Below are 72,089 nucleotides of genomic sequence, written 5' to 3' on the forward strand. Positions count from 1 at the left end.
TCGCGTGCTGAACTCATGATCACTGCAAGCATCTGGATGATGGACAGAATCTCGAGAGGTAATCAGGAAGGTCATCTGTAAGCAGACCCCACCTTTCGTGACTTGGAGAGGATTATATTTATTGCTCTTCTAAGCACAGTCATCAGTGAGGGCAGTAAAAAAATATTTGGACCGATAAAACCTGATAATAGAGAGACCCATTCCATCGCATCGTAACAGAATCATTTGAACACTCCAGAATACCTTCTGCCTTCATCAGGGAATTAATTTTGCAGTAAATTGGATGATTTGGTGATAATAATGAACACAATAATATACCTTTCAACACATTTTATAACACATAATGTTATACTATGCTATGTTATTCTACCTTGATAAGAGAGGGTGGTATAAGTGACTACAGGTATGGAAGGGGATCTGACCAATAAAAGAGGACTAGAGCAGATTTATAAAGATTTCTCATTTAAGTGTCCTGTGTAATATCCTTCTTATTCTGTGAAGCTTTAGCACAAAACTTTAGCTTTAGCACATCTACCAATGGCATCACAGAAATACGCCTTTTTCTATGTTGTATGAATTCTGGACCCTGCAGTCATAAAATTTCCGTACAGATAATACCATTTGCATTTAGACTATGTTCGTCGCTCCACCGCATTAAATGCTTTAAGGTTTTCACTCCCTTTTCTAAGGGTTGTGCTCTGCCAGGAGTGACTGAAGGCTCAAAGGAGCAATAACTGCCGACATGTTTCTTTTACGACGCTCTTCAGCCCAAGAAACTCAAATTGTTTTCGACGAAAAACAGTCTCAAAAGCAACGCCAGGGTGAAAAACTCCTCAACATTCGGAAATGTTGCAATCATACAGCAGCTGAAGATGTGCTGTGGTTTTTGACATTCCTTTTGTACTTGTCAAAATTGTCGGCGAGTAGGGAATGGAATTAGTCAAAAAGGAAAAAAAAAAGGGTGGACGATGTTGCCCTTTTCGAACTTCCCATTCCGCCATGTTTGAGTCACGTGGTTAGTTGGGATTTAGGAAGACGGAGGCAGACTTAAAGTTTCCAGAAAATACAGAACTTAATAAATCCAAAGTAAGACATGCATTTCATCAAGGATTTGCACTCAAGAAGAACGGGATCAAAAGAGTGTCTGGGTTCACCAACTGCTGGACAAACGTGTGTGGTGATTCTGGAAGACATACATACGGGTCACCGTGAAAATTGTATTTCAGATTCATGATTATCTCCATTCAGCGTAGTCTTCATGAAATAAATAATATGCAATACTTGTATTTTTATTTGTCAAATATAGATTATTTCATTCAAATGAAGCACACACACACACAAACTTACTTGGAGACAGAGAAGGCATACTTACTTCTCTTAACCTGATTGCTGTTCTACTTCATCAGCTAACCTCTAAGGTACTATCTCGACACTTTAGATAAAAGCCTCGTTCTAAGTTCCTATTGTTGCCGGTTTTATAGCAAGCCCAATCTAATATTTATTACCTTTTAAAGCAAGAATATTTTCTCTTAGATTCCTATAATATTGTAAACTGCTTAAATTTCTAAAATGAGCTGCAGGACTATTTCACAGTTTGGAACAACAATCTCAAAGATTACAATAAAATGGTAAGTTAGAAAAAGTATAACGAAAAGTAAAAGCAATCTAATTACAAGAATATAGGAAGCTTAAGAAGCTTTTTAAAAGAAAGGCAAAAACATAACAACAAACAAATTTCACATAACACACATACGGACACAGACCTTGCTGTTAGCAGTCATAACGGACAGAGGCAGATCAACAAGCATAAATATAAGACAGGAAAAACCTGCACAGAAAGCCTACCAGGCCTGGCAGAGACAGAAAAGATGAGATGATGTCTGGAACCGGCAGAAAATACAGAACTGTCGCAGTGCACACGAACTCAAGACTCCAGAAGCTGCCATGCAGGCCACCCGCAGTTGGCAACACCCACACCTTGCGAAATCTTCAAGGCCAAAGCTGGAGGTAAATTTGCCCGAGCTTGTAGACACTTATAACATTCCACAATTATCATAATCACTTGTTAAAAGAAAACCCGTAATTTAATTTCTTTAAAAAAAAGCGACAACAAAAAGACATACATTGCAATAAGAACACAAATCTGCCAACGTTTTTTTTGTTGTTATTTATTTATGTTTTCATTTTCGCTGAGCACGACGTGAGTAGCGATTTAAACAAACAAACAAACAAACTAAAAAACAATTCATCTACTCGTGCTGCTGTGCCCCGTACGCAGCATGTAAACAACAACAAATGAAAGGAATGGCTGGCAGCACTGTACGGAAACATAACCCAGTCATAACCTGCACGGCGAAGAACAAAGACAAGAAAACACTTCTAGTGACAAGGATTCTGTGGTCAAGCTGATCTTGTCTTTACTACTACCTTGGTCTGACACAAACAATGTAGTTTTGGCTATTCAAAAGATTTCAACTATTTCATTAGTCTCTTTTAACACTTTGCACTACCATTGATATTTCTGTCATGAAAATGTTTATTAATGTCTTCACTCAACAAAACGTCTTCACATTTAATAGGAAACAGAGAAAAATCCACACAGAAGTCAGGCACACATCTGTTTCCCCAGTGTTCTTCACAATACTTGATTCAAGTAATTTTTTCCACAAAAAGTCAAAAGATAATGTACAAGTTCTCTGATTTATTCAAATATTATAACACAGAAATATGGAATTTAAAATACTTCTTTGGATTTCTCGACAAAATAACATTTGTTAATTAAAATGAAAGTAAGCCAAAACACTATAACATGTCATGAAATAATTAATTTTAGTCTTTCAGTGCTCCCAAAATGATATTATTTTGTATTTTGGACATCATCAAAAATGAGCCTTCCAAGACACAGTTGAACTGCTTTTATTACATTTCATTCAAACTGTGAGAGTTTTCTTGTAAAAAAAATCAAAGAAAATAAATACGATTGTTATAGCGTAGTGCAATACACAACAATATGATAATAAAACCGATAAAGATGATCAGTCTTAGTTACTATCCTAATCAATTTTTCAGTGGTTTTTCGATTAGTTGTTACCGATCCCTCTTACATTATCCTGCAAAACCGCCAAGTTCGACAAGAACTTCGATGTTTTGAGTGAAATATTGCATTACAACGATTCGCCTTTTATGCTGTTACAAGAAAAGAGAAATGTTTACACCATGAACACACGCATATTGATAAACCATTCAGACTTTATTTCACGAAACGAAAGCATTGACGAAGTCATGAAAACACGAATATTAGACAACCGACACAAACTATCCAAATCACAGATGTGCAAGATCTAGAGAAAATATTGCTCAGAAATTGGTTTCCGACAAGAACTGAAACGAGATGTGGGTTGCCATGGCAGCACAAACTTATCAGTCAAAGAAGCATCACAGACGACACCAATGACGGTCAGCTAAGTAATTATCATAACAACATATTTATTCTCAACTTCGTCGTCATCATCATCATTAAAACGAATACATGTTTTATTGTCCACCTTGATAAACAGTTAAATGTAATGTTTACTGATAGAGTCCAAAGAGCTCCAAAGTCAGTAAAAATAAATATAGAAGTTGCTTGATTGATGATTACATTCCACAGAAACTGAAGATAAAAAGTCTGCAGAAACATAAAATGACAGCAAATACCAGGGTTCAAAAGGTGATAGAATGACAGTTTTTTGCAATACATTTTGGTGGTTAATACGGTGATTGTTAAAGTCACTCGGCTGAAAAAAGAACAAATGTGTGTTTAAAGAGAGAGAGAGAGACAAAGAGAAAGAGATAATAACTGAGACATAAAGTAAGGAAGGGCCAAAAAAAAAAAAAAAACATAAAGAGAAGAGAGAGTGTGTGGATGAATGAATGTGAGAGAAAGAGAGGCTGCTAAATTTAATTTCTAAGAGCAAGCACTCTGCACTTTACAGAACTGATGAGTTCTCTTCTCACTTCCATGTAAAGGTCGTTACATACCCCGAGTCCTGAAGCACATTTTGATATGCTACACCTGAGCATTCTTCTTTTACATCAAGTCATCGAAACATTTTTGTCTAAGAACAGCCATCAAATCTTCTCGAGAGTTATCTTACAACCCAGAGAAATACCCGGGTGTCAAGATATTTAACCTGTTAGAGTGCCTGCACCCTTGTACGATGTCAAAACTTTCGAGCTAACAAAGACAGCAATCGTGTTTACAAACAACTATTTTGTTAGCCCATGGAACCATTTTGTGCTGTGCTAACAGAATAAATGTAAATTAGGTCAGTCTTGTCGAACTTGCTTTCCAAAAAAAGATGAAGATGAGAGAAGTATGACCCAATGTGAACTTTCAAAAATAATTCATGTCGACAGCATCACCGAGAACACTTTAAATGAAGAATCACTCGCAAGAGAATCATTTTCTGGAAACAAGAGTCGGTGCCTGGTCGTCTGCAACTTTTCTTTTTTGAATGCGAAGAGCTCCACACCTTCTGCCCCAACCCGAGAGTCCATTGATCAAAGATGCTTCAATCCTTCATCCCCACCCTGAAGCAGGGATGTTTCTCACTCAGAATCACCGGGCGCAAAAGAAAACAACCAGGGCAGAAAACTCAAGCATGCTTCCGATGCACAAAAATAGTTACTTGAGCAGCAAGGACAACAGACGATTAGTCCGTTCCAGTCATTAGTCCCGGTAATATCGATGACAATGTTTTTTCAGCGAGCGTTTGTCGAGAGGCGCATCAATGGATTACCTCCCTGTCATCAACAGCTCGTTGACTGTTGGTGACGTCACCGTCCAATGGCGGTATTCTCTTCAATCATTCATCGAAAGGTCACTACCACGGGGATTGGGGTGAAGGAAGGAGGGCAATGAAAGCCTATTTTTGTCTTTGCGAATGTTCCATCCATAAACGAAGTCATTCGATAAAAGCAGTTATTTTTGTAATAGCTTTATTACATGGATTTCTCTGCGATGGTGGCGACACCAGCTTTTGCAGAGAAAATTAAAGCGTGTGAATTAAAAAAAAATAACTCATTGATTGAAAGCGCTGATAGTGGTTACGCTTTATTATATGGTATATACACATTCCTGTATCAGGTCACAATAATCGACACGAATGAAAAGTTTTCTTTGTGCGCGAATGCGTGCGTGTGTGTGTATATATGTGTCTGTGTGTTTTATTCCTCCCAAGCTCGTGCGGTACAAATGTATGGTCGGAAGTGTCTTTGTGGTGACACCCAACAACGACATCACTGTTTACAAATGTCAGTCAAGTGTTGAATACAAACAGCAGAGACACTCAGGCTCTTTGTAATGTCTTTTTTTTACATCCTCTACAACGAACTGAAGCTTGTGATACATAGCTACCGACTAGATGCAACGTATTTCATATTAAAAATTCTGTCAAGGTAAACAGAACTATGACAACTATTTTCATCAAACGATATAAGTTTGTTGTTGTTTTCAATTTCCACATCGTGAACGGATGCAGCCACACCTGCAGGTATAGTCGCATAATTTCTGATGTTTCACAGGATTGAAGTTTCCCGGACCCGGACACTATTGATTCTCAACAAACAGAGCAATTTAAAATTCGCTTTGTATTAGTGGACAGTCCTTCGAAACAGTGTCACTCAGTCCTCGCCCGGACTTCCGGTTCCATCGGCACTTTGGCCGCTGTGAGTTGGGCCCCTCGACCACAGCAACCATATAGTCACATGGAGGTGGTGTAGGCCGTCGTGCACGTCTCGGTGGCCATTGTGTGTCCGTTGCTGGACACCATAGAATACCTGTCACCTTTGTGAGTCTTGGTGGCGAACGCCCCAAAGAACTGGAACTTTCCATGACACGTGATCAGGTAAGTCAGTTCCCGCCGGAAGTGCTTGCCCGTCAGGTAGTACACGAAGAAGTAGCAAGCAAAGTGCGACATGCAGAGCACGTCCACGATCTTGCGCGCCTCCATGTAAGCGAAGAGTCTGGACCACGTGGGATCCTCCCAGACCTCTTCGTCCGTCATGGTGAAGTTGCCCACCGGGAAGAGGGACTGCATGTTGTTGACGATGGTGGCGGCCAGCTGCGTGATGATCAGGTAGAAGCTGACAGAAAGCAGAGTCAATGTGGAGGCCGTGTTGTTGGAGCCGCCGGTGCGGCTTGCTGACGGGTGATGACTCCGTTATTGGACAACTTGATTATCTCGCGCAGGACGAGCGCGTTGAAGACCAGGACGATGAGCGGCAGGGCCGCGAAGACCACCATGTCCACGGACCAGGTCCAGATGTTGAAAAAGCTGCTCTCATCGCCCTCCGTGGCCACCGGCCTGTGATTGCAAGACTTCTGCTCTTCGTTGTAGGTCCAGATGTAGATTTGCGCTGCAGAGAGGGCGACGGACAGGACGACGAAGACCACGACGATGAAACAGGCGCGGCGCACCGTACACCACTTCTCCTTCAAGAACGGGTGGCACACCGCGGTGTAGCGCTCCACCGTGAAGCCGAGCACCAGCACCACAGACAGGTACTGGGGTACGTAGAAGAAAAACATGAAGGCTCACAACCGTCCTGCACAGCGTACACCTGGTAGCCCCACACGGTGTTCAGCGAGTACAGGAGGTGCAACAGCAGGAAGATGACATCGGACACGGCCAGGCTGCCCAGGTAGATGGCGGAGGAGTTGTTGCGCCGCATGCGTCGGCCAAACCACACGATGGCCGACACGGGGTTCCCTGTCAGACCGATGATGTACCACAAGGGCAGGATCCAGCGCTCTACCAGCGGCGCTGTGGGCACGAATTTTTCCACCAGCTCGGTCGTTGACGGGTACCGGTCGAAGATAGATGTGGGGCCCGCGACTGTGTCGTTGGTGCTGTTCATGGCGGCTGTGGCGACGGCGTCGACGACAGTGGGGTGGGTGCAGACCCTGCGGAGTAAGATAAAATGGGATGTCGTTTAAAAGAGGGAATAAACGTATGGCGATGATGATGATGATGTGATGATGATGATGATGATGATGATGATGATGATGATGATGATGATGATGATGATGATGATGAGTGTTAGCGTTTTAAAGTCGTGTCACACAAGACCTTTATTACAATAAGACATGGCACAGGGAGGGCGGACTACGCCGAACTAACAACTAAGACTATGTCAGGGCCAAGCAGAAGGCCAGAAAACAGATTGGAAGTGAGTGTATAATGTGCTTGGCTAATCAACAGAAATAACCTCAAAAATGAAGATTTAACATCATGACAGTCGGAATACCGGCACTTGGTCTTCAGTGGCGAATGTTGTAAAAGAGACTGATAAAGGTGGCTGATATCAGATCCTCTGATAAGTCTTGTTAGTCTTGGAGTCGGGACTAACTGCTGCACGACCTTACTCAAAAGTGTTCAGACCCGCTCTGTACTAGAGTGCTCACCCCTTCATCACACCATTAGCTGTTTGGTCGAAAAACATCTGATTCTCGAGGCAGGTAGATAAGTGTTGGTCCCTCATTAGGGGCTGTGAGGCTCCAGACAGCAGTTACGGCCTGGACCTGACGAGAGACACGTGGTGTCTAGTGTTTGTGTGAAGGGCGCTACAATCGGCGAGGATTTCAACAGATTCCATACAAGAAACAATGTAGGACATAGTTTCTTTATTATAGTAAATTGTCTTCAGTTTATTATTGGGGAAGGTACGCTGGGAGGGCTTGCAGTCATATTATTTTTGCTAACAGTAAGTGTTTCGTGTTGGACGACGAGGGTGACGGAAGCAGTGAGAGTGTAATCAGCCCCGGGGTAGCGTTCCATTACCACACCCCTGTCCATCTCACGAACCCACTCCCCAGGTTCACGACAGTGTGCAGCTGGCTTTGAAATGCTAAGGACTTTTTTTGTACGAGCTCTCGCATCACATTCTGTTCTGCTTGTCTACAACCGGATGGCGAGATTCTAACCGCCGACAGATGCAGGGTTGTAGAGGGGACACGAGGAGACCCTCTCCATTACACGTTGACAGATTTCTCGCCCAAAAGAGCAGGATTCGCCCTCGCAATGTGACAGCACCAGGTGTCGGTACACAATAATAGGTTTATCGATGGGCAGATCCTCCTGTCCTACCAGCTTCTGCTGCTTGTATTTGCTTTAGGTATTAAAATGTAACAACTCCATCGTCGATATAACTTCCACGATTTGCTTTGTGCCTGTGAACAAGGAACTCTGTGTAGGGTTCATGGCTGATGTGAAGGAGCGTAGGTGTGTCCTTCTCGAACATTGAAGAAAGGAGTTGACTCTCTCTCGCTCTAGTTAATGTATGAATCTTTGGGTAAAAAAAAGAGATACAAAAGATCTCTTTCGAGTATTATCATGGGTGGCAATACAGCTTAAAATCACACACACATATAACTAAATGTAGACAGACACACACACACACACACCACACACACACATACACACCACAGATACACACACACACAAACATATATAAGACACTATGCATATATAATTTGTATTTTTAAAATATTTACTTTTCAACTTATCTGGCCCAAATCTCTCTCTTCAGTGACCGTTGTCAACCACAATCATTTTATGCTGTGGTCAGCAGACACTGTGGAGCAGTTAGAAAACAGGATGTGGTCACAGTGTTTTCTGGATTTGGTGAGATCCTGGAAAGACACAAAGCTGTAGGTTCAGAAACAATGTTAGAGCACAACTTTGAATGCTAACAGATCGACTCACCAAAAATTTAAACTAATAACTATATTCTAGTGTATCTATCTTGAATGTTTGAACGTTTGTGTCAATACAGCTTGTGTGGATGGATATACTTAAAAAAAGAACAATTGAAGAAAGGAAGGAAGTCTTTTGATTGAGATAAGAACGGAGTAGAGAAGAAGAGAAACACATGGTTTGTCAGAAACTTAAAAAGTAGTCATGCTGATTGTTTTCAAACATAATAGAGCAGCCAGAAATTCCCCGCCACAAGAAAAAAGAAGAGAAACTGCTGATAATAGAAGAAAAAAAAATTGAGAAAGTTTATAAAAAGAGCAATCTTGCCATTGGTGCGGAAACTAAGTGTCCAATCACCCACTTGATTACTTTTTTCTCACTGTCACAACAGCCAGGTTATTGTGCATAATAACTGAGAGTTTTTATTATTGTTGTGGCTTTATGTTTACTAAGCATCTTAGGGAACGAGCCTCGCATCACATGTCTTCACACCCGGATGTCCAAGCTCCTGCGGCGCTGTGAGCGATTTTTGTGTAACACTAGACAGCGAAGGATGGAGCGAAGAAAACCCTCCTCTTCCCCTGAGGGTTGCTTAATCAGGTGCTAGTATTCTACCCCGCTCATCTTTTCACAGACTGTATCTTTAGTTTGCCTTCGCACCCCTGCCTCCGACAAACTACTTAAATCTTACTTAGGAGGTAGAGTTTCTTCTTTTATATATATATGTGTGTGTGTTATTCTTAATGTTTCATCTAAAACTTTGTCCTTCTGTCAATCACTCACTATTAAAAGAATACTAAAGGTTTTTGGGGCTCTAAATTTTAGGTAATGCTTTTCCCTCTCTTTCACTCAATGAACTTTATTAGAAACACAGGAGGGTAGAGTCTGTAGCGGGAACATGGGATTTTTCGTCCAGATAAACAAGAAAAGAACCTGTCCAAGGCTAACCCAGGGGCTGGGGATCTCAAGGTATTGATGACAAGCGTTTTCCCTTGTGCTACAAGACCAAATGGCTTGGCATGACACTGCTTTTCTCCCCAGCTAATGGCTACAACATCCCAGGAGTCCTGCCTCCTCTGAGCCAGGTGCTGCACCTAAAAATGTCCGTCCTCCGCTTCTATTTCACGCATGCGCCAAAACCGCTTAAAATGTTTTAAAAGACCAATAAAAACATTCTTACAACTGAAGACGACCGCGTTTAACATTTTTTCTAAAAAAAAGGTAGTGTGGTCTTCACTAACATGGATCGCAAATGGAAGCCATCACCATCTGAAATCGGAGTTCTACAAAAAGGATGATGGTGGTGTTAAAGGGGCGAAGCCTTGAAGTTGACGTGGAAACCTCTTGAATGAGAGAACGATTCAGTTAATGCACTTATGACGGTTTGCCAATATTGGAAAAGTGTGTTAAGAAGTTGTTATGCGGCAATAAAAAAACAACATCTAGAGACCTGGACATTTAAGACATGTTAGGCTGGAAAAAAATGACGCTCTCCTAAATGAAGAGGAGTGGGGGATGGGAGAAAAATATATTTTTTTAGATGGCTTTTAACAGCTCAGAAGCTCAAAAGAACTTCACAGAAAACCCCAAAAACTGTAGAGGAAGGGAGGTAAATCAGAATCGACTAGCTATCGAGAGTTAAAAAAAGGGGATCAGATACTAGAAACCAAATTGTAGAGCCGTCGACATGTTGTCAGAACCAAGTTGTTGGAAAGTCCTGTGATTTGTGTATGAACAGATTTTGCGTGAGATGACATCGAAATTTCCCGTTTGCAGAAAATTGAATGTAAGGCCTTCATCTGCTTCCAAAAATCAGAGCCCACCATCTCAGAACTTATTTTTCCCAGAAATGATCATAACCGAGAGTTTATATAGCCTGGCATCCCTACACAAGGTCCTTCTCTCTGTTTTTCACAAAGCAAGATCCATAAACATGTTAAAATCTAAGGACAACAAAGCCGTTCGAAAGAGGAAAAAATACTAAAAATAATAATGCATATTCTAATAGTGTGGAGATTGATTGTTTATGCTTAATTCATACATGAAAACATTTGCCAGGAGAATAAGAACAAGTAAAAAAAACCCAAAAAAAAAACAATCAGCGCACATTTCCTTGTCCGTGAATGTTTGTCCTAACAGGAGGGAACAATTTCCTTCTAATGTCATATTATGGGATGCATTAACTTCCGCTGTCGGACACATTATCGCTCAATATCCAGTATCTGTACCTCTTCTGAGTCATTACATTAACGCCTGTCATACTCTGTTTATGTCCGGGTGGATTGTTTGCACCCAGTGGTCAGCACTAACCAAGTGAGACGCACCTACGACAGTTCTGTGTATTGTAGTCCTGACATTTATTTCTTCATCTAAAACATTTAGTTATCTTTCTTTCGCTCCATTTCCTCGAAATAGTATATGTACTATTAATCATCATAACAATAATAAAAATCTTCATCATCGTCATTATCATAATAAAGGAGCATGCAGGCGAGGGTCTCTCTCAGCATTCCGTTGCTGAATGTAATTGACATTAATTGCTAATGATTCATTTAACCTGAGCAAATATGTGCTGTGCTGGTTGTGAGGCCACACGTGTGGGTGTGTGTTTAATGTCGGTGAACTCGTCTAGGTACGTGTGTGCGTGGGCAGGGAGAGAGAACAGAGAAATAGAGAATGAAAGAGAGAGAGAGAGGGGAAAAGGAGAGAGGAAAAACTGAACAGAAAAAGCGAGGAATGTACAGAAAGTCAGAGGCAGGAGCAAGGGAGAGCATGACATGAGCACATGAATCAATTGTCAGATGTTTATTTTCATCCTCCCGCGTGGATAAAACGCTGACGCCTACTCTTCTGATTCCCGTTTCCTCACCTCTTCATCACCATCCTTCTTATCTCAGTTCCTCCCTCCTTCCTCTCATTCCACGGTGAAAATATTTTCTCTTTTTTCGTATTTTCCGACTCACGCACCGTCAGCAAACTTTAGGAACTCTAGCCTCGCTCTTGCGACAGTCCGGGCCTGACTACCTTCTGGAAACGAACCTGATCTCCTATTGTTCCTCGCCCTGAAGCTAAATATCAGCCTGGGGACTCCAGGTGGGCGTCAGGAGACAGGAGACAGGAGACAATCCGTACAGACACGTCACGCTATGTCATCCCACGGTTGCGAGCTGAAGTGTCCGAGAGTTCCAACGAGTGCTGACTGAAAAGAGATGCGAACTACGGGTTTCTTTGTCAAAAAAATGTCAAGAAATCCTCCCAACCCGTCTGATATCCCCTGTAGACCATGAATAATTCATCGTGCAAGGCAACTGTTTGCGAAGAGTTTATACAGGGAATGAATAAAAACACACAGAAAAGGAAGGAAGTTTTTTTAAAAAAAGAAAAGAAAAGTGAATGTAGGCCAGACATTGTACTCCGGACAAAGGATATGTGCGGCTGCTCATGCGCACGGAGGTGAGAGAATAAGAGGAGCTTCCGGAAAATAGCAATTAACTCCAGTCATTCTTTCTGTAATCAATAAAGCTGTACTGAGAGAGAGAGAGAGAAAAAAAAAGTTATGTTTATGTTCTTTCAATGAAAAGAGTTCCTAGCGTGATAAGTTGGCAGTGAGGATGGTGCTGTTTTCTACGGAATCAGCAACTATGTTTATTATCACGAACAAGCTGCCGATCTCGTAAGCAGCTTGAAAAAAAAATAGAGTGCCGAGACGAGATGTGAACCCACGACATCCGATCCACTGTGTTGGTGAAGAGCGATTTAACACCTTGCGCCAGAGGACCGCGCTATGTTGAGGAGAGGAGAGGAGAGGAGAGGAGAGGAGAGGAGAGGAGAGGAGAGGAGAGGAGAGGAGAGGAGAGGAGAGGAGAGGAGAGAGAGGAGAGGAGAGGAGAGGAGAGGAGAGGAGAGGAGAGGAGAGGAGAGGAAGGTTAGACCAAACTGAATGCTTTAATGATTAATGCGTTCACACACCTACAAACTCATTAACACATGCATGGATTTACACACTGACAGACGCACTGCGTACTTCTGAACACAATGCAAGTTATAAAAGAAAACTTGTTTCAAGCAAGTCTACTGACCTATCACCCTCTCCCCCTCACCCGGTAACAAAAAGTGAACTAGATGTATCGTGCTATACTAAACTTTGAAAATTAAATAAATCCACTCGAAGCTTCTGAATGAGAGAATGAGCTATGCTTTAAAGCTCTGTCAGTCAAACTTTACACTTTCTTTTCTCTTTCTTACTCTCTCTCTCTCACACAACTCTCTCTTAGTCGCCCCACCATATTCACGAACCTCCTTGCCACGAAAACAATCTCTCTTGCACATATTGATAACACTTAAGGACCTGTGGGATTAAAGTCAAAGCTTTAGAATCGCAATCAACATACCCGTCTCTCCTCCAGCCCCTAACGGTTCAACATGGCGACCTCAGCAGCTCATTGAAGGACCCTCCCTCCACAAAATCCGAGGAAGCAGTGGCCGTGAGCCTGTCCCTCCATGAGCCTGCAGGCTCAGGCATGATGCTGGACCACGAGAAGCGAATTGTCGACTAGTGCACGACCACCCAGCTCTGTCTTTTTTATATCTTAACCGGGTGTGACGGTGGCGCCTCCTACATCGCGTGAATTCTATTTACTGTTTCTTCTGTGTTCGTACATTATCGCCATTCACCTGAGGTCGGAAAGCAGGCCAGTAGGGGAGGAGGGGGCGGGGAGAAAGTATGGTGTGAGTTGATTTTTATACCTTCACTCGGCATGGGATGAACTTGTCCAAACGCGAACACGGGTGGAGAAAAGAGTATCATTTACCACTCTGAATAGCACTGATATCTGATGCCATTCCAGAACCAATTCTGGCGGCCATAAACATGGTCTGGCTGTGAAGCAAACAATCAGAACACGACTGTATAATTGCTGTTGAGACCAACGGAGGACTTCTTGTTCCTGTCTGCAGGTAGCGGTGCATTAACTTTTCTTACAAATTTGGTTATTAGGATATCATACAATCAGTTGTATTACTTTTGTCATTAGCACATCCTAGGCTTGATTTTAATCATCTCTTGTCACATTCTGCCTTTCGACACCTGCACTTGGTGGCCCGGTGGCAGAGTGGTTGTCGCCTGTCACCAATACAGTGAAGGTTGACTGTCCTGGGTTCAGCTCTCATCTCGGGTAAACTGTTCTTTATCGGAATCTCTGCCTTGCTGTGATATAGACTCGCTGGCTCGGAGTAAAACACCAGTTTTCTCTCCACCAAACCCGGACATCTAAACTAACCTAGGACCTTGTCATTTCGGTTATTTAAAGAAATAAAAATAATAAAAGTAAGCAGGAGAACAGTTTAGTTACTGTAGTAACTTTAAAAAGTAAAACTCGAATATTTTCGTATTTTCTCCTTTTATTCGATTTAGAGAAAACATTTATTTAAAAAAAAAAAAGCCTAACCGACTCTTGTTACATCTGGTTTCGATCCCTCAGCTGAAGTAACCTGACACCTTCTGCTCCAGTTAAGCAAAGACTTTCTAATTTCAAGACCAATTGTTTAGCAAAACAAACCACTCAAACAAATGGCGAAGTAATATATACCGATATAAACATTTTAAGGACAGAGCAGCTTGTAAACTGTCTTGTCTCTAAATCTTATTACAGACCTAACAAAGTTTAAAAAGTTTAGGAAAGTAGAGGCTCGTAAGCCGAGAATTCTGTCCTTTGATTTACGGTTTCGAGCAGAACATGTCTCAGGAATAAAAAAAAGAAACTTTTATAAGCCTGTGACTGTTTTGATATTTGCAACCGTTGGTAAACAATAATAATATATGGGGAGGATATATGCGAAGAAAACCCCATGAAGAACTGGTTGGTCTTATCTAATGAGCTGTCTGTTCACAGAAATCAAGTGTCTTGTGGATGTCACATGACCAAACTAAGACGGCTTTCTTTTTCTTTTTTCTTTTTTCTTTTTTTGATTTCAGGGAGGATGGACTCCAGGGGATCAAGTAATGCATGGAGTGTACATCCAACACAGATGTCACAATTATGCTCAGTCCACGGAATGCTCTGGAGCCTCCCATCTGTTTGAAGTTCTGCTCCATAAAATATGAGTGTCAGCCCCGAAGGCGGCTAATGAGACCTACACACAGCAACTGCAAAGGTTGAAAATAAGTCGAACAGCAGTGAATACCAAAATACTGAATACCAAACTACTACAGTAAACATCTAACCTTTCCGCTCTCAATTCTCTTCTTGTCCTCGTCCCTTGTTGGCTTAGGAAGACTCTTTCATCATTCAATTCTTCTTCTTTTATAGACTCGCTTCTACTCCCTTGACTTTATCAATCCTTAAAAAAGAAAAAGAAAACAGGTCTTAGCAGAAAATCCTTTACAAGGGAAGAAAAACATCCCGAAAGAAAGACGGAGAAAGAGAGACTGGGCGGGCAAAGAAAGAGTAAATGAAAACAGCGAAGAATAACAAGAGAAAAAGGTTAGTTTTATTTGACATTTGCAAGGAGAATCGAAAGCAACAAATGACAAAAAAAAATGTTGTGATATTTATCGCCTGGTCCACTCGCTGGTGGGAAGGAGTCCCGAGCATATCTAATTGTCTCCGGCGTTATTTCATCAAGTGAGCACTTGCTTCTCGTCTCATTCGGCTTTCTGCCACCGACCGACAGTCAGGCTCTGCATCATTAGCAGTGGTTACCATCGCAATCTTTTTTTTAAATTTTTTTATATTTTTGCCATAGCCTGGTAATCGTGCACAGTCCCGTGGATCGCATTATATTCACACCACGTATCTATCACGCCACGTTTAGTCTCATTGTCAGGCGGGATTAACATCCCGTGTATTTGCTCGGTGTTATTTCTTTACTCCCTGCTTGACCCTCAACTCCAGTTAAAGGTCTAGTAGGGTGCGAACAACCAAACAAAAATAAAGATTGGGTAACGATAGGGACAATGTTTTCCTCAAGATATACGCAAACAAACATCAAAATGCAGAGAAAAGGAAGCAACAGTGATGTTAAGATTTTACACAGATACGACTAATTAATAAATGGTCCAAACTATCTTATTGGGTATAGCCTTAGCAAGCCAGATGTAGCCATGTACAGTCGTGACCTCTGACCTATTTCTGAATGTGATGGTTGTCGGGATGTATTTCTAGTATGGCAAGAGGTAGATTTTTAGAAGGAAGGACATATCTCGCACTGAGATTTACATAATTATTCCCCCAAATGCTCTCCAACAGACCTTTAAGTCCTACTTTGTTCGCTATGATTGGCTTGTTATGATTGCCTGCAGGACTTGCAAGCTCTCGTATTAAAGCTCAACTTATCTCCCGGCATCTCTGGTTTCCTTCAACTCACAGACGCCCATACAAACATGCATTCCTTCTTCCTTCTTCCTTCTCTCTCTTCAAGAAAAGGAAGCGTATAAAGAGGAAGAACAAGTAGACTATAAGAAGGACGGGGAAAACAATGACTTTTCTCTTCCGTCCATCCCTGTCTGATTCTCTCGCGAGACAGACGTTGCACGCTCCCTGTTCGTGACTGAAATGACTTACAGACTATCTAAACACACACACACACACCAATAAACACCAATTATTCATATTATTTCTTTCCATTCTGTCCACATACGCCAGTCAATATGTCTGTTTTCCATCGCTTTCAGTCCTCCGATACAATATTTGCTGGAAGAAAGCCCAATGTTTCTCGACAGCTCCATACAAATGTTTCTCCTCTGTCGATATAATTTCGGTCAGTCAGTCAGGCCACCAGACTCATCTTGTGGTCGACAGTCAGCACGCGCTCTGTGAGTGTTTCACGCAGGAAAACAACTCTTATTTCTTCCTACTCTTCCTCCCCCCTTGTTTCTCTCATTTCTTCCTACCCTTCCTCCCCCCTTGTTTCTCTCATTTCTTCCTACTCTTCCTCCCCCTTGTTTCTCTCATTTCGTCATACTCTTCCTCACGCCTTGTTTGGCAAGCAGCCGTAATCACTAACTTCAAAGAAGGCTCCGCCTGTTTATTTATTAAAGAAAAGCAGCGAAGACCAGAAGTGACAGGATTGCAGGAGGCAAGGAGAATAAAATGAAGAGGAAGCGACAGGAGTAGAAGGTTGGGTAGAAGACATTAACCGGGTGCGTGCACAAGACAATTCTCCCATGAGTCACGCACCCTGAAATTCAAGAAAGGAGTTAACGGTTGAAAGACTTTTTTTTTTTAATGAAACAGGCTAAAATTCTCCGCATCGTTAACTACAGAGAAAAACAGAAAAGCAGGTAAAAGCGATCACGTGATCACCGCCGACATAAAAGAATGTCCCAGGCTCACCTTGACGGTAAATATTTAAACTTCAATCAAACCCTGGAGACGATCAGTTTTGCTACTGTGACTGCTTTCAAAACTGTAACATCTCCCTGTGTAATGAGGAACAAAACAGTTCTTACCTACTTTGTTGTAAACAGTTGAAAGGACCCGCCGCAGTATCCATGGCCGTGTACACAGAGAGAACCTAAAGGTGTATCGACTGTTCACAGGTATGTGGAGACAGGGGGAGAGCAGTGTGGACAACTGTACATCGATAAGACCAAAGTTTGCAGGTAACAGCGTGAAGTGACGTACGTTCCACACCAGTAACAACATGTCTGCACGTGCTGTGCAGCAGTCAGCTGCTCGTGCACAGCTTCTCTTGACATGTGGCAACTGCTTACCTGCGCAGGTACTTATCACCTACATACACGGTCTCTGAGAGCGAAACACGGAACTACACGGGTAGAATTCCATAGCTAGCATTAAGTGACTGGGGTGGCAGAGGTATAAATCTAGGGCTGAGCTGTGAAATAAAAAGCTCCGTGGGACTTTTTATTGGTTTATATCTCTCTAGTCCAACGAAATGAAAAGTGGTCAGCGCAGAAGTCTTGACATGAGTCTAGGTGACAAAATTACTGAGACAAATATTGGGATAGATGCAGGAGGGGTGGTTTGAAACGGGTATCAAGTTGACTGTAGATCAAGATAGAGGTCGAGGTGTACCGTGGGATAGCAACATGGTTTCAAGAGGATGTCAGCGTGGGTAACCAGGAACGGACTACAACGCTTGCCCAGAAATATAACGAACATGACATTAAAATAACATCCAGAGTGCTGCTTCAGGCAAAGGAAATATAAAAATTGACTTTGTCACTTTTTCCTTCACCTTTTCTTTGGAATCTGTAAGTGGCCGCATCTAGAATGCAAGGCAGTAGCATCCGGCCATCCGGCCATCCGAGTTTCGATTCGACTCTATCGATTCCTCCTTCCCTTCCACCCCAACCCACATCTCCACCTCCTCGTCTCCCAACCTGCAGTCAAAAGCACAGCACGTTCAGCGAACACCACACCCACAGCCTCCCTCCCTATCCTCACACCCCACTCTCTCCACCCTGACCAAAGAACTATGACTAGAAACGAAAGAACTGCAAGAGCAAAGCTGCGCTTAAGTGCATTTTCTGATCCCGAACCAAGGTTTGGTCGCCAGGGATCTCGATGTCACTTGACCCCACGCGAACTGAAGGTTCCACGCGGGCTGGGGTCGCTTTGGGGGGTAGGGCAACCGGAACGAAAGTATTTGCAGAGCCAGCGGGCTATGAAACACTGCTTCTTGCTGCAAGTCGCTGACAAATGGCAACTGGCGGTAGACACCACGGTCTGGCGACCTCCGGCGGCTGGATCGAACTCCAGCAAAGCTTTCCATTCACAGCTTTACTCCACACAAAGGTGCTGCAGGAAACTTTCCACCCGCTCCCTGCTTCTGTCTCTCTCTCTTCCCCTCCACCACCACCCCGAACACACTTCTTTCTTGTTGAGATTAAACATACCGGAAGGCGGTAAACATAAAAGTGTTGGCACCTGACAAGTCACGTGATGATCAGCAAGAATGCACGGTGGGAAGAGTTGGGTGTAGAAACCTGCTTCGTTGGGTCAAGGTTTTGGTCCAGTTTTTTTTTTTTTTAGTTAGGAGGTAACCCGGAGGAACTGCAGGGAATTGATGGACCAGCAGCTCCTGTCAGCATCAGCACAACAGACTCCGCTCCACCATCAAAGGTAGACAAGAGACAACACACCTGAACTGATCCCTCACACCCGGTTGTAAAAGTCCGGGGATCATTGCTGGAATGTGTAGGACGCTGCTACCCACTCTACACCTGCAATTCGTGAAAAATATTGGGGGCGGGTGGATCAAGAGGGGTGGGAGAGATTTTTGTGCGCACCTGTTAAGCAGTGGCTCGTGCACTGCCACAACCTGACGGAGGGAACACAAGGGGACTTGTAACATGAGCTCAGCCAGACTCGATCCTGTTCGTAAATCATTCATTCACTGAGTGCTTCCTGTGGAAAGGGTACCCGAGCTCGTCGCGTGTCTCTGAGTCCGTTATCGGTGCGCTCGTGTGTTTGTGCATGCAAGCATATATCTGTGTCTGAATATATATATATAACAAGTGTATGTTTTCATTTTTTCGTGTTTGCGAATGCGTGTATGAGCTTTTGTGTGTGTGTCCGTTGTATATGTGCACTCGTGCGCACCGCTCCGCTGTCCTCCCATCACCTGCTGTGTATCCCCACAGGCATACTCTACCTGATCAGAAATCTGTGAATGTTTCAAGGCTACCCTGGGTGTGTCGATGCGCTCGCACACAATGGCAGGCGACCTTCGACCTCGCCCTCTGCCGTCTGTCGCTGTGTGTCGCTGTGTAAACAGCAGCGGCAGCTGCAGCATCACCAGCTAATCACGCGAGGTCAGCATCAAAGCCACCCTCACAAATTCTGTCTTCATCTCTGCAAGGTCTGAATGCAATCTATTCCTTTTCTTTTCTTCTCTCGTTTCAACCAACTTTCTTCATCTCCGCAAAGTTCTTTCCTTTCTCTTTGTTTTTCTTTCAATCGTTTTCTCTCCTTTCTTTCTCTACTCATTTTCTCTTTTTTTCCATTTAATTCTCAGCCCTCTTGCTCTTCATTCAGTTTTCCCTCGAGCTTTCATTCCCTCTGTGTCTTGGTGTTTACTCAAATTTTTTTTAATTTCTCTTTATTCCTCAATGTTTTCTGTCACTCTTTTCGTCCACTTCCATGTTGCCGTGAGAGAGACTCCACTTCCTTGTCCCTCTGAGTCTCAGCCTCTTCCTTTCTCTCTCTTTTGTATGGAAAATGAAATGAGTTATGAAAGCTGAATTTACAAGCAGGTGTAGTTGAGATTCGCACGTCCTTATCGACATTACACGGCCAGGACTCGTATAAATGCGCAATATATTTGAAAGTAAAATGATGACGCGCCTCGGCGAAAGGATAACAGCTGGTGAGTAAGCCGGTCACGTGTATACCCTGGGTATCCGCCTTCCCCAACTAACGTCCGCTTCCTTTCACCCCGCTGCTCAGAGCTACCCACACACCAGGTCTGGGTACGAGGCTCTCTTGAGAGACTTTGTGGACATTGTGACGGCTCCTTGCTGTCATTAACAGCTCACCTGTCTGGACGCTACCTTGACAAGTTCAAGACCTCGCAAAGCACCTACAGGAAGCAGATTCCTTCAGTTGCATTCATGGCCCCAAGAACTCATTATCAAAACTGTTGTCAACATTGTAAAGGAGTTTCACTTTTAAAACGCAACCAAACCTATAGTTCCAATGGCAGGACAAGAATCATAGTTGAAATGAAGAGCTAACAATAACAGTGCAATCAATTTAAAATAATAATAACAACTTTCAGACACATTTTGAAGTCCGTTTCGAACTTGACGATTTCGAATAATGCTGTATTGTAAACAAAAAACAAAACCAACAAACAAATCCAGTGGACCGTGAAAAAGACAAGAGAGAAGCAAGCATGTTACAGACACAGCAAACTTGACACCTCATGCACACAGACTAGTATAATAAGGACCACTTCTGAGCAAACACATTTTTACTTCTCCCGAATTAATATCTGTTCTAATCCCCAGGCTAACATTTTGCAAGCTGCTAGAAGCCATTCAGGGATTAGAGTAAAACTCTGAGCACATCACCGCCACAAGTAATGCGAGAGGTTACAGTTGCTGAGTTCACTACCAGCCTCGTGTCTGTACGAGTCATCATGTCCTCTACACATCACCACATCCCAGTCTACACCTGGAGAAAAGGAAATCATCGCTAGGCTTGATGGTTTTTTTTCTTTAAAGGAGAGGACAGGTTAAGTGCGCAGTGTCGCGTTGAACACTGGGATATAGTCCTACTTCTCCTCTTCATCGTCGTTATTATTATCATCACTATCATCGCTGTTAAAACGTCAGTTCTGTCTTCTTCAACGTTTATATCAACTGGTTATCTTTGGATTCAGATTTTTTTAAACAAGGAGTAACCTTCTCTCCCCCGCACAGTTTGCTATCATCCTCATTGACCACCCATATGATGAAATAACTAAAAAAAGAGTATAACCAGCATATCAGTCCCAAGTGTAAAAAAATGATAAAGTGGACCAAGATAGACACCGACTCCACCTCTAATTAAAATAAACAACAACAAAATTGAGACGTACAAAGGAAAGCTTGTCCAGTTGAAGACACTACATTGTTGCCAACTGGTGTGTCAGGAGCGACTGAGGTGAGGCAGACACGATGTGAGGCAGTCAACACCACCAACAAACCAGCTGCCGAACAATTCGCAAGTTCATATCCTTGAGAACACGCGACTGGGGTGACTGGGAGGGTCACTAACCCCTGCAGGAAGGCGACGGGCCCTCGACGTGAATGAAAAGATCTTTTGAAAACACGCACGAACGAGGGTTGGGGGAGAGGGGAACTTCCCCGACTGCCTGTGTGCCTGTAGGGAGGATAGTCCTGTTGAAAATTGGAGGCTTCGTCGACAACTGCAGGTAAACAAGAGGGACCGGACTCTTTACCTGCAGCGACATTCACGGCATCCATGCGTTGCCACGGCGAAAGTCCCAGAAAGAGATAAAGATCAAGGACAGGAAAGAAAGCCAAATAAATAAACAATAAACATCCCCATACCAGTCTCCTTTGCCTCATATAGTAAACAGGTTCGTGATAATTGATAGCAATTTTAAAGGCTTTGCACACTATAGTAATATGAAACATTTCTTAAATTCTAAAACTTTGTTTTTTTTGGCTTGGTTTCTTAAAAAATTTTACGAGAAATTTCGTTCCTGCTCTGTAACTTGAGATCATAATTGTTGACATGTCTGAATCGTGACTAAAAATTCACAGGGTGGAATAAAGGCAGGAGTTTAGAAGTCACAGCAGGATCAGAGCCCGTTATCTGTACAGTCCTTACTACTTTCTTCTAAGTGGGACAGATGGAGATAGGAGGCAGGGGAATACAGAAACAGCAAAAAAATATTGCTAAAAAATTAAAGTATATAAAGTAGATCTTCATATCTGGACGCATTTCTTAATTTCCAGGCAACAAACACCTTGCGCGGGGGCTGTGATAAGAGTAGGAGGCGACACGCGGGCGGAGTGATGGAGTGATGGAGTGGAGGAGCTGTACAGGTATCAGCAACACTGAACTGCACTCACACCTTTCACTGAGCCCACCACGATTCATCGCAGAAGGTGTTCTGCAAGAACATGATTTTATAATCCACAATTTTCCATAACCTTAAGGAATTTCTGTATAAAAAGGAAAGCACCCCCAGTAAGCCGAGAGAGTTTTATTCTGATTGTTTTTCTGCACGAGAGGATAACATGGCGGATAAAGCAATAAGTGAGATCGGACACAAAAACAATAATGACTGCGAGTGGTGGAGATGCTGACAATACAATTTCCTAACGGTAATAGAGAGCAAACACAGGGCTCAATAAGGCAAGACAGACAGAAAAAACCTACAATACTAAATCTTTGTATTTTATTTGATCTTGTCGTTGATCGCCAGTTATTTTTTAAAAGTTTTTCGAGGGGAAAACCCCAGAAGCATCTTAGATAGGAACGTGCTTGAGCATAAGAGCGAGAGAGGAGCAAAGTTTCTTCTCTGACCTTTTAAACATCAATCGTAGATGAGATCGCGCAGCGGAGGAATACTAGGCATCCAAAGAAGTTTGAGGTCGAAGTTCAAGGATCACGTGCTGGTGGTGCGGAGGGTGACTGGAGGGGTTAACGTTTGGTGCGTTCAGAGAATATCAAGGCGACGAAGAGGTCATCAACAGTAGTGCATCGCAGTCACCATTCAGAACACTCTCGCAAGACATGACAGTCGGGGGTCAAGACCACATTCTCTCGGCACCAACCACCAATTTTGACATCACAGTTTATGTTACAAGGATGTTGTAGCCAGTTCAAGTTCACAGTCGGTCTTATCTGATTTTTCTTTAGGTTGGAGAAAGATTGATGACATCTCCGATGTGTGTGCGAGCTTTGATGCAGCAATAAAACTGAAAAAGTATGAAGATGTGTTTTGGAATTTGAATGGAGTGGCGTGAAGACGGAAACGAGGCGGAAGACACTAAAAATCAAAAAGTAAGAGAACACGAACATCAAATGCGAAAATATAACGTATCCAAGGGCGAACAAACACACACACATACACACAAGCACGCATTCATCTACACAACACTTGTCCTGCTATATCCGGGAATCTGTTTTTATCAGAGAAAAAAAGCCGAGGGAAGGAGAGGACTTGGTTCCTCCACGCTTAATCCTAGCCACGGTGAACCACTTGCACTTATCTATGGGATTCAATGCACTTAGTAATGGGATCGACTGTTTGCATGTACTTTCTCTTTTACTGTGAAGATGAGAGCTCAGCTAGTGAGGAAGGAGAGACAGACTGCCAGAAAGGAAAGAAAAGACAAAAAGAAAATTCTTCAATCAAGCTGTGAAGTGATGCCAACTGCAGAATATCCAAGAAAGTTTTATTTAAACTATCTCTTAGGCTCTCTCTTTCTGTTTACCCGATGTCTGTGCAAACAGACGTTTGAGTGTTTTGAAAATGTTGTCACTAACCCAGTTGCACTTTTTTTTTTCTAAAACCCATTTACCGAATGCTTAAAGGACACACGATGTGTTTATTTTCCTTTTCCTTTCTTGTGCTCTCGACCGCATCGAGCTGAGCACAAAGATAACGGACCTCGTGCCTTTTGAATTTTCTTCCTCCGAGCAACACATCTTCCGACCGCTTCTCTTCTGAATGCACGTGATAAACAATAAGTACATGGCCCTGGTCTGTACTGATGCATTATTTAAAAAAATGTGGTCTACAAACATTTAAATAAATGAAAACGAATAAGAAAGGATTCTGGGTTCTTAATTAGAAGTCTTATTTTTATTTCCTCTCTTTCCGCGTGCATGCCTGCGTGTCAGTGAGCGCGCGCTGCCGAACAATAAAGAAAAAGTCGTTAATAGAAAAGCCCGTTAAGGATAAATGGAGAAATTTATCACTCTGCATTCAAACGAGACATAGGGGAAAAAAATTAACATCTAAGGATGAATTTAAGGTGTCTCTAACTGGTATTTTAATGAGTCTTCAGGGTCTCATCTTTGCTGCAGAAACTCTCAAGGAAATGAACATCGTTTCAGGACGGTTGGTATCCAGGGGGACAGCAGCAACATCATGAAATCATTAGTCGCTCGTCCTATTCTGGAATTTAATTTGTCGTTGGGATGACACCGAGTGTACACTTAAAGAACTACTAGGGTCGAATATTTTTCGCTCAAATGCTCAGCTCAAGATAATAGTCTAGTGAGCTAATTTCTCTGGTCTTAGACTGCAACATAATCTTCAAAACATTCTTGTGCACAGAAAGAGATTAAGAAAGGAAAGCCAGATGGTTGTTCTGCATAATATGATATTATACATATAATATCCATATTTGTTTACGTGTAGGCTGCAACCAATACCTTTGGTTGTCGTGCTTTCTTTTGAAGGCGTAAAAAATAACTTTTTAAAATTCCTTTTATCAAAATCTCACCATATTCACGCCTTTTCTCTCTTTTTATTTTTAACAGATGTGTTGAACAGTTTAGAGAACGATTGAACATTGCAGGGCAGTGAAGCAGAGACAGTAAAAAAGAATCGAACGAAAAAAATTCGTAACGGTCTAAATTAATGTTCGCATCAACTCGACAGTAATAGCATACAGGGGGGAAAAACTCTACAATTACTGGCTATCATTTAATTTTTGTTGGCTATTATATAATGCTATCGACATAAAACGATGGGCTACGAGAGTCGACTAAAGGATTTAACTTGTTATCTGAGGAAGAAGGAAAGAAAGAGGAAATAAAAAGAAGTGTGGAAGAATGAGGAGCGTTGAGACATTACACAAAGCTGTTAGGCAAGAAACGGTCTGGATATTACAATATCGCAGCTCTGGCCGCCCCAGGGTATTAAACACCCACAGAATCAGATGCCTCATAAATGATGCCATTTTTTTTCTTTGGAAGACAAGCCCAGATTTCTCGCCAAAAGGAAAGGTTTTTGTGAAAGAAACCATCGTTATTAAGGATGAATTATTATAACCCGAACTATAAAAACTCCATTCAATCTGAAACAGAAAAGTTACATGTTCCGAAAAAGTGGCTTAAAATATAAAAAAAACCCAACTAAATTGACTTTTACCAAAAATAAAAATGGGGAGATTGATGAGGAAATGAGCATTAGATATAACGGGACAAGGCTGAACTTTCTCTACTTTTGTAAAGGGCGGTAAGCACGCAAAAATATATTTCGTTAGATCGGAAATTATCAATGCGGGAGTTGGCGGTGGGAAACAAAAAGTCAACAAAAGCTGTTTCTTTCAGATAAGGGGTCTGGCTGGGCAGAGGAGAGACAGATCGGAATAAAGTGAATTAGTCCTCTCCTATTCTCCATCCTGTCCTCCACCATCTGAATATGCGAGCGTGCAGCTAGTGTGGATGGTCGTGTGTTTGCGTGTTGGTGTGTGTGCGAGTGTCTGAGTTTCACACAGACTTAGGTGGAATCTCATTCTGACCTACAGGAAAGTTAAGACCAGTATTGCCTCACGCTTGGGTTAGAATGAAATTCAAAATGGGATCTTGAGAGATGAAATTCGCCGAAATCCAGCTGAATTGTTTGAGTTGATTGAATCTACTGCAACATAGCTTATACAATTTCTTTCTTTCTTTTTTTAGGAAATCATCTTAGGAACGAGAGATGGGGGAGGAGAGAACGAGAGGGACGGATGGTGGTAGCTGAAAGAGGTTGAAAGAGGAGCTTCCAGAGCGAAAGAGAAAAATGAGAGAGATGAGAAGGATTAAGATTTTGGTTTTGGAGGGAAAGTGCTTCCACCTCGCTGTGATTTCGCACTGTTTACAGATAGGATTCTCTTAAATGATTCAGGCTCCTGGTTCAATCTCATCAAACGGGTGGGGTTACAACATAAAGTCTTTTGAAGAGAATCAGGCTACTTCTGGTGGTGACAGTGCACCACTCTTTGCTTCATGATTTGTAACGAGGGGAGGAGAGTAGACAAGTTTTCTTCATTTAGTCTTTTTGAGAGAAAGAAAGAAAATGAAATTGGTCTAAGAAAAGAATCGCGCCCGTATTTGAGACGATTATTTCTGTATATTATTTCTACTAAAACGAGGCATGAGACGACAAATCTTCCGGTTTAGTCACATTCTTTGTTTACGCTCGCCGAGACTAACAGCGGAGAACTTCGCACGAGGCTAAGCGTTGGTCTTGGCAGACAAACAGCAATTCCACCTATACATGTCCGTGGTTATGATCAGCTAAAAAAATTCAGCGAGTGCAGGGATTATGAAAAAGGAAACAAAATAACTTACTCTTCCTTTGAGAGAAACCTAGTACGGGGAAGCATTCCTCTTTCCTCTCAGGTGCCCACTGAAAATTGAACCAGGACTGCTCAGTTTCGTTATCCTCCAGGGATTTTGTTTCTCTTCAGAAGGAGGCTGAGGAACATCCGCATACATTATTGATACAGCGAGTGCTACATGGACAGGCTAAGACATGCGGGGCGAGGCCTGGAGGCTCGAGTGGACTTGATTCGCATGCAACACCTGCTCTTGGTGTTTGGAGGGCGACACTTGATGCACGAGGACTGGGAGGGTGTGATCGATACCCAGCAGTGTTTCCCCCCACTACAAAGTAAACCTTACCTCCAAAATACCTGACTATCGCAAAAATCAGTTGGTCGCAGGAACACGATAACCCCACTCCATGACCCCCAATATGTTCCTTGAGACAGAATGCACAATTACAAGTCAAGCCTTTTTTTTTTGTCAATCGTTGTAAAAATATTCACTATTCACATAGTTTTACAATTTCATCAACTGTAAAAAATCTTCAGGGTATAAATTGTTGCTAGTATTTTAAATCATTTTTCAGAGGTTTGATATAACCCCTTCTGAACTGTTTAGACATTATGGCAGGCTTACTATTGCGATGGGAGAACACAGAGTGCACTTTATACAATTATTATTTGATATAACCCCTCCCTCTGAACTGTTTAGACATTATGGAATGTTAACTACTGTGATGGCAGGACACAGAGTGCAATCTGTACAATTATACAATTATTGAAAACAGAAACCGCCAGTGCAGGAGAGAGTGCTGCACAATCTTCTTCATGCGTGACCCGCCCTTGGCCACAGAATCTGATATCGTAGTGATGAGAAAAATAATAACAATAATAATTCATTGATTCCAGTTGACAACAGTTTTATTCTCTGGGATGCGATGAAGCAAGAAGCAGGGGCTGACAAGATCTGGAACTTTCGCCTGTTCGTTACTCCGGTGACCGGAATTAGGGGACATAACCCATGAATTCTGTCCCCTGAAAATGAGAGGGTAAAATGAGGGTTTAGATGAACAACAGACGAGGATCATGTCTAAGTACTTTGTGAGGGCCAGTTCCTGGGGTTTTATTATCGAGAGAATACGAAGTCTGGCGCCTGGAATCCACTCGATCCACTTCACACTGAAATGGTTTATGTTCACTGTAAGGTGGCTGACTGGTTCATTAGACACCACGAGATACCGCGGTGTTTAGTTTTTACGGACCATTGCCTTTTCTTATCAGCTCCTGGTTCAATATAACCAGCTCCTGCTGCTCTAACAAGTTCATGTGAGTACCAAATTTTTTTTTTAATGACAATAAAGTTCAATATAAATACTATTTCTAGCAATCAGAGTGGTTACTGCAGTTCTGTTCTCGACATACGTGTCTGAACACACCACTATACAAAATCGTGGTCACGATTGTAAACAAAACAAATAAACAGATGGTCTCTCCTGTGACTGAGGCTTCACAGGTAAATAAACCAATGTACAAGCTTGGTGTCTGTGATATTCAACCCTCTGTGCAAGGTGCAGGCTTGTACCTTGACATTGTTTTGAAGGTATTAATTGAATTAACTCAGTCGTTAGAAAAATGTCCGTCCCACTAGACATTTAATCCTTTCTGTAGAAAAACAATTAATTGGGCCAGATCACTCACGGCAATTAGAGCAAGACTGTTTGTACCTTAAAACCATTGCAAACTGACAATGTACAGTAGAGTTCGGGAGGGGTTTTTGGAATTGGAATCGTGTTTACAGACTACAGACTTTTTGTCTTGTTTTTTGTAGAATATTTTACGATCTTATAAGCTTTCTGTTCAAAAGCCGTCATGGGTCACACGCTTGACCTCTTTAACGGCTTCTAGAACAAACGGTGTTTAGTAAGTAGGTGTTGACGAAGTGATTTGTATTTAAAAATAAAAATGACTTGACTAAGATCATTTCCATGTGCGCAGTATGACCGGTCAGCACCATTCAATGTCAACAACAGCCTCCATTTAAATCTGACACAATGTCTTCAACCTCGGGTTTCAGCAAACAAAGTTTTCAGTTGCATCACATGGTCACTAATTTTGCAAGACTACCATCAACAGGAAATGTTTTCCAAGAAAGTTCATCGCATTCAAACACATCTGAAACATTCACTGTGCCCCCTAACAGCACTTTGCCCTGAAAAGCCACAGGTTGTGTTTTCAGAGGTCGTGTGCAGGTGATGTCAGGTACGAAAAAAAACTATAAATTTCAAACATTTAACGACTCTCGCGAACATTTAACGGACTCTCGTGAATACCTGCCATGTGCTCGGGGCGTCTGGGTGTCTGTGCTGAGTGACATTACAATAGGATGCCAAGTCTTCTGATCTCCAGGTTTCTGAGACTGCCAGGTCGACCTTGACCTTTGACATTAAACTAGCATGGCTCATCATGGTTCTTGCCAAGCCTGCCAACCTGCCAACCTGCCAACCACCAACCTGCCAACCTGCCAACCGCCCCTGTCTTCCTCGTCCAACAACCGAACGACACAAACAGTCCCCGCGGCCCACAAACCACAATAAAGTTCTCCATTCTGATGTTCGTTGATTATCCCATTGAACGTTTAATCAACAATGCTGTTTCACACGCAAAGAGTTTTGTACAAAAAAAAATAAATAAATAAAAAAAGGAGAAAGAAAATGAATGAGAGATATGCCCGAAGGCTCGCTAATAGGGCCTGCGACCGCGCGGTGATTGAATGCCGGTTGCACGTGTTCCTGATGGAGCTTTGGGTACGGATTAATCGAGAGCAGGAGCTGCATCTGCCCCCCACGGGACCCGCAAAGTGTTGGGCGGGAATGAGAACTGAGGACAAGACCGACAGTAATGACAGGCGATGTCAGTGCATTCAGACCCTGAGAGTGAACTGCGCTTACACCGACGGAAACGGGTGTTGCTCATCCTGTCCCTCCCTCTTGGCACAAATTCATCATTTTAGGCAACAGAAACATGTAGAATTTTTATTAATTTTTTTGAGGCTGTTTAGATATTATCATTATTATTAATCACTTGAACTGCGCATTTCCTCACTTGGCAACGAGCACGATGAAAGCAATGTGGTGATGAGGTGAGGATATTGCAGATTGACAACGCTGAAGAAGGACAGCGCTGAAAAACTAAACCACAATTTTCAGCACACATATCAAAGCCAGACAAGAGGTAGGAAAATAGATGTTTACTTACTTGTATAGCGGGGCGGTCTGGCATCAAAGGGGTTCGGTACTTGTCATCACGAAAGATAAGAGCGGGTATCGTGGGTTCAGATCTCATCGATGACACTCTGTTTCAAGGGTCAGTTACTTTGCTGTAATTAGTCTCTCACCCTTCTACAGGGGAAACTTAGTCTCAAGTCTTTGTTCACATTGCACTCATTAAAGAAACATGGCGGACTGGCTGACAGTGAACACTACACACGTTTCCAGATGTACACTAACTGTTTCGTTAGCAAAGCATCATCCTGTCTCCCAAGGTGAGAAGAACTCAATTCAACAACAACTTGGATCCACACACGGTGATTCCACTGTCTTCAAATGGCGACGAGGTGCTTACAAGCATCCAGAAGCTCAAAGATTCTCGACAAAACAAAAGACTTTTACCATTTTTTCCCCAGGATGCGAGCGTTAATGATATTTAAGAGACCCGAAACATTGCCAGCCTCGGAACATCGGTGAAGGTGAGGGCTGAACGAATTAAGGAGAGAGGGAGAGAAGGTTGGCTGGCGAGTGTGCACTCCACGCCGTCTGCCATCAACCTCTGTGATAAGGTTGTCAGGACCCATTCCATCGCATTGCCCTCCCCTACACCTCCACTTAGCTCCCCCTCACTTGGTCCACGCCCTCTTGCTGCCTGTTGTCGAGAACCAGTAAACAGCACTCAGCAATGGATCGGCAGGAACTCGGCGACAACATGCAAGACTCACTCATACCTGAAACATGATCCACCCATCCACATTACACCCGGGTAGGAACTCTTTTGTCTTGAGAAGAGATCCGCTGTTCAAAGACCACGAACTGTATTTGTGACTGTCACCCTCAGAGACATCTGTCGGGTCCCCAGTCCTACATTCGGTGTGAGCAGAATGGAAAGTAGGCGGAAGTGTACATACGTGTGTGTACATACCCTCGGGCGGTGTAGAAGTGAGGCAGGTTGTTTGGGTAGACGGGGTTCGTACCTACCCAAGCGTCTCGGAAGGGAAATATTGCGTAGCTGCCATTACAAACTGTATTACAGCGCCACTAAGAGCCTCTTCAGATTTTTTAACCTCCTCTTGTATAGGCAGTTTTTTTTATTTCTTTTTTTTCTCTAGTGAACAGACACGCACAAACACAAATATAGAGAAGGCAGGAAGGAGAGAAAGAGAAGCTAAAAATGTCACACGCTCAGAAATGTTTTTCTGTTTCTTTCTTTTCACACACATGCAGAGGCACAAAAATACATCAGGTTCTATTTATAGAAAATTGTTTAACTTATATGCTCTTAACTCCAGTTGCTGATGAACTTTCACTTATATTTATAATAAATACATTCTGAAAATCCACTCGAGGGATTAAAAGCGGGAAAAAAGTGTGTAGAGAATAATTTAGAGTGGATTTTTAAAAACATCCAAGAGTTGTTACCCCTTCAGTTTCGCAAATAACTTGCCAGATCCTTGTTCCGGTTACTCCTGAGCCCCAACACGGCACGAGAGAAATCCGACCTCCCCACCCGTACCCCCATTGTGTGTACACGGGTGCACGCTTTCTCTAGTCACGTGACCCGTTGCGGTTGTGACGCCTCTGGCCTGTTGACAAGAGGACGCGGCTTTATCCTGCACTCGTGCCTTCGGGGTAGATTTATTTTTAGTTTGTTTTTGTTAAAAAAAGAAGTAATTTTGTGAACTCCTCCTCAAAGGTTTTCATTTCCTGTTCACTGGGCGCCGACTGTGTGCGCCGTGTGGATGTGGATGTCGAGTTCCTCAGCTGTTGACGCTCGTCAGGACCCTCAGCTTCCTTCCAGCCTCTTGACATTTGCTTTTCGGTCGGGGTTCTAAGCTACATAACCTGGGTGCTTGGCAAGCATCACTTTTGTTTGTTTTTATAATGGTTTTCCTACTCTTCGTCTCCTTTTTTTAATTTGCAACTTTCGGAGCGGGATCGAAAAACATTTAAATTTTCTTTCAAACCCTTAAAGCTGGGACTGATGTAGTAATCGTTCTGTAGTTGTCGGTTCTCAGTTACACCAGCGGCTCTACACAATAATAATAACGGTGGTTAATAGAAGACGAAAGGGAGGTAATAGGAAAATAAGAGGGGAGGTAATAGACGAGAAAAAAGAGGAGATTAAAACAAAAAATGTTAGTAACAGTAGATAAAAAGGACACTATTACACAAGAAAAAGAAAAGGAAGGACAACAAGAAAAAAATAAAAAAAAAAAAATAAGGAATGATTTCAGTGTAACTCGTCTTAATTGTTGCTGTGTAGAAATTATTTTTGGATTTTACTGTAAAAAAGCCGAGATAAAAAGTACAAAATGTAGAAGTTAACCTATTATGTGAGATAGCTCATATTTATCTTCTGTGAGAAGCGTACCAGGCGGTATCACTTAGACGCACATTCCCGAAACTTCCACTTAATCGCTTCGTAGAGAAAAAAGTGAACATTTAAAGTATTTCAAAGCTAAAGTCAAATGGATTCTGACAATTGGACCACCAGGATGGTTCACAACTGTCGGAGATGCTTTTAAAGTTGACACGAAATGCTGTCCGTATGGCAGACTGCTTCCTTCTCATCCTATTCGTAAGAAAATTAAAAAAAGGAAAGGTAGTTTTTTAGAAATGTGAAAGAAGTGGAATAAGACAACAAAAAATTAGTTTAAATTATGTAAACATGTCCATGCTTAGAGCTTTCTAAATACATTTGAAAAAATGCTGTGTGATAGAAAAGCTTTTCACCCTTTCTTTGATTTGCTCGCCTTACTGGAGTTTTTATGGTTGTCTCACTAAGTCTTGTCTCCTAGCAACCTGACTATCAAACACGGTTGATACGACTGTCTCGTACAGATTTTGCCTATTATCTAGGAGAGGCAGATCGAGAGAAAAATGTTTACAAGACGGTTTATGCATTTAAATTTCCTGACTGTTGACTTTAAACCATTTATCACCGAGCTGATTGGACAAGCAAAGAATTCATCAACTTCTGACATTTATGTCGACATTTTTTACCGGATACATTTCGTTAATGTCCTCATTGCCTTGAGATGCTAATGCACCAAATCTTTTAAAACATCAAGTCTTAGATGTTGCTGTGACATCCCACGTTTACCTTTCTCTCACGGATATGGAATATGTATTTGTCTTGTTCGTCTTTCACCCACAGGCCTTCAATGTCCCTCTTCTACAACAACTGAAGGCTGCAATCTTTCATTCCGGCAGGCAGCAGCCATTTTTCATCCGGGTATCTGTGTGACTGGACACCGGCCAAAACGAGGTCAACCAGATTTCCAGTCCATAGACACACATCCTCCTCCCTTGAGCTCTCCTTGATGCCCATACATTATCTCTCCTGTAGCTAAGCTACCGATGACTGGACGCTGGACTGTGGGGGGATCTTTCAGGTGGAGTGGTTCTGACATGGGACACTGGGTAATCCCCTGGCAGCCATTAAGGATAATGATGCCATGAAGAGGTATTATGAAATTTAAAAAATAATGGGACTGAATTACCGACCCATATATATTTCGCTTGGTCCTCTAGTAATTAATACGAAAATGTTTCGTCTCCCACGGCCAGCCTTGGTTATAGTATCCGTGACAAGTAAATCTGCATCGCCATGAGGTGAGGACAACTGGTCAGGTAAGATAAATGTTACGCAGTCTATTGTCATTATCATTATTCATTATCATTTTCCTCTAATATTTAAACTTGTTTCTATCCAGCGAGAAACCAAACCCTTGTAGACTATCAGGTTATCAGTCGGGTGCCTAGCTCACCCGACATTAAGCTCGCTCAGGGGTCACTGGAGCATAGTACCCGCATTTGTGGCTGAAGGCCCGCAGTGGAGGCTGGTATTTTAACAGCTCATCCTGCAGGCAGATGCAATCCTCGATCGAAGATGCATTCATCAGCAGTATTTGATGTGGCTCTAATCAGTGGAGTACATTACTCAACCCTCTCGCCGCGTTGCCATTATGGAGCGATGTTGGCATCTCACTAGACTTGGTGAGAGCAGACACACCAGCGCCATAGTGCATCTACAGACATAAGTGAATCGACTGGAAAAGTTTTAGAGAAGGTGGCGTTTGAAGTTTCTGGGCTTAAAAATCAAAAGAGCTTACCACGGGTAAAAGAGCACCCGGACATACACTCTTGGCATCCTAAGCTTGCAAGTCTGTGATTAGTTGGCGAGGACCGAGGACCGACTCACCCTCGTCACGTTCATACTCCACATCCTCCATCCCAGTCAAAAAAAAAAATGTTGAAGACTTTCTCCATCTCAATAATGACAACGGCACGAATTGTAGCACCGGTGATGAGTGCAACCACTTTCACACTCTCATTTTGAAGGAAAATATTCATCTATTGAAGAAAAATGAGATTTCTAATCGATTAAAGCAATTAAGCGAGACAACACGCATCACAGCCGCTGGTACCCCGGGTGGTTATTATAGCTGGTAGTGCCGGCATGTGACAGTGAGCAATGACACCTTGCAAAAAGAACAGTTGACACAAGCTGTTTACTCGCAGAGTAGTGCCGGGTAGATTACTTTAACTGATGTCTGATTGGCTCGGGCAAACACAATGGTGGTGCAGGCCTGGCTGTAGAATCCATGGTCTGCAGGCGTCAAAGATGTAAACTAGCCCTATCGTTCATCTGCTTGTCCTGAGAATGATACTAAGTACATGAGGCCAGAAATACGGATCGAATCGCCTGCCACTTGGGCCACTTAGCCTAATATATCTGGAGCATTACTACTTGTTATGTCTCGAACAACACACGCAAATTGCCGGAGCAGAGTCGATAGAGTTTGCCCGACATTTGGCCTTATACGCAGTAGGGATGCTGGGGGAATGTTTGTTTGCAGTTTAGTCTCATCAGCAACGACTGTGTACCCTACTTACCCTGTCTTGGTTTCGATTTCTGGACGCAGAAGGTATCAGTAATCAAGTGGTATTTCTGGCAGAGATAAACAAGACATTTTGGGTCAGTAAATAGGAGTAAGTATTCGGTCGCAAAGCAAACGGAGTTGATGTCAAATCGTCTTCTATCCTTGGGGTTCTCCGAGTGCTGACGTCAGTCTTTTCTTGTCGTGAGTAACTTGCACTGTCATTGTCAGAAAGTCTTCACAGATGACTATAAATCTCCGGGGTTAAGGATGATTGACGACTGACGATGACGACAACGATGATGATGACGATGATAATGATGATAATGGTTCTGACAGGAACAGTGGCGTTGCTGTCATTGTTTCCGTTTGGAGCTTTTGCCTTTACCTTTGCAGATTTACCTCACGCATTCCCGAAGTGTTTGGTCCCTGAGGACTAAAGGGTCTGACTTGGGCTATAAATGTACGCTCATGACATTTTTATTGATATTTATGACAAATCTTATCCTGGAGACAATTAGGCGGAGTCGGCGTTAAATGACCGTTATAAGGACGTCAAGGGCTGTCAATGTTCAGACGATGTTATTGGCATCACCCACTTACCCCCTGTAACTTTTTGTCTGAACACTTTCGTGTCATTGCTAGAAAAATGTCCACACTACACTTCACATAAACATCTTGTAAGTGTGCTTGCAATTTAGGCAGGGGCAGACAACAGTGGATGCTCGAGTGTAGGATCTGAGTACCCTAAAGACATCATTCTATCTAAAAGATATTAGCTGACGATCAAGCGAAATCCTTCAAATGGACCCTACAACACTGTTGACAGAGCCATTAGGCAAAGCCACAACACATTTTTCACACCTTCGTCCTTGGTGATTAAAGGCAATGGGTACTGCAAACCCTACTGACAGCTACAGCTTGTCCACAGAGGAAGATGAAATACAATAGTCACGTGGGACCACCAAACGCCTCCAGTAATAAATCTTGCCCAGACCCATTTGCTGGACCTTGCAATGAAAATAGTTTGGACTGATCCGATTCATGTATAACGATTTTATCATGTTAAAAAACCCCAGTCCATCCAATGTTGACCATAAGTACACCGTGGTATCACCTCAACCATCGCCTCCACCAATGGTCTGAGCTACATCAGCAGCAACAGCAGCCACCACCATTTCCAGAGAGAGAGAAGGCAGGAAGAGAAAAAGTCTGTAAAGACATATATGTAAAGAAAACAATAACTTTTTCTCCCTCGTCACAGAGCAACCATTTCTTACAGAGGAAGAATTTTGAAGGCAAGTCGAATATAGAATATAAATGTTTATCATTCTACATTGTTTGTTTGCTGTTGTGCTGTTGTGAGTGTAAACTGATAGTATAATGACCAATTCTCTACAAAACTATCGATAAGGGCGTGTGAACAATTTCTCTTTCGTTCCCATACGACTTCTCAAATTTCTCCATTACCATGGCAGTTTTATGGTCTTCTGGAGTATACTCTCACAATTACGGCAGTACCACACTTCTCCTCCCAACCCCTCTAGTCGTACCTCCCGAACTCATTTTACCTCGAGAGTATGTCGCGCGCAGATTGCGTTCTAAAAACAGGGATGGGGCTGAGGTGGGGCTGAGGTGGGGCGGAGATGGGGCCGAGATGGGCTGAGGTGGGGCTGGGGTGGGCTGGGGGGAGAAATGACAGGGAGAGGTTGCTGCCCTGTTATGCAGGCCATGACAACGCCGGGGGACACACGGTTGGCGGGAGGATCACTCTCGCCCGTTGCGAGACTGGCTTGTATAATGAGATTTTCACACCCCCGTCAGCAGGGGTGAGAGTGACAAGATCACAAATTGCAATCTAGGTAAAGCAAAATTCTTTTTCCCAACTACGGTTAATTTAGCAATTACCACCACCCAGCCACGCCTGAATGTAGCGGTAGTTTTTTGCTGGAAAAACCACCTATGCACGGAGAAAGTATTTCGGGCATTCTGAAATACTGTTACACAAATGAAATATCTTTGAATATATTAGGAAAATTTCTGAATGCTATGATTGAGTTGATGGTACTTTATCGCCGACTACCCTCTATTCTGGTGTATGCGTGCGTGCATGTGTGTGTGCGTGTCGGAGAGAGAGAGAGAACGTGTGCTTGCTGTCAGCCTCGCGGAAGAGTAGCGATAGACCTGCCAGGATGATGGATGAACTATGGCTACAATTTAATGATGTTTTTTCCCCTCTTTCTATTCTGAACAGCTGCACCTGTTCACTTGGGTCAAGTTCCCAGGGACCTCGACCAAGCTCTGCTGGAGGCGATGCAAGACGCTGGAACATTAATGGCAAGACTAAGATGCACAGGTTCGCTTCTTAGGTTACACTTATTATCAATATTGCAGTATTTATTTTTACAGCCAGATGCATGCTTTTACAGCAACGATAAGTGATTGCCGCTAAAACATATGAACATCCATGCAATCCGCAGTCGTCTGTCTATCCTCTCCCTCTCACTAACACACACACACACACACAAACACACTGATACACACATGCGCACACGCACGTACATACAGATAATTCTTATCTAGTAATTCCCGGCCAACACATGAAGAACAAACATGTTTACCTCTATATCAGGTTCTAGAACAGTGTGCCCCATTTCATCTCTGGAATCTTTATTGCATTTCTGGGACTAGACCGCGGTTAATTTTTTACACAAAGCCCACACGCCTGTAAGAAAGAAATACTGTCTTGTAAAGAATATAAAGATATGTCTGAGTAAATACCCGTCACAGTGTTTGCATCTCACCTTGGGTACATCAGCTGATAAAGTGAGTGCAAAAAAGATGAATGAAGGGATGAGAGATAGAAGAACGATACGTAGGCTGAAAATAAATGAATTTTGTCTATTTTCAGCAAAGCTATTTTTAAAATGGAAATAAATAAGAAAATCCTTTTTAATATCAGCGAAAACAAACGGAAAAAGGTTGTTTCAAAAGTCGCAGCCAAGAGGTGTCGAGACGCAGAGAGGTAAATATTTTGGCGCCTGTGTAAATGCCTCAACAACAAAAAAAGAAGTGCATCTCGCCCCTCTAATGCCAGGTACAACCCTTTGCCAGACTCTTTGCATCCTGGTGTGCTGCCACATAAAACATGTGAGGATGTTACTTTGGGATTTTGTTGTCTTAGGAGACATTCTGCAACCTATTCTGAAATATTTCATCGCGAATATATTCGTTTAAGTAGCATGTGTGAGTAAACAAACAAACAAACAAACAAACAAGCAACAAACAAACAAACAAACAAACAAACAAACAAACAAACAAACAAACAAACAAAAAGCAGGGTAAAGCAACAACAGCCTACTGCAATAGTAGATATTCTAGTAAAGAAATGCGATTACCAGCATCCCATTTCTTGCAAATGAGCATAAATCAAGTCAGGGTTCATAATCTCTTAAAAAAGTTTGCGAGGGGTTATACAAAGGTCACAGAGTTTAGGTCAAAGGTTTCATTGCGTCAGACCTTATGACATAAACCTGTCTTGAAAGGCGACAGTTTGTCATTAAATATTATCAAATGTCAGTGACATACTACCTAGGGATAAAGGTCACGATAGTATTAACGAATACATATTGCGCCTGCATCTTATCCTATTTAAATTTCTAAGAAATTTTACTGGGGCTTGAAAGCCCCTTGAGTTTTATAAATGGAAAGCATAAAATACACCACGTACATACATATGGATTTCTATTATCATATATCAGTTTCAAGAAAGTCTGAAACATTGCAAAAGCTCAGGTTTGGCGTTCGAGACCATCTACCTAAACTTGTATTAAAAGTTCCTACACTGTGTCAAAGGGATTTCAAAGGAAGGGGATTAGAGTTCTCTCTGTTCTGAATTTCTCTTTAACCTCCTGTGTATATCCCACACTGACATCCGCCCGTCTGTTCTCAAATACCTTCTTCCTTGGAGATTTTGCTGCCATGACTACAGCAGGATCTTGGTTCAACACAGTAGTGTTCCGTTAGTGACGGTTTTACACACAAATTCTACTTGATTTTCACAAAGACCTCTCGATGTCCCGGCATTTGCCGTCCTTATCGTGTTTTAGCTGAGGTTTCAGGAAGAAGGTATAATAATTATTATTTCCGTGTGTACAGCACACTTCCAACTACAGGCCGGATGTCCACAGCGCGCCAAACTGCTTCTTCTGAAACCCAGTCTCATTGGTGATGGCAAAAATGTGTGATGACTATTTTCACCTCATTTCTGATTTGTGTGTTATGGTCATTTGTACACAACTCACAATACAGTTTATACAGTTTATAGGTTGTCAAGATATATAGGTTATTTACTTCGGAACTGCTTTGCGCTGTCTAGTAGAGTAGGAATGATTCGTTTTTTGTACACCGAGGGCAGTAGTTATAAAGCGAGGATAAACCTTTGTCCTGGAGCAGCGTGAAGAACTCAAGGATAGATGTCTTGTTTCCACATTATAAAGCGATGTTTAAATGTTTTACCCTTCACGCCATACTAATAAATCTGTTGGAAAATGGCCTGGGGTCAACAAACATGGAGTGTTGTTTAACTTTGGAAACAAGATGCTTTTCTTGAGGTCTCCAATTTTCCCTGGGAAAAAAACTTACTTTCGCTCCATAGCTACAAAGTAGGTAAGATATAGTGAGCTATCCTGAACAATGTCTCTGAGCATAAAGAAGAGCTGTTTAAAGCGGTGCTGTCTGTGGACGGGTAGTTATCAGAGCCCATGCTGGGTGTGACGTGCTTTGCCGTGCTCCACATTCTGGTCGCCGACGGTAATCTCGAGATGCGCACGTGACTCGCTCTCGCTCAGGAGGCGGGCTCACCCTCTGTCTTCTCGTGTCACGAGAAAAGCAGGTAACAACATGCTGTCCAACCTCTATCTCTCTACAGCATTCGAAGTCCTAAAAAAAGTAGGTTTGCCGCACCAAAGTCAATTTGCCCCTCGCCGAGTCCAACATTCGTTGCAGGCAGCTGCAGGTCGAGGTCCAGATACTTGATCGCCTTTGTCTGGCAACCCTTTAGACCCAATGTCATGTTAACACACGATAAATAAATAACATAATCGCAAGATCTTTTCTTTGGTTAACCCTTTCTAAGATGAAAAAACGTTCAATGTGATTATATTTCACTTTCCCATTCATCCATGACAGGGTAAATTAATTTTTCACGAACGAATATAACAAGACATTTCCCAACATGAATTTTTTTCTGCGAAGCCATCTTGTGTTAGTTAACGGCAACTCATGCGAGCAAAATAGCTTTATTGCTGTCTACGGAGCCCCGTCTAGTCCAAGAAATAAGTTTCATTACTGTCAATTTGCAGGTCATGAAGCGAGAGATATGACTAAGCGAAGCACAAAGGAAGAGACGTATAGAAACAGCGATGACATAGATGTGGTGGTCCTCATACTTTATCGACTGTAACGAAGAATGAGCCAGGCTTTTTAAAGCCAATTATCGAGGCATGGAAAATATATTTGGTGTCCCTGCTGTGTCTATATGACTTGCGCCGGTGCTTGTCTGCGATCAATTGTTTCGTTCCTTGTAAAAATAAAATAAAAGAATTCCGGGGAAGATCGGATGAGCGGCGGGGTTTGAAAGTCTGTGCAATCGTGGAACACCTCGTTATCTTTTCACAAGTTTCTCTGCTGGAAGCTTTATTTAATGCCTTTGCTCTCAATGTGTCAACATGCATTCGTAATGTGTGAAGTCACGTGTGTGGTGCAGGACGGGTAGATCATGTGTTGGACTAGATTGTTCCTCTGATGACCTCTCTACCCTCCCCACTCCACTCCCTCACTTCAGGGCGATGATCAGAGATTCCATTTGTTGCGACTGGCATGGCAAAGCGATTGAAATCCATCGTTTGGTCGGCGTGATTTTTTTATCTGTTCATTAAAAACACGAGAGTGTGGCTTGCACAAGAGACTGTTCATGTTTCACTGACGGGCTTAATCAAGGAATTGTGGGAAACATTGAATAAAAAGACATTGAGAAAAAAATTGCAGGTGGTCTATAGGCAGTAAACTTAAAACAAATACATCAAATAACTTATAGTTATGATGATGTCAAATGCATCAAATACTTAACCATGTAGACCAAGAGCTCGATGACTATTTACCAACAACTGGATGACCGTTCGCGAGGCCACACCTACAAGTTCTGCGCAGTTGAAAAATCTCCACAAGGACTCAGCCAGGCAAACAAATAGAAAGGAAAAACATTAACAAGCATTGAAGATAATTATCTGAGCTCAAGAGATCGTAAGCAGTGCAAGCCTGGAGTTACAGAAGCAGACGAGGGCGAAACTGCGCGTCACGTGACCTCACAACAAAGCCACAGGGCGCGTTCATCATGGAGCCACACACTGCGACTGCGACTGTCTTCGAAGGAAAAACAATAAAAGCCGTCCTAATCATCTCTGAAAGTGCGTAAATTGCAACCACATAAAAAACTGAATTAAAATAAAATATGTAGAAATATGTTAGCAAACTGTGGCTTGATCCGCGCGAATGGTTTTAGTCTCTTTCATTCTTTTTTTTTTTCTCTCTCTTAGCGAAAACCACTGACCCTAAGGTCTCTGCCAAGAAAACGCGACAACATCCATCCCTGCAATAAAATTGTTTTTTTTTAACAACTTTCGTACATACAGACAGCATTGAAAAATATAGGAAAAAAAATTAAACGTGGAAATAGTTTATGGTTTGTTCAGCTCTGCTGGAGTTGCTGTAGTGCAGTGGTAAACAAGAGAATTAAAGTGTGAAGATAATTGTTTCAGCTTTTATTGTTATTGGTGTTTACTTTTCCGCTTTACACTTGATTGTCTATGCCAGTTTGGATTTTTCTTTAGCTGGTTATCTTCCTGTTTCATGAGTTAATGTTGGAGTAAGTAGTAGGTTTGGAAATTAGATTAAGGTTTGAGTAAGGCTCAAAGAAATATAAACAGAAGTTTATTGGACCTTGTTTACTTTCTTGTTTGTCCAAGCCGTGCATGATATAATGAAATAGTGTGCTTTGACAAGCTGCAAAACTCCGGTTCTGTTCATTGTGGATAAAATAATTTCACCTCTCGCTGAGGTCGGGTTGTGAACCATGCATGATTTAACTCATTTTTGCCCACTTTTATTGGCTGACATTTTCCTGTCCTCATTTAAGGTTGGAAAAAAGAATTTCACGTCCCGACATCGAAGAAGACCTTTGAACAAAGATTGAAGGCATAGTCTGAGAAAGATACCTGAGAGAGATACCTGAGAGAGATACCCGATAGAAGCTGCTCTTAACTTGCAACGACTCTCTAAGGAAAGTAGAAGCCTTCCGGCTGACAGGAAGCGGTGAAGGACAGACAAAAAGCAGAACACGAGCACGATAACACGATCAGTCTGTCCTTTCCCACTCCGTGATGATGCCAAAGGCAACACACCAGACTCTGTACCGAGACAAACAGTGTACAACTCTTGCGAGAAGAAAAAACTTTTCTGGTTAGTAGGTGGGTGGGTGGTCAGGCAGATGTCTATCCGAAAAAGTAGAGGCATAAGTTTAAAAAAACAAACAAACCCCACAGCCGACGGAACAGAAAGGAGTGAGCGCGGTCAAGTCATAACTACTCACGCCGACCCCGGTGGTGGGTCACGTGGCTGTCAGCTCCTCTCACACGAGTCGCAGTACCCGGGGTGCGCAATGAAAACGAGGGCTTGGTACTGCTTCGCTGATATCTTCACATACCTGTGGATTCTCGAACTGTCGTTGTATTACTACATTGAAATCATGTCACTGCTTGCTGTCCTAGTGCAGACGAAAGGAGATAAAAACATTTTTTAAAGTGTTTGTTGCCGACCAGCGCGGGTCAAAGAGAAATCGTATATGGGCCAGGGTAGATATCTACCCTGTCTGGGTCTTCTTGTGTGAGCAAGCTAATCACCATTGACCTTCAGATATTCTTTGTTTAATGAACCAGGTGAGGTGACAGTCACCACATGCTTGACAACAAAGATGTTGGTTTTCACTGTTGTTTTCTATACACGTTGGAAAATGCGTTCTTCAAATTATAATTATTAGTAGTATTATACAACACATATTCTCCTTGTATCTTTTCTTCTGTCTCCGTTCCTCTTTCTTTACAATCCATTGACTCTAAGAGTGCTCCTACCCTCCTCCCCACCTTTTTTTTGTAAGTTTAACTTTCTGAAAACCGCCGAAAAAAATCTTGAAAGGTAAGAAAGGCGAGACTAGCATCTAACTCCGAGCTATCAACTAGGACTATCAAAGCAAAAACATTCAGACATGACAGGTTGAAAAAGAAAAACAAATTGGTTGCATGACACTTGAACAAAGCCAGTGTTGTGTAACGATTCCCCCTCACAGCGACTGCAATGTGAAGGACAGTCTGTACAAGCAATGTTATTATTGCCAGGTTCTTATTTATCATTTTAGGTAACAGCAATGCTAATGTTCACCCGTCAGACGGTTGTAGAATAATCCCTTGTTGCTTTGGCTTAAAATCTCACACAAGAGCTTTGAAACCAATAATGGATAAAGTAAATAACCCGATACACCTAGCATGATGTAAATACAAGGCTTCACCTTATCTCATCCCCAGTCCATACAGACACCCGGCTTTTGTTATGTTTGCAGATTAGTTTCCGAATATTCGACCTTGTATGATTGCGTGTTCCTGTTAATCTTATACAAATCCCAACTTGAAAACATGTGCGCAGTTCCTTCTCCACATTTTCGTTCAGCTTTTAATTAGTTTTTTTTCCCACTCACCCCCGTGCCTCACCATGCGGAACGTATTGTCCTCACATAAAGGTGCATGGATACACCGAAGGTCCTTGAAGCAGATGAAACGACAAACATTTCAGACGATGAAAGATGTCTGACATTATGTTTCGCCTTGTTTTGTTTGTTCTACAAAAAGTTTCCAGGAGGACGTGCAAGAAGCTGTTATTTCAGCGAGAGGCAGCAGGTTTTCGAGGGACTATTTTCCAAGAATTTTAGCCGCGTAATAATCTGCGACACGTACAAAAGACGGTCATCAAAGTGAACAAGGACCATGATCTATAAGGTGCACTGCATGTCCCCCCGGCTGGCATTATCTCTGTGTAAAGAGAACAGAAATGGACATCGCCATCATTATCAGCGACATTACAAAAGATCAGAGGCCGCCAGCCTGTGGCTTAGTTGTAAGTGTGTAGAACATCCTTGGAGAAATCGAAGATGTCCTTTCTTATACTTGTATCTCCCTGTTTGGACTTGTGTAAACAGACAACAGGGGCCTGGGACCAGGGAAACAACTCAATCCAATAAGAATAGATGGATGGTGAACGAACAGCATTCTGAACATGGATAAATCATATGAGGGGTGAGCTGAATCCTTTTATGTTAGCCATATAGCGGGTATAATGTGCACCCGGTGTCTGTTAACCCTACCTTCCGACTGAGTTAATGAAACACCGAAGGATGAACACAGCTCAGTTATAGGGAAAGAAAAGTTCGGATGTTTGTGTGATGTACAGGTGCTGATGACAATTACCAAGGTGGATGAACATCGGGGATTCTTTATCTGCCACGTGTCGCACCTGCGTCTATTTGAAGGTAATGTTTGTAAAATATTTATCAGACACCTAGTCCCGTGTCTGACCACAGCAAAACTGTGCATGATGTGAAAGGAAGGAACACAAGGCTTGAATAAAGGATACTAACGCTGTAAATCATTTCCGTTGAAAATGTTCAGGTTTTAAACAAACCGTTACCTTACTGTAATGTCTGACTCATCGCTGAGAGTCGGTTTTGGGAGCCCGCCATTTTTTGTGTATTATTTTCGCGAAGGAAAACAAGCTGACACTTATTTAGGACGTAGGTGTTACCTTTTGGCAAGGGAGTTCATTATGTGTCACGGTTGTCTTCCCTCCGCTCTTCTTCGCTGTCTCTGGGTTCGAAATTGTATGGCAACATCCCTACATCTGTGCATGGAGCCAGAAATTTCCAGGTCTGCAGGAGGGGTTCTGTTTTCCATGGTCTGACCTTTCTACACAGTTGCATTACTTTCAATAAACTTCACACCCTCCCGACATTGTGGCACGCCAAAGCTCAGTGAACCTAATCAAAACACACACACACAAACTCTTTCTCTTGCTGCAATAGAAATGTAAACAGGAAAAAAGCAAAGTTACCTTGGAGGCGAACACAAGATTTATTTCTCGATGGCGCCTGGACTGGAAATAACCGCCGGTGTCCCTGTCCATGGGATGCCTTCACACGAGGGAGGAGAGGATGTGGGAGGGGTCTGCTGTAACAGGTCAGACAAGATTCACGGAGGATCACTGACGAGATTCGTGAGGAACCTGATGCACAAACGTGCAACACCTGCTTTAGGTGAAGTGTGTAGTTTATGACCAGACAAATACTCTCAACATTTCGAGTTACACAGCAAACACCCCGCGGGCCAGAGTCGCAGGCCCGTGTGATCACAACCCTGGAAAGAATAAAATGCTCAACATTTAGGTTTTGTGGTTTTCTATCACCTTGGACTTTGCTGTATGCAATAGAAACAAATTCAATTGTGTCATTTATTGCACTTCCGTGTCTAATTTTGTATGTGTGTCTACATGTCGTCTGCGCGATTGTTATTGAACTCGACGAACTCGTAATTAAAACGTTTTATGTTCAGACAAGTCCTCCACAGTTCAGCGCTATTTCAATGAATAATTTTTAAATGCACACTTTTCTTATGATGTCCTGGTGTCACTAAAGAGGGAAATTTATCCGAGAAGACGGATCTTGACTTAACAATAAATAACCAGAAAAAAACTAAAAGAAATCGTAGAAGTATCGTAAAGGCGTCAGCACTTGAACACAGCCTTGAATCAGAACAAAAGAAGTCTGTTCGCGAACAGTTGCATAGAATAACACTTGCTAGAATGTCTTCAAATTATGCAAGCCTTTTATAAATCTTTTTTTGGTATATCCGTGTTTTCAACCGTGTCCGCTTACGCGATCTCGTGATAAAAATATTTTAAAAAAGGGATATAGGGATGTGATTAGTCTAAGATGGAAGCAGACTGATGCAAAGAAAAAATAGAAAAAATAATTGCGTTAGCAGAAAGCCAGTTTGTTCGCCCTGGGTACATTAAACTTGCATGTGCAGAAGCTACGATCCGTAAAATCGACACAAAATCTGCCATTTTCCCGAGCATCCCGGGGCTGGCTGCAGAGGCTGTCATACGCATGCGCAGTGGTGGACGGCGCAATAAATATGGCGGCGCATCGCCCTCATAAATAAAAGATCGTCTGCGATGAGCTGAAACGGTCCAGGCATTGTTAGACTGACTGACCACCAGACCTGAAAAAACTGGTGGTAGTGTGGAATCCAACATTCCTCTACAGATGTCGAATTTCCTTCACGGATGACCGGTCGTCGATGACAGTTGAAGTGACTCCTGTTCTTTCATTGGTCTTCGCTTCCTTTTTTTTTTTTTTGGCCACCACGTGCACCCTCATTCATTTTACGAGGATGATTACATTTGTGCCTGGTCGTCAGTCTCTTGTTAAGCGAAGTATCAAATTTTCTTAGCGGTTTGAGTTAAAATAAAGCCCGTGTGTTGATTATCACCTGGGTATCACGTGGTTGTCACATGAGCGAGAAAATACTTTTGATTATTCATCCTAATACATGTAATGTAACCAAATATTCTCGGTGCTAATTGAAATCATAAAATGTGCATGAGAATATTGGAGAATGTTGAAGTCGGCCTCTATAACCGGGTGGGTCAAGGGTGAATAGCTACCGTGGAACAAACAGCTAAAATAGTTATTTTCCAATTGTTAGACTGCTAGACATTAGCCATCCACCTTACAGTAGCGGCTCACCGTGGACCCTCCCCAGGACAGCTTGAAAGCCTCCTTTGAATCGGCGTGCCTGAGTTTACAATAAACTGTAAACAATAGAATGAAGTTGTGGTATACGTAGCTAAAAACAGACTTGACTCACCACCTGACAGCAACATCAAGGTTAGAAATATATACCGTGAAGGCGGATTTTTAAGACACTAAAAAAAGCTGGACGAAAATCTGGAGAAGAAAATACGCACACGTTTTCTAGTTAGGACTAGCATACAATTACCAGGAACACGCACTCATACAGTGAGAAGTGATCCGCTGTTAGTCTCGGCGAGCATAAACAAAGAATAAGAATAAACCGGAAGCTTTGTTGTCTCATGCCTCGTTTTAGAAGTTAACTGGAAAAAATCGTCTGCCAGCAGTCCAGTAATACAAGTTCGCGAGGAGACAGAATTCACGCGAGATGTTCAGTGACGTCACTCGACAGACATGGCGGCCGGCTTCAGCCACAGCGGACCTGTGTTTTATGCTTGATTGTAAACGAACGATCGTTTTGAAATCGGAGAAGTCCCAAACTGTATCTGTATTTTCTCTTTTTCTAATGCACGTACGCACGTACGCACACGCTTGTTTCATCTCATTCTTCTCCGTGAACACGACTGACCGAACGCTTCCATGCCCTCGACGATGCTCGCCGACACGCGATGCTGTGCATACTCATCTGTTTCCATGCGACCCATGGCCAGTCTCTCTCGTCAGGTCATGGGCAGATGGTTCCGCCGTCTGTTTATCTTTACTTTGCTTATCCTTCCTGCCACCTTGCATAGTATGCACGCCTGACATCGTCCACATGGTGTAATCCTCACTTGTATCAAACACTTTTATTATTTCTATTCATCTAGCGGACGAATCATCTCTTGCTATGTGTGCACAAAATTTAGTGAAAAGTGTATGAGAAAGTTTTGTGAATTATCACCGCGAGCAGGGAGTGGTTGGAGGGAGAAGTAGGACAAGGTGAATGATAACAAAAAAAACACAAAAAAACACTGGCAGCAGCAGCAATGCCAACAATCAGCTCAATGACTATCAATGATGTGGAAATATCACGCCACGTGCCATAAACTCCGGCCACCAGCATGGCCCCATTGATACGAAGAATCGAGATTAGTGGATCGACAAGTCTGGCTTAGCAGGACATGAATATGTATCAAATGGTCTGTTGCTACAGGGTGCAATGGCACTCGCTTGGAACGCCAAATACCCGCCATTACAGTTCCCTGCTCGGAAAACAATCCCTGTAATTAGCACCTTCACCATTCAACATTATTTTTTCATAAGCAGAGCTACAGCAAAAACATTCAATGAACACTTTTCTTTAACTGACAGAAAGAATAAAATGCTTCTGAAAAGACAAATATTTTACAACTTATTTTGGGTTTTAAACAACTAATAGAGATAATGTCATGTATGAGACAACATTCAGAGAATTATTATCATATTATTTATGATTTACAGATGCGTTAGATGTTTAAGGAAAAACACACGCCATGGATGCTCAAGGAAGAAAATGTCTTCTCCAGCAACAATAACAATAATAATTGAAACCACTTGCAACTGTAGACTGGAGACTGAGATAATGTTTCAACGTCTCTATCTCTTCCCACATTTGTAAAAAGATTTTCGAGAAATTTTTTCGACTAATCATGGATTGTTCTACTATTCGTCTCTCCACAACAGTTTGGGTTTGCTTTGGTCCATGGCTGCTCTCTTGACATCCTGCTGTTGGCCTCCGTGTGATTGGCAGTTAAATGTTCCACGTCAGCACATGCAGACTCCACTTCACTTGCTGAACCGCCTGTCGTCTGCTTTAATGTCTGCGACCTTTTGTAAAGTTCCTGAGGTAGATGTCGCTGTACTTGAAGAGGAAGATGGTAAAGTTCACCGCCAAGAACTGCTGGGGAGGCAATGAAATGAAAGACTTTGATCGTTGTACGTGGGCAGCGTACTTACCTGTGCAAGTGACCCACAAAGGGTTTTCTTAAACTAGGCAACTGTTATTATATTATATGGTTGTTTTATTGCACATTCTCTACATGACCATCGTGTAATCATTTGCAGTCACCGGACACGTTTGAACGAAATTTTGAAGAAGTTTGAAAAATATTTTATACAACCATCAGATAAAATCTTTGTTACACATGGTCAAACGTTTATTCTTATGAAATGTAGAATCCTATAGCTTCTTTTAGTAGCTGATTCCAATGTATCCTCTTGTCCTGTGTAGTAAAACCACGTGACTCCCAGTATATCGGGTGAGACCGATTATGCCGGGTAGCTAGGTGCCCAGCTACACTTTTCTTATTCTCTTCCTTTTTTTCTTCTTATTTTGTAGCGGAGGTACTTGTTCCCGGTGCGACAGACCGAGGGGTCCCCAGACAGTTTAGGCGGAGGATATCTTAGAGACTGACCCCGGTGACCCGCGTTATACATACACGCACGCATCATGATGAATAATGTATTCATGACCGACACGTATTGAGCTAATATAAAATCCACACGCAAATCCCTAGAAACAGAAGAGGATCACCATCCCAAGGTGGGGTCATTTTCCACCCGGCTCGCAACTGGCTGTCAATATAATGTATCATAGAGATAAACGTATTCACATGTAATATATACACAAAGTCTAAAGTCAACAGAGGTACCCTCGGCTCTCTTGCTTTCTGGGTCATGACGAAACTAAGCATACAGACAATGATGATAATTCAAATTATCTTTTGCTTTTACTTATATCTGTTCAATGGATGATGTACATGGTGCACGTCACTGTTGAATGCACAAAACCAGACAGAGAGAGAGAGAAAGGGAAGGAGAGAAAAGGAGAGAGAGAGAAGGGGCTAGATAGAGATAATGAGAGCACGCAAGACTTCACTAATAAGTAGAGAGTTTCATCTCACCCACGATGTAAAGCACATCCTACTTATTCTCACGTTCCTCGCGGTGCCTGGAGCAGAGCAGTAATCACTTGAAGAGCGCAGGCGCCATGTTTGCTTTGATAAAGTGTGAGCACGTCTGTGGCGCCACGAGACCGTGGAATGCAGGGCCAAGTATGCAAGCACGTGCACACACACACACTGTACACACACACACACACACACTGCACACACACACACACTGTACACACACTTTACATTCACACACACGCGCGCGCGAGCGCTCGCGCACACACTCATTTTAGAGGATCAAAACGAACGTTGCTCTTTCCTTTTCTTCTTTTTTTTGTAATTTTTTTCTAAGGACTGTGGATGGGGGTAGTCTCGAACAGATCTTATCGTTTTTATAAAAAACAAAAAATAAATACTCCTCCCAATGTTGAGCACATAACTCGAATAAGGCCAAGGAACGAATGTAGAGTAACCTACTCCTGATATCCACATCACCAGACTGTTCAGAGGTGCTGCGACCTGAGGAGAGTGTCCCCTCCCTGTATCATCAGTGTTTCCACTCACGAGAGAGAAGGAAGCAAATTAAAAATATGACAACACTTTAAGAAGCTCTCTACTTAGAAACTGTCTCCTGAAGGCAAATCTTTCATGCAAAACAAATCAGAGAGAGAGAGAAGAGGAAGAAAAAAAAAAGAGGAAAAAAAATGTTATCGTCTAGCGAGAAATTAGATACTAACTTTCTTTACAGACTTTAGCAGATTGTCTGACGAAGTCAGTGGAGCTTGCCGAGAACATTTATGACTAATTCACCAGCAGCAGCAACAGAAATGTCGCTATAATTAGCTCTATAACGCATTTTTTTGGGAAAAAAAAAAAAAACAAACACACCATTACATTGGCCGTGTAGCAGTTTTTTATTCACCTGTACAGTGAATCACTGACACCCTTCTCAGATAGTTCATTCCTACACTTGCGACTACGTGGAACTGACGAGTGAATAATGACTAACACTGACGAGCGTAAAGTAGCTAAATCTAGCGAGTAATAGTTAGGTGTTATAATAGCTAAAACTTACACAGCACTAAAACTTTCCCTTGTTGGCTTTCTGTGCATTGTAAACAAGAAATAATATGATTCTGGTCATTGCAACGATAATAAAAGCTGTGATGATGATGATGATGATGATGATGATGATGATGATGATGATGATGATGACGACGACAACGACGACGATGCACTAATTGACAACGATTACTTTTCGTTTTTCCTTCTTGTGACAGAAACCTGCGCCAGAAAAAACTCAGTGAAACAATCCTGCCATTGATTTCGCTTCATGATGATGAATGCGGTACCTGCAGAAACAAAGCGTGGGTTTCTGGCAGCAGGAACAGGTTAGAGTTGCATTTGCCGAGAGCTGGCGCTTCTAGCATCTCAAACAATCCTCACGCATCTCTTAAACGGGTGGGTGTGGGTGTCTCGGTGTTGGTCTCGGCAGACAGACAGCAGTCCACCTATATACATGTCTGTACAACCAGTTTGTGTCCAACTTTCTCGCCAGTGACCTTACATAACCCGGATTTAAATTTTCGGCACTGGAAATTCCAGCGGGAGCAGCAGGATGCAGCGACACAGGCCCTGCAGTGTTACATTCTAGAAGCATTACACACTTTACTCGGCACCGGTGCTCAATAAATGCAGCTTTTGCAAATCTAGTAGTCATCCGCCGTTCTCAAGGGAGGTTACTCTCGCAAAATTTCCGGCCGCTCCCTGTCATGAACCCATCTCAACGGTTGTGTGGAGCTCGGGTGACTTAGTGGTTCTTTCCCTCGGGTCTCGACCCATACAAACGTGTTGTCCGAAGGGTACAGTCGTGCAGGTGAGAATGTTATAGCCATGGAGATGCTTGGACGAGTAAGTGAGAAATATTTCAAGCTATAAAGATAATTATGTGGGGTTCATTTTGTAGAGATATGAACTGTCGGAGGAGGAGGAAAAGGAGGAAAGGAGGAGGAGGAGGAGGAGGAGGAGGAGGAGGAGGAGGAGGAGGAGGAGGAGGAGGAGGAGGAGGAGGAAGGGGCTCAACGGACCTAATCTATGAATATTCACACTTACACCAAAACAATCTCAGAAAACAATTGGTTATATGAGCCAACCAAATCAGAACAATATCACAATTTTACAGAAGAGCAAAATAATAAATAAGCCTCGGATGAATGATTGTTGTGAAATAATAAACGGCAGAATAATGAAAAATGTATAACAATGCTAACAATGGAGGAAGGTCTAGCGACACAAAGATTTGTATTTCGAGGACGAACAGAGGGTTGACAAAGTGACTAGTGTGGCGTACAGCCTACAGCCTCCTAACCTGGATTCTGTCTGGTGTTGGACAGCAGCTACAACAACAAACCTCAGCAAAAGACAAGCTCGGCTTACAGTCACCAAGGCCCGACATCCAGTGTTTATCGCTTGTTTGTCACACGGAGAGTTGCTTCACGCCTCGCGTCACATGGATGATGGCAAGAAAAAGTCACACCGAGCGAATCGTGATTAGACTGATCGACTTTTACAAGCGTATATTATTGAGGAAACATTATACCATTGAAAACAAGGAGGAAATCAAAGAATGAAAGAAAGAAAGAAGAAATAGGACAAAAAATATTGAAAGGGTGATGCTAACAAGAAAAAAAAAAAGGAAAAAAATAATGGTGAAAACGATTCAAAGTAACATATTCTGATAATTATGTTTTTATCGCAGAACCCACTAAAGCAAATTGATAGGAAAAAAACACATATCTGAAAAAAATCATGTTATTTCTGTTTTGTTCACACTGTGCGTCAGTCGCATCCTTGGAAGGTTTACCAATACAGCAGTCAGGGTCTGACACATTATGAATTGTATGCTTAGGGTTGTGGATTATATTGTATGCATTTCTCTGGAAATAAGAAATGATTTAGATTATTTCTGTGCAACATTTGGCCTGGGCCCATAGGTCACTGTCAGCACGCTCTCGCCGACTATCTCTTCAGACCGTTCTTAGCTGGGCAAAGTGCCGAGCCTGACATGTCCAAAGTGGCCCAGCGGCCCCTCGTATTGGCAAACAGGTTTGTACTTGACTCTGTGTGTTGACCGAAGCTTTGCCTCCATCCCTTTGCACATTTAACACTTTCGATGCCTTCAAGTCTAGCCTTAAAACACCTTTTTATCGTTGTAGCTGGTGGCTTCGTCAGCTCTCTTTTCAGACCTCGTGTGGTGTGTGTACGTGAAATATGTGTTGAGAGAAATATTAGTAAGAGGATTGTTTGTCAAAGAAAATTAAGCTTGTCGCTGGCAGGGCGTCGTGATCTTCTGCAAGAACCTTTCCATCATACAAAAAAACCATGAAGAATTACAAAAAATTTAGGAGTTTGATATATATATATATAAACGAAATTTAGAGTGATTCATAAGTTTGATGTTTTCACGGTTGTCATTTTGTACTATATGAGAAAAGTGGGATAAAGTAAAGACATTCGTTACCACTGCGCTAGCGAGCAACCCTTGTTTATACCCACGCCAACAGGACACAGCTCTTCTACCCGGGTCTCGTCAACATTGCAACAGATTCGTAAAAGACATGAAAACGGATTTCAAGAAAAAATTTTTTTTTAATGGAATGCCAGCTACAAAGTCAATTTAAAAAGTGAAATCCTGCATCTCGATGCACGGGATGTAATCTTCCATCATGTTGTCCTCTATCTCCTCCAGGTCCGGGTCACGGCCGTGACCTTTCGCTAGTCTCTAGATGTTTGTCTGTCCTCGTGATAGCTGCGTATCAGCCGACTTCTTGTCTGATGTTTGCAGTAGGTATGTATGTTTAAGACATCAACCTTTACAGAGGGTCAGGTCAAGCATCCACACGGCGAATGCAGGGCATGTAGCAGGAGCTTGAGGATTGTGGACAGTGAAAGAATTCGGTGTAAGTAGGTGACATGCTGCTCACGTGTGAATGTGATGAGGGGAAAGAATAAAAAGCTTAGAGATGTTTGATATCGGTCACTACTTTCTCATACTTACATCTCCATCTATCTAGCTTGCAATCTACCAGAAGGACAGCCGTTGCCCAAGTACAATACCTGACAATGTATTGACAAAGTCTCAGTCTCTTGTTGTGGGACGTCCCGTCCCAGTGTGCACCGCTCCAGAAGAACGGAAGAGCTCGACACCACTGCCAGCCCTGAGTGGCTCCAAGAGGCCAAGAAAACCATCTCCAGATCTCTGGTCTACTTCCGGTTGCCAGAACTCGTAGGATGTGGAAAGCCGCCATTAAAAGCTGTCATTGCTGCAGTGCTACATCCCGCATTTCTCGAGAGCTCTTAAACATGAAGCAGCTTGTGAACGGCCCTGATGTGGTCTGTTCTGAACATGTTGCTCCTACAAACAGAAAACTGTTCACAGAGCAAGTAAATAAAGTCTCCACAAAACGCATCTGCAAGGGAAAGGAGAATTTTATGATGTGTTTACCCTTGGCAACCAGAATCACAGAAGCCAGTGGTAACAATTATTAGAAATTCTGAGAATCTGAAAATGAAAACAACGCCCATTTAATGAAAAGTACCCTGCATAATGTGCATGTAATTTTTTCGTTTTGCTAAAACTATCACTGCGCTGTAATACTTATGTTTCAGACATTTTAAAATTTGGAAAGTTCGTTCTGTTCGGTAGAAACCTTGTTTCAACCTCTGTGAAAGCGGCTTTTATATATCTCTGTGACAGAGACCTTTCTTTCAAACAGAAGAAGATTCGATCTGTTGGCATCACTTTCCGAGTTAAAGGTTTCCGCCTGCTGCAGACAGAATAACTTCTTTCTGTGGATGAAGTCGCTTGGTGCACAATTCCTCAATGTGTTGTTTGTTCCCAGGAGATGTCTAAGGCCTGACAATCATTAATATTTTGCCAAAGAATGCACATATGACATGTTTGTCTCCATGTGGTGACAGGCTGTCTCTGAAGAACTTGATGTAAACACATGAACTCACTTCGCCGGCATCGCAGCCAGAAGAGTGACAAGAAGGACAATGGAGCCTGGGGTGGGCTGCATTACACACAATTCCAACTTCTCACAGGGTCAAACGGGGTCAGCACGTGATACCCCAACCAGTTCAAACACCGTGAGGGTAGTTTCTGAAGGCGGTGATTGAAGGCTTAGGTGGTAGAGAAATTTGTCTGATTGTGAATGAAACTCTACCTCTGGTAGATATTTTTTCAACCCTGAATCCTTCCCCCTCAAACCTACTATGTGTAGGCAATAATTAGTACAGAGCATTCATTCCACCCTTTAATTCGTTTTTGAAAATAAGAAAAAGCCGCACTGACAGTGTCATGCATGGTAGGTCACGTGTTTACAATCTAAACATAGGAACAAGTGGGTGCTTGTTTGTATCTTCTTGATAATCTAGAGAACATCCGGTTGTCAGAGGCTTGTTGACACGGAAGGAACAACAAGAATAAACACGAATTAAAAGTCTTCTGCATTTACACCATTGGACAGACGCCATACTCACTGACAGACACGGTGTGAAATAAGTATATTCTTGTATAAAGGAGTACAATTGGTGCCATTGAAATAAATTCAGAAACACGTTAAGCAGGTGAACTAACGAAAGATGTCACGTATTTCTTCTTGTGAAGTAGATAACCAGCTTCCAGACATGTTGACTTTAATTAAGATATCAAGATGATGTTTAAGACCACGATCTTTCGCATGAGGCCGCAGAAGAGTCTTGTGACCAAGACCACAGTCGGCAAGGTCTGTCTTCAGCACCAGATCTTTAAATAAGTATTTTCCCTCCTTAAAGTCCCGGCACAACCCTCAGGGCTGAGTAAGAGTGTGTAACCCAGAAGATCCCAGTGAGATTTCTGTCCACGACCTGCAATTAGACAACAACGCACGTGCGCACGACACGCGCCTTCCCTCGATACACCCACAGTTGTGACACAGCCTGCTTCTTCATCTTTCGCACTTTGCTCCAACAAAGGGCACGTGATCGTTTGCTGATGGCTGCTAAGCCCACTGAGCCCTCGGGGACCTGTTCTTTTCCGGAAAGAGAGAGAGAGGCAAACGAAAAAAACAGCGAACTGGTTGTTCATGGAGGTCCTTGTAGTTGTGCTTCCGGTGTGAGGCTGCAGCTAATGCATCATGGGCATCGATGTGATGCAGGGGACCTCAGTGCAACACTTTCACACTCACACACAGGAAGATGCTGACACTTTAACATCCTTGCTGTACAGGACCCCGGCACGAACTGTTTATAATCATCACGCACACACTTTTGTTTTTAATGAGCCAAAGTAATTTTGTGTCAGTGCACGAGCGAGCATGTCAATCATTAAATCAGAGAGAGAAAAAAAAGAGGACAGAGAAACGAAGAGTATGGAAGGAAAAAAACAAACAAACAAACAAACAAACAAACAAACAAACAAACAAACAAACAAACAAACAAACAAACAAAAAATGAGTTTAGCGGACCTTATCAAAAAGTTTTCACTTACATAATTACATACAGACAAAAATATATTACAAAATATGTCAAAAGGTAAAAGCATATAGATATTTAATTATAAATAATTAGATGGATGACCTCTTAGCTTAATTAAGTGGGTGACAACAGAGCTATATGGGTGACGACCCCACTCATCTCAAGTGGGAAGTAAAAACTAAAATTACACTGCAAGTACAAGTATGCAGGACAAACAACAACTCCCTTTATATATTACAGAGCGGCACATCTGAACTTTGCCTTCTTCAAGTTAACATTTGTTCTACTAGAAAATATTTTAATCGACCTGAATGTCTAAATTTTCTTTCCTTACCAACATATGTGCGCTTGTGATAAACTATTCCTGAACTTGTCTGACCTTACAGCCCTTAGAGCTGTTCCCAAGTGGACACCACCTTCGTTCCCCTCCACAGCTGTCAAAGTTTTTCCATTTAAAAGTTTCTAGATTAATCAGTTTTCTTGTAAAGAATAGAAGTTATAGAAACTTGGGTTATTGTTAAAAAAATAAAAATCCTGTATCAACGATTCTTTGAAGGCATATACGACAGACACGTGGTAGCAAGCATCCACCTGGTCTCCATCTTAAGCCTCTTTTTGAAATCTCCCTCACTCCTCCAATCTGTCTTTTAGTGTCTTTGTTCTCTTATCTATTTGCGTACAATGATCTCTTTGGCCTTTCTGCGACAAAAAATGAATATACTTCATCCTAGTAACCTTTTCTTCAGTGCGTCTGTCTGTCGGGTGTTCTGGTTCTTTAGCATACATGAGAAAAATTGCGGGTACCTTACCTGCAGAAAGTCTGGAAGAAAGTTGGAGCGAAGAATGTCTTTTCAGTGCTGCCAGCCTCGGGTGGGTTTAACTGGGTGGAACCGTCGACAAGCACCAGAAGCACACAGGTATGTGGACTTTGCGAATTGATCACTCAGTCTGCTCAGGAGGGAAGTTTCAAGTCCAAGTGAGCATTGACATCTTCTTTTGTCGTCTGTATCTTCTTTCCAAAAGTTTCAGTCTCCGCTGTTGGCTAATAAAATATTTTATTAATATCAGCGATACTCAAACTTGTTTGACATGTGCAGCCACATCTGTGGCTACTTAATCCTCACTTTTATACCAAGTCGTGGAGCGTACCCCTCGTTTATTTTGAAGGCCTCGGTCGTCTTTTACGAGCAGTTACTTTTTGGAAATGTTTCTTGGAATAGAGGAACAACATGCTTGGAAGTTGGTTTCAAAGCGCAGATCTCCTTGTAAGCTGTGTTTGATGGAGGTGCTTGGAGAGGAGGACAGGTTGATGAACTACTCACAAGTTCATTACGAGGCCGAGATCACCTTTCAAGTTGGTTTTTGTGTTTGTGTTTGGAAGGCAGGAACGAGACGTAAAAGAAGAAAATTGTTTGATGATCCCGCGGGTTATTTAGTAGATGTCTGACTTCTTTCTCTCATCGCTGTTTGACTGGAAACAGATCCGAACTAAGCAGGGTGGTCACCGTCGCTGGCTTATGAATGCACCCGCATCTTTGAAGGTGCGAAGGTGGCGAATAGGAGGGAGGGACTTGGAAGACGTGGCAGTGGTGGTGGAAATCACATCTCTTCCATATTTCCAACAGTACATGGAGTAGACAAGTGGTAGAGGACGACGAGCGCGCGCCAAGTCTCGGTGTCGCGGCCTCATTGCACGCGCACTGCCTCTCGTCGCATCCCGCGGAAAGATGCGTGAAGCGGGCGTCGACCGCAGGCCTTCTTCAGGCGCGCGCTGCTCGGACAAACGCTGTGCCCCAGGGATAACCAGATGCACTTAGAATGTAGATAAATCATTTATTTTATTGCGAGTTTATAGATCGTAGAAGGTATCTCCAAAACCGGGTCATGTATACTTGCTTCCCTCCTTGCCCGAGGCTGACTTTCGAAGCTTGCCTCCGTCGCAGCGCGTGCAACGAGCGAGCGTTGCTGGTCCGGGTCAAAGGTCGGGGTGAGGGTAATCAGAGTTGACGTAAGAACAACATTGATGTTCAACGGAGTGTGACCTTGCCTTCTGCTCTCCTACAGCTGCTTGTTGTGAGGAGCAATGTAAGCTCTGCTGACTGTTGATGATGAACATCAAAACAAACATTAGCACACGGGGGTGCACAGATGTCTCGCAAACCCGTACCGCATGCATGGACTTTCTGTTTGGAGTTGATGAGTTTGAAGATGATTCTGCTTCACCGATAACATCATGACTTTCATGTGGAATAATTAGTAATGACTGGTGAAATAATAATAAAAGTGTTGGGAGATGGAGGAAAAGAGGAGAAAGAAAGTTGCGAGAGAGTACAAGCAGAAATAGGGAGAAATAAAGAATGAAAACAGATAAAAGAAAATGAAGAAGAGAGAAAGAAATAGAGAGTAAATACACCAAAACACATGCACCAAAAATCACGAAAGTGTTAATTTAAATATGTCCTGTATCGATGGCAGCTGGCATTGTTTCACGACCAGCCATGTCCTGTGTTGAAAATGTTCGGAAATGAGAGTGGGCTCATTAGGCAAGGAAGCTGGCGACCATTCAACTTCCCCTCCCGTCCCCTCACACAGTGACGACCACCATGGTGAGATCAAATATTTATTTGCGGACATCACATGGGTTGGTAAATCCCATCTGCCACATGGAGTTGTGCGAGCACTTTACCGGCAAATCAATGAGCGGTTAAATGCTTCACTGAATTCCCCGCCACATTCAAAGGCTGTGGTTGTATCACCTTCAATCTCCCATAATTTGCTAAATATGGATGCTGTAATTATGTTGGCTCTGCCTCTCACTCCCCATCTCATTTCTCTGCATTCTCTCTCTCTCTGCTTAGGCGTATGCATATTCGCGTGCTTGCCTCTTCTTTCTCTCACAACGAACGCATTGTCCATTTAATAACAGCCAATTAGAAAATGAGAATTATCGAAAGCTTTGTTCAAGTGGCATTTATTATGATGTCACATAAATAATATTAATATTAACAAGAGACTGGTCCCAGAAGACAACTCAATTAGTCTAATTGAGATATTTAAAGTTCAGACCTGGAGGCTGGACAGTCGCTCGTATCGGCTTTCATCTCTCATCTCTGTTTCTCAATAATTCATCATTTTAACTTTTTCTAATTTATTTGAATATAATATTCATCGACTAACTGATACACCAGAACACGCAGCAGTAAACGAATGGCCACGCAGTGCAGAACATAAACCTAACCTAAAATAAACATAAACCCTAGCTTTATACTTTTTTAATCACAATTGATTCGAAAGTGAAACGTTTCCTGGTATAATACGACTCATACAACACAGACATATCAGTGACATTCAATTATTGGGCAAGAGAAATAAAATGAGAATAAAAATGTCATAAAGCTAAAAAGAAACAGATATTATGCCAGTGCTCGTTTAGACACTATCATCTACTCGGAAGGAGATGTAAAAGTGAGATATTTATTTATTCTTTCACTAACTTGTCTGCTGTATATCTCTAAATCTGTTACTTGTTAGTGGCTTAATATTATGAACCTGATTGTTTTGTTTGCTTATGAATCAGAGACGCGTGCGTTTTCATACAAAGCATGAAAAACTGGAAAAGGTTGACATCCGGGGACTCGTCATCATCATCGCAGCAACACATTTAAAACTCAAATGAGATTTATTCCATAGCTTTTTCTCTCTTCTCTTCTTTTGCCCCTCTTTCCTGCCATCTCGCCCTCTTCTTTCCTGAGACTTGGTAGTAGGACTTACAGCCATTATCTTGGTCAGGTAGGATATAATACAACTGCTTGTCCTCAACGTCCACTAGACACCCCATGTACAGTCAAATGCGCGCGCACACACACACACACACGCATACATACACTCACGCGCACACAAACACGCACACAATCCCATATTACCACCCGCGTACTTTAAAGATCACGACCTAGAATAACCTTTTACCCCAGAAAAATACCCGTGTTTGTTGTGTAAACAACTCACTGTTTTCAGATTACGCTTGCATGGAGTAGACTCCGACAGGGAGTCAATAGAACTCAGGACCTCACAACGCAATACCGCCATCAACGTGGGGACGTGGAGTGGGGTGGATGTACGGGGTGGCACCACAAATGAAAACAAGGGGCGATTACTCCTGATGACTAGTGACACGCTGATCTTTCCCCAAACGCAAGTGTTCGACAATCGATTAACATGAGAGAATTTACTGGCGTCTGTAATTGTAGTCCGGGTATCCCATGTTCACAAAACGGTAGCGGGGTGGGAGAAGAGAAAGGCAAGTAGACAGACATGAAAACAATCAGAAAAATCCCATTGAAACTCTGATCTTGATAAACAGTAGACAAGAAGGCGTCACACGCTTAATCCCTCGCTATCCTCGGTCTGATCTCAAATACCTTTCCACAAACACCCATTTACACCTTCGATATGACCATACGGTCGCAGTCAGCTCAGGTAATTGCACACAAATTACCTTCAAAAACCCGGCAGGCGGTCATCACCATTAATCTATAATATTTTATGTGCTTGCGGTTACTTTCCCATCAGCAGGTAATCCAACGCAGTTTGTATAAGCAGCTGTTCATTGATGTATTGTTAAAAAAATTGCCAGAGAATGGAGGATATATAAACTTTGAATTTTTTCTCATCGAATTGTATTTAATAAGTTTGAAAACAATGAGGTCTGAATCCTGACATTTAAAATAATGCACAGGAATGTGACACTGATCGGTTTTCTATTGTCGCCATCAAATGAGCACACATTGAGCAGAGAGATTAGCTCCCCTCGTATCGTTTTCCCGAAGCGTTGTATCGATGAGGGGCGATAAGTCATCAGCGGAACGAGCACAGAATTACACGATAGTTACGGCAATCACAACCAGCAGCCGCTTAACGACGACGACCACCTTCCCCAGCACCCCCGCCACCTTTGTTTCCAGCTGTCACCTAAAACATCTGTTAGCATTAATTTTCAGTCGTATTTCCATTCAGAAGCGATCATTGATTATCTCCCCTCGTCTCGAGGTCTGGCCCCGCCACAAGGTGGCATTGCGGGGCCTGAGTCTGTGTTTACGCTCTTCTCGCCAGAGGGCGGCGCGGACCGTCTGTCAGGGTAAGTGGCCGGAGGTCTGCTAGGTGTTCCGTATCTCTGGGGACAACAGGGAGGCGATGGACCCCACCCCACGCACCCTGGCTCCAGCCCCTGTATTTGCGCAGGCGTCCATCATTCGCAGGACCATACTTGATGGTCGGATAAAGTCGGAGGAAAGGTTTCTTGCCATTTTTTCTTTGCCTTCGTTGCTTTTATTGGGATATTCATTCTATCACGCTAGCTGAATAATACCTTCCTCCCACCCATCCACCCCTTTATTCACAGACAAGTAAATGTGTGTGCGCGTGCGCAAATATGTTTGTATAAGTCAATGTGCGTGGTCCTTGCTTGGTAATGGTACAAAGAAAGATCGACAGAAAGAAAGAAACGTACGCTGAGAAGTAGAAGCCCACAGCAGCTGATAGGTCGGTATGATAGAATGTGGCAGGGGAGATAATCTTAAGATCCGACCATGTTAGAGCGAGCACAGTGGACAAGACGCCATCAGCAGATAAGAAGCCCATCAGACAGTTCTATTCAGCGTTGTTGCTAGAGTTCAGTCCCGGGACAAACACTTTTGCCCTTTCCTTTTTTCTCGCCATCCTGCTGCTTGGAGCTGTGGTGGGGTTACTGTCGGATCTTTCAAGTTGTCTCCCTTTACGAGGGGAACAACGACAGATTCTTACCTTCGAGATCAACACAAACAAAGGTAGATAATTTTCAGTTTGGATTCAATTTTACGGCTCATGAATGACATCAGTTTATTTTTCGACAACAATTTAATATCGAAAGTTTTATTTTGAAAAGTTCCCCATAAAATATGTTTATTGTGACAAAAGAGAATCTTTTAGTTTTCTTGCAAGACTTTTGACAAACGGCAGAAACGAGTCAGAAAACTTCTCCCCATAAACTGTGTATGTAGTCGCTATACATAATCATGGTACCAAAATATTTTAGGAGTTTTCTGTCCAACTACGCCTGAGGGAAATCAAGACAGTGGTGCTTAAGGAGTTTTCACCAAAGTACTTTCTTTAGTTATTTCTTGAAACATCCTGGTACGAACATGTCAACTCACATCTGCACCGTTTGTTGTGATCGCGACCTTTAATAATCTATCAAGATTTCCCAGAATGTAGAAAAGACACCACTTCGTCTTCATATCTGACCAGAATTCAGCAGAATTGGTCAAAACACATTTCCCAATACGGAAGTGGCCAGGGAAGGATGTTTAAGGTCACATGATTGATTCGTTTCTTTTGGCAAGCGTTCGATCTTTCCTTGGGACCATGCAGTGTTTAGATTTCCTGTGTATAAAATAGCGAAAAGAAAAGAAAGAGTGGAAGAAACTTCTTTATTCAAGAATGAAGTCGTTAAGTTTCAAAATACCTAAAAGCTCTCCACAAGAGAGTCTCCATACGATAGTCGTTGGCCTGGACGTGGGCACGACCTCTCCACGCGCGTGCGCGAGATTCACGACCTTCATTATGCTCGCGGTGGTCCTGTCTCCACTGCCAGGACCATTTCACTTCTGCTCTCATGAGACTCCAGACTCCCGCTGCCCACCACTTGCACGACATCGCAGAAATAAATCGCTCCTCCGGCCGGAAGGTGTTTCCCCGTGGCCACTGAGATAATAAAGTTTGTGGCAAGGAAGTGCGGAGGGGTGGGGACGAACAAATCCGGCCGTTTTACATGCCTGCAAAACTTGTTAACAACTTCTCGGCCCCAGACGCCATTTTACCTCTCACTTATTCCGTTTATTTTTGTCCCACCTTCTTAATGCTTCAAGCTAAGTGTTGGTGGCATGGGAAGGAACAGAAACTAACCATACCAATACTCCAGATATTATTAGTTACTTTGGGAAGAAATCTTTGCAACATTTGACAGTCAAGAGGGTTTTATGACCAGCGGCAGTAGCATCCTTCCATGTGTTTTTAAAAGGCTTACTGAGTAGAAATTTCCCAGGATATTCTGCTTTGTTCAAATCGAGACGATGTCCAAAAAACATCTTTCAGACTTTGTAATCTTAGCCAAAGTGAAATTTCTCAACATGTGAGTTTGAGAAGGACAACATGGTCCTTTCTGAGGCTAAGCACTGAAGAAATAATATTGTAATCTTGTAAAAAAAAAAAAAAACTGAATGGCGCCGAGTCCAAACAATTCACTTTCCACCCTTCACAACATATTTATGGATAAAGGAATGTAAAATATTACATTTTGTCATTCTCATCTCAAACACACGCACTCTCTCCCTCCCTAGATTTTCTTGATAAATTTGAAATGAAAACTGCTTTAGGGTTAAGAAAATATTGGAAAAAGAAAGAAAAGAACTACGTCTTACAGACAATATAAGAAAAACAAAGATATGAACTACATCCTGCAGACAATGGAGTCTCCGGGGAGGTTCCCAAAAGATATTAGACTGAATTTGTCGATATCTGTCTCAGACAGTAAATGCTGAAAACTTCAACAACCAAGAGTGTCGTGTAATGTCAAGGTACCCCATGGTATAAAAACTCAGCACGAAGCTTTCTCTGGTACAGATATTATTTCAGGCAGGATGTGAGAGGGACTGTAGTTCTCTGCAGGGTACCCTGGGTACAGTGGAGCAGAGTTCCTCTCGTGAGCTAGGTTTCAGGTGACATGAGAGTACTCCAAGAAACAATTTTTTGAGTTCTTCTGTCAGAGAGTACAAACTTTTTTTATTCCAAAGAACGGGTTAAGCTCAGTGAAAGATATTTTCCCCAATCTCTCTTTGTTCACGAGATTTAAAGCAAAGAATTTCACAGTGCGCACAAAATATTGGTTACCTGTCTTTATGGACACGCCTTCTTTAAAATATAGTTCCAGCTTCCTGATTTTCTGTTGTTTGTAATCATGACTATCATTGTGAATTTTTAATATTAGATTGCTTCTGTTTTTTTTTTTGATTAGTAATTCTTAAGAACCTATATATCAAGAACACAAAGATTTGGGGTATTTAACCAAGTTCGAAAAATAATATCTTTCGCCAAGCACGCTTGTAGACATGTAGACGATAATGTTCTTCAAGGTCTGGAGTACGTATGATGATGATGATGATGATGATGATGATGATGATGATGATGATGATGATGATGATGATGATGAGGAGGAGGAGGAGGAGGAGGACGACGACGACAAGGAGGAGGAGAAGGTCAAAAAAGTACTTACGCTTTTAACAAAAGACAACAAGCTTCATGTCCTAAGCATCCTCTGCATGCAACCAAACACACCAAGTGGTAGTAAACCGGAACAGGAAGGCTGTTCTCGTTGACCTCATTAATCTCCCCTCACAGCCATGAGGCTGGTATCTGATTCTCTGTGTCACACACTCCATTGTTCTCCTCTTGTCACAGCTTTACTCTGTTCAACATGTTCCGCGTTTTTCCAGCCGATAGAGTATCGCCCTTCCTCCTGATGGCGCGCGTGCACACACACAGGCAAACACACAGGCAAACACACAGGCAAACACACAGGCAAACACACAATAGTGTTCCTGTATTCTACGACTACAGCTGTCGCAGATCGTGGTGTCTAATTATCGTGAGACCTTAACATTTCTCACTCTGTGGTCGGTTGGGTGAACGTTCTGGCAAGTCGATCAGCTCCACCACCTGTGGACCGCACACACTCCAGCTGCTGACGGTCACCAGTACACTTCTCGAGAGTTGGTCTTTAGTTCCGTGGACATACATAATACACACATCTCTCGTTATTGGCAGCAACTGATGAGTGGCTTTGCCAGTCCGTTGGTACTAGTCGTCAAGGGGAACCACTTGATACACGCAGCGTCTGACAAGGTCCGCCACTCAGGCCTGTCCAGCGGGGGGCAAGCTCGTCCTGTCCGTTCACTTTTGTTGTTCAGTTATTTCCGTTTCCACCTCGTCTTCCAAGAAGAATGGAAGAGTGTCATGCCGGGACAAGTCCGACAAAGAAACACTTCCTCTGAGTCGCTTAGAAGTTGCGAGAATGGTTTCTGGTGTCCTACGAGACTGTTGACCGTGTCTGTAGTCACTAACCTTGCATACCTGGTACAACAGTCTACCATCCTCCTGAAGAACTTAGTCTCGACATGACTGTCTACTTCTCTCCATAAGCTAGCATCCACAGTACAGGATGGCACGAGGGACCGGTACCGTCTATACTTGGTGGAAATCCCGATAGTCCTGATTTGCCATACTCCTTCCAGTCTGACCATTGCTGTTTCACAGTTGCCTTCCTGATTTAACTTTCTGGCTGCTGCCTTCGTTTTGGAAAAGATGGTTCTCAAGTACATAAAACTAGTGTTGGTGTTAATCATGACTTTGCTATTGTCAGTGCTAGTCTCTATTTTATGTTTGCTTGGCCTGTCCGTCAATCTGTAGGCAACGGTGCAGCTTGCTGTTGGTGCCTGATGTCAGATAAATAATTTGACAAGACAAATAACGAACTTAGTTGTTGTTAATTATCATACATGTGACTATAACCACATTTTGAATATGCCGGCTTTAAAGGAGATGACATGGGTAACAAAGACTCGTTTGAACGTCAGTTTAAATTTGTTTGGTTTGTAATAAAAAAAATGGTTGTTTCTACATATTTAATACATTTTATATTTCTTCTTCGTCTCCAGCCACGATGAACAGGCTACAGTTATTTATCTAAGTTGTTTCACACAGTTTGGCAGCAATCAGACTACCGACAGTAGAGTATGGTTCTATCGAGATTACCTGACGGCTGGACGACCAGCCAACGGTCGGCTCGTACTCTTCACCAAATGACAGGGTTGTGAGCTGAATACAAATTTCGCCAGGAATCGAGACTTTGTCAGGGCGCCATGACCTCACGTGTACAGCGCGCTACCCACTGTTGTCTGTTGTCAAATTGTCGTAAAACCAACCACAGCGACGTCGATACAACACAGTAATCCGAGCTGGCAAACCGAAACTGATGCTCAAGTTACAGTTTGTGACCGAACTAATGCAGGAATAATGGCTTACCCGTTAGCTCTTTTAAAAGATGTTAAATAATTCCGAACCAATACACTTAGCTGCTTGCCATTATATATATATATAAAATGAGTGCAAGCAATGTTGTGAAGTGGAGCACCAACGTGACGTTGTACACTGTGACGTAGAGCAGTTACGGCGCTCGTGGACCGCAGATTGTAACAAATAATTAATTAACGGATGAGATTTAAAGGCTGAGATTGAAAGGTTAGCTTTATATCGCCAATATCTACTGATATCTGAAAAAAACCGCAAAGCCGTTCTTCTCACATCTTGCAAATGTGTCCGCTTTCCAAAGTATTCAATGGGCAGACACACAAACATACCGACAGACGAACGGAGAGTCAGACAGAAAGGCATTTACTATTAGTTCCTTAACAGGAAGACATTAGAAGGCTCGGGGCGATGCTTGAGATCAGGAAACAGCCGCCATTACGAAGGGAGAACACAGAGCAGGAACAACTAATAGAGAAATCATTGACCAAACCTTCCTTTAATGTAAGAACAGACAGTTCTGTCTGCCTGTCCTGTTGGACTGGAAGTCTGTAATTTGTCTGTGAACATCCATCAGTTCATTCATCAACCAGTCCTTTCAGTAGTTTATCTCGTTTTCTATTCCCCAGCCCCTTTCTCTTTCTCTCTAATTGAGGTACTTAATAATGATAATGATAATTACCTTGTAGTGCACTCCTCCCCGGATTTGAGTTCAGTGCTATAAAGACTACAATCAAACTGATATTCAACCAACAAAACCATCATCTGTCAGATGACATCGTGGCAAAAATAACCAACTTACCATCAACATTTCTCAACTTTTGTGAGCCTCCATTTTGCATATTTCTGTATTAATTTAAATAAGACGAAGGTCGTATTGAATACCCCATTGACATTTTTATTTTCATTCTCGTAAAACAGTTGGAAAATGTCCGTTATCCCATGGAGAGACCAAGAGAATTTTGCCCAAACTGCTGCAATTATCTTGGGAAAAGTTGTAAAATTAATATGTTTGCATACACAAATACAGAAGTTTATTGTCGACTCGAAGATTAGGTGTGTCAAGGCTGATACTTTAGAATCATCAATTTGTGGCTGATGGTGTGAGGGTACAGAGGAATTTTCTCTCATCATTTTATGCAACGACGCTTATCTATTTCGATGTTGGAGACGACAATCAAATGAAGGAAACCTCGTCCTGGGATAATTCGCCTTGGGAATTATTGGCTCGTGGGGGAGGAGAAGTTGCCTTTGGTCTGTTTGCCCAGCAATTTTCTCTCCGTTTTGTGCAGTCGTGAGAGAGAAAGAGAGATAAAGAGGAAGCTGCAAGGACTCCAGGGTACAGGGATGTTTAGTCAAGAAATGAAGCTTGTTGCGGGATAGTAGTCCTGAAATGGATCCGCAATGTGGACTGAGCGCGATGTGAAAGAACACTGATATGACAACAAAATAAACAACAAACAAAACATATGTGAAGAGCCCCTCCTACATATATACCCCCTCAACCTCTACACACACCCCACAGATTCTTCCAACGAGTACTTTAAAATGTCGGAAGTAACAATGGCAACCATATTGGAATGAAAAGTTTGATATTAAGTTCTGGCAATTAACACAAGTAGAATAGAGAGAAAGAGAAATAGAAGGATGCTATTTCTTGACACTGACTATTGATAACCCATTAGTCAAGCTTATTCCTGGAGACAAAGTTAACAGAACTGTCTCAGCTCGGGCTAAAGATGCTCCCGTTACTCTGTGCAGGAGCAAGAGGATGGATTCTGACCTCTGTCCACCCCAGTGTAAATGTTGTCCTCACCTCGTCTGATTGTCTCGGCGTCTGTGAGAGATGCTCTCCACCAAGCAGAAGGGTCACAAGAACCAATCATCTACCTCCAAATTTCACAGCCGTTAGAGAGCCGGTCGTAAGACGAAATATTTGAAATACGAAAACCAAACAATTATTCTACGAGCGTAATTATACTTACAAGTTATACTACATGCATCTGATTTTAATGTAATATCCTTGATTGCACGTGCACGCTTGTTTACATCAAGACACTCCTACCTCTTTGTCCATTCATCTCCTAGTGAGAGAGAGAGACTTTAGCATCTTCTTACTTCTCTGACATCCTAAAATAAGTCCCCCAACCGACAGACTTGCCTCTTTTCCGTTCCCAGGGCAACATTAGGACGAAAACCTTTGAGGAACGCTTATTCTACATCCATCTTGAACTTCCCTTCCCTTGATGTGATCGGCCACCAGCAGACGATGGACATTCAAATGTGGCCTTGAAACTCATTTAAGTTGTTTATCTGAAGTTTTAGGTCACACACACACAGACAGACAACACAGACAGACAGAAACACACACACATACAGCCTCTACTTGCCTTCGAAATGTATAACATTTCTCTTCTTGTATTGTATATGTTCTTCTGTTCATTTCTTCCTTCTTGCCCTTATTTTAGTCTCCTTCTGTCTAAAAAGTAATATCTCTCTTTCCATTTTTTAAGTTTCCCCAAATGTCTTTATTTTCTCTTCGATCTCAAGTCCTGTGAGAGTTGTTCCATCTTGTGGTTAACGCTGTTCCAACACGAAATAATGGCACTTCTGCCACTACTCGTGATAAATAACATCTAAACTGTCTTCATCTTCTGTTACCATCCGTTGACTTTTGATCTTTGTTATTACCAGATGGCGCTACATCTAACACTGAAATATCGGGCTTTGAATCCTCTGGTGCATTGTCGAGTCCATTTATTCAGTGTCCATCAATCTCAAGCTATGATACCCAGGGATGTCGCACAATACTTTCTTGAATTATGACCTTTCTGTCAATTCGATGGCTATGTAAAGTATATTTTAAGATCATAAGAAGTCTTTTAGAGTTTGAAACATTTTCAGTCTTATACTCTTCGAAACACACACACACTCCGTTCATGTGATTTTTGGAGAGCGCAGGCCAGGCAGTCACTCGACAGAATTTAACTGTCATACATTTTTCTGAAAGAAAGAACTAATCGCATGACAGCATCCACTCATGCAGCCGACATCTCAATCGACGATAATTTTCCTCGTCAGAAGAAAATCTCTCTTGAAGAAGACGACACTCTTTTGTGTATTACACAACGGACATTTTCTGAAACTCTCTAGAACATCCTCTAGCTCCTCAAGCCCGATGCTTCTCTGAGGTAGGTTACTTCCTGACTACCCACCCACCCAATACACCCCGTGCACTCTGATGTTGTGGTTGTGGTAGTAGTGGGATACAGGTACAGCGACGACCGACATCAGTTTGTTGATGCACAACATCACTCATAGGATACCATGCGATACAATAAAGTAAATAAGTGTTGAAAAAGAGAATTAGTTCTGCTCTCTAAACCTTGTTAGTGAAGTCCTAGCTATCTGACAAAGAGCACTTCCGGGCGACATCAGATTTCGCCATCTCCACTGTACGAAGACAAAAATGTCCAGAAAATTACAAGCCGGCTCCATGATTAGAAACTGCCTCCGGACGTGTGCCTCTCATCACAAATAGATGCGCAGCTTGTTGATGTCTGCGACTGATGGTCCAAAAACCTAAAAGCACTTTCCGCCAAGGCTGCATGTCTATCACCCACATCCGCCTCCTACTCACGAGAGTTCTACTTGTCTGTGACGTCACGGGACGTGTACTTCCGGTATTGTCTAGGAGCTTCTCTCTTCAGGTATAATCATCGATGTTGTGACAGACACTAATAAAAATAATATGTAAATGCTTCTTTTCTCTCTCATGATAATGATGTGATCGACGATTCATGTTGATGACAACAAACGGAAGAATTATTCAAATGACAGGCAACTGGCAAACTATTTTAACCTGTTCATGAACTTTTCGTTATGTAGCAACAGTAAACTTGGGTGGTTAAAAAAAAGCAATGGTAAACAGATCTAAAGCGGTCATACACATAGTTTATTGTAGTATGTTCAGTATCTATTTATCGCTGCGACAAAAAAAAAAAAAAAAAAAAAAAAAAAAAAAAAAAAACAAAAACAAAAAAAACAAAACAAACAAAACAAAAAAAACAAAAAAAACAAACAAACAAAAAACACTCTTGGTGTCGAGAGTGAGTTTCGAACCCCCAAAGTTTTGACTTTTTACTCGAGCGGTCTAGTTATTTCAGCACAAAAAAAAATTCAAAACAATATTTTTTTTTTTCTAGCTGCCGCTGTAACTAAGACATGAAGGCCGACATAATTTCTGGATATTTCGTACTCCCTGACTGGAGAGCTCCAGTAGAAAGCAGGCCATGTCCCGGGGACTCGTGCAGGCGTCTCTAAGCGGCAGCAGCCGCACACAAGGGATGAGCAGGAAGACAGAAGGATTGGACAAAGCACCGGTTCTGACATTAAACAAATCTGTTATTTAACCTTCTTCTTATAGCGAAAGCTCGAATCTCGAGAGATTTCTGGCCTTCCTGTTCCGTGTTTGATGAACAAGTTATGGATGGAGGTGGAACAGAAACAGCTGTAGGAGAGAAACACCGATGTTTGAGTCACATAAAGATGTTAAGGATTATTAGAATAATTATAATGAATGTTCACGGCGCTAGGACATGGCAACTTGACCATCGAACCACTTCAATTTAATCCTGTGAATTAAAATTATCAAGCGAGATAAAATTGAAATGAATATTAAAACTGAAACTTAGAATCCCGACTGTCTAATTTAGCTTAAGCCTCCCATCCTGATCATGGCAGCTGAAAATGGCACTCATCAATTTTACAGTTCTTTGAGAGATAAAATGATAGAAATAATAAAAACGAGCTAAAAGAAACAACAAACACAAATAAACATTTTTCATAAATGAACAAGTTTCAGATATACTTGATCCAGGTAAAGCTTTTAGTTTTACCCAGGGAGTCAAGTTAAAATTAAATGCAATTTAAACGAATTTATTTTCAACAATAAACTTCATCTGCCATTGCAAGGAAAAGTTCCCAAAATCTACAAGCCGCTGTAGCTGTGAACTGTAAGTGGTTCACTGTCTCAAGGAGCAAGGTTTAACCTTCTCTTTTCTCCACTTTGTTTTCATTGCCCTGTTATATCTGCCTACTGCTTATTTTTGTGAATTCTGTGTTTTCGTGTAATATGCTAGAAGGGGTTTTGGATTTTCATGGATTTTTAGAGAGGAAAATGTAAAGATAAGAGAAATCAAACAAACGATGTCGGCGGTTTCGCGCCACCTGGAAACTTAATTACCGATAATGAGAAGGAAGGAATGTAAGTATGCCAGTTGGAGACATGTCAATGCTGTAACAAAATTGATACCTCAAAAAGAAAAGCATCTACTGACATGGCTGCCTGTCTCGCCTCGTTTCTTCAAATTGCGTGTAACCTCCAGAAATCAGTGAAGCGTAACAAGTACTTTGCAGTCCTTCGTCTCATCTCCCGCTTGTCAAAGGCAGGCAGGGCCCAGGGAGAGCATCGATCCGGCAATCAGCCATGTCAGCTGCCCGCGTAAATAACCACTAACTCTGTAATTTGCTCAAAAAAATATAAAAAAGAAAAAAGAGAAAATTTTTGTACTTTATGTATATGAAAAATATCTTAAAATAGGATAACATAGCATCGAGATTTATAAAGACCATCCTCTAGACGCAAGAAAAATTGTTTAAAATTTTTTAAAATAGAAACATAATTATCGGATTTCGGTTTTGTAATATGTTATCCACACACACACACATAAACACACACACAAAATCTCTCTCGCTCTCTCAAAATACAACGAAAAGGATTGCTGACAATTTTTGTGGACAAAGATTTTTTTGTGTTGGAACCATTTCGTTAGCATCTGCTCCATTTGAAAGCCGATCATCTTGAAAGGGGAAAACAGTTAAAAATAAAAGCCTATAAGCTATTTGCTGCCATCTGAGAAAATATGCAAAGACCGACAAACAACACTCCCACACATGGTGGAGGAGGTTGTGTACACACACAAATCTTGTG

At 42.3% G+C, this 72,089-nt stretch overlaps 1 protein-coding gene across 1 annotated transcript; it reads right to left on the minus strand.

The window, feature by feature from the left end:
• Positions 1-2,152: 2,152 nt before the first annotated feature.
• LOC112553952 (neurotensin receptor type 1-like) lies at positions 2,153-57,904 on the minus strand. Its single transcript, XM_025221481.1, is given in 6 exon segments — positions 2,153-6,181; positions 6,184-6,576; positions 6,579-6,946; positions 8,537-8,674; positions 44,852-44,967; positions 56,791-57,904. Coding segments are annotated over 3 exon segments (1,152 nt in total). The 5' UTR covers positions 6,901-6,946; positions 8,537-8,674; positions 44,852-44,967; positions 56,791-57,904; the 3' UTR covers positions 2,153-5,744.
• Positions 57,905-72,089: the final 14,185 nt, after the last annotated feature.

Source organism: Pomacea canaliculata, linkage group LG13 (genome assembly GCF_003073045.1).
Source record: "Pomacea canaliculata isolate SZHN2017 linkage group LG13, ASM307304v1, whole genome shotgun sequence".
Lineage (NCBI taxonomy): Eukaryota > Metazoa > Mollusca > Gastropoda > Architaenioglossa > Ampullariidae > Pomacea > Pomacea canaliculata.